This window comes from Agelaius tricolor, unplaced genomic scaffold (genome assembly GCF_023055355.1).
Source record: "Agelaius tricolor isolate 1412-34295 unplaced genomic scaffold, bAgeTri1.0.p SCAF_19, whole genome shotgun sequence".
NCBI classification, from domain to species: domain Eukaryota; kingdom Metazoa; phylum Chordata; class Aves; order Passeriformes; family Icteridae; genus Agelaius; species Agelaius tricolor.
This window is the reverse complement of record NW_027269279.1, coordinates 10,907,093-10,979,181: the sequence shown is the minus strand read 5'-3', so window position 1 is coordinate 10,979,181 and position 72,089 is coordinate 10,907,093.

Below are 72,089 nucleotides of genomic sequence, written 5' to 3'. Positions count from 1 at the left end.
TGCAATTCCAGCTTCTGCAAAGTGACTGTTCAGAAGCAGGACTACAGATGTTTGCCAAGAAAAGGAGTTAATTTTTGGAAGTTTTTCTGTGCTGTGGAAGGCAGAGGCAGGAAAGCTGGCAAATCATGGCCAGCAGTTGGTGGGATGCAGCACAGAGATGCTGAGGTGACAAGTGCTTTGCAGGTTGAGTGCACTAATATGTTCTGGAAGGGATCTCTGCAATACAAAGGAAATTGGAACATCAAATAAGCCAAAGTTTACAGAAGTGTCTTCAACTCTGTGCAGGAGCAGTGCTGAAACTTAAGGAACAGGGAGCACAGATTATAGGAGTGCATAAACTGTGGAAAAACACAGCACAGCAATTTTTATTTAATTGCAGGGTATAAAATTGACCCCTCTGTACCTGGGCTTTCTGCTCTTTACAAATCCTTTCCTTCCAGTTTAAGCTCTGCTATCCAGCTCTGGGGAGTGAATATTGTGAGTACCATGGGACTCACACTGCTCCATATATTGTTTCTATAAAGCTTTAAATGCTAAATCACTGCGATGATAAAGACTGAAAAAGCCATATAATAAGCACAGCTTTCAGTTATTTACCATACTACTAAAAATATTTTTAAATGTCACTGGAACCAGCTATAAAACTTTGTGGTACTAATTTAATGGTGTGATAAAATCACCAATATATATGTTGGGTCGTAGAGATAGAATTGAGGAGGGACAGATTTTGTGCAGGATATTTTTTAATGGCTGCTGGTTTTGGACTTGTAAATCTTGTGCTGAATTATGAAAATCAGGACTGCAGCCCAGTGTTAGCATTTACACTTTATGTGACAAAGGCAGTGATAGCAGACACTGTGTGACTGTGAATAAGGAGTTCCACTCTCACCACAAAGTGAACCTGCTGTTGCTGCAAGTAGAAAAATACAATCCTCAAAGACAGAGCTCATTCCTGGCCTTGTTGGTGTGTAGTTATCAGGGAGAGGAGGCTGCTGTGGGGTGACACAAAGCTCCTTTTGTCAGCAGCCTTGCAGTGACCCTGGCTCGCAGCCTGTGACTCAGAGCAAAGCCATCCTGTGCCTGCAGCCTGGCTGCCCTGGGGCAGAGCCCCCTGTGCTCCCTGCTGCCCTGGCCCCAGCTGTGGGTCCTGGCAGGCAGCTCCTGCTGGCCCCAGCAGCTCTTTCCACCGCTGCACCTTCCCTGGGGGGATGCAAGGAGAGCTCAGACCGGGCAGAGCAGGGGAGGATGGGCAGTTCCCAGCCCAGCTCTGCCCACAGACCTGCCCTGGGGAGGATTTCCCAGCAGCTGGACTCTGTTAGAGCTGATTTGCAGCAAGGCTGTAGTGCAAGGCAGTGTGACTCCTCCCCAAGTGGAGAACTTCACGTTTGGTTCATAATCACATAAAGATCTGGTCTGCAATGTGCTTAGTGGTGCCTGAGGATTTATGTCCTGCCCACTTCCCTGGACAGTGGGCACAGATCTGTCTCTCAGGTAACAAATGAGTGTATGGCAAGCTGAGAGAGGATTTCTTCATTCTCCCCCTGTTGGATGATGCCTTGTAATATATAGCCACAACACAACTCTGCAAATAACTCATGCTAGCTGTGCTTGTGCCTCTGGATGCTGTGTGATTTAAAGGATAATTAGGGCTCAAATTTCAGCAGAAGATGAATGTTGCAATAATGTCACCTTGTACCTGTAGAGCAGCTTTCATCTTGGAGGCATCCTGCTTGCTCAGAGAAGGGTGCTCAAAAATAAATGTGACTTTTGTCCTGCTGGGAACAGGCAGCCAGGCTCACAGGTGCAGAGCTATCTCTTCTTCCTGTAAATGGAAGATTTTATAGTACTTCTGGGGACTAATCTCTACTTTCTCATGTAAATATTTAGTTTAATTAATTTTGATAAATATTTAAAGCAGCCATGATTCTTAACCTTCATAATAAAATGTCTATATATTTGCTTGCTATCACAGTGATACTTTTTTCCTGCTACCTATTAAAAAAAAGATTAATGAGAGAGGGCACAGTCCATTGACTTCTGCTGAATCCTGTGCTCTCAGTCAGCTGGAAAAGGATTTGTCTCAGCTGATTTTCTCTAAGCAGGATTCTCTTTGTAACTGAGGAAGAAGCAGGCAGTTCTAGGGTGCTGCCCTTTCCCTTGGGTGGGCATTTGACACAGATCAGACAGTGCTGGAAATGCAGCAGCTTTGCTCAATTGGCCAAAAAGATATTTAGTAGAAAATTAGGTGAGAAACGCTGAAATTATTCCCATAGTGTAATTCTACCTGATACCTCAAAGTTATCAATATACATATATGTTGAAGATCAATATACATATATATATACACACATATACTACTGGGAGTACAAATGCTATGAACACTTCAAAGACAGTGAACTTTACTCCTATGAGCAGTTCTGTAGTAGTGAATACAATGTTTTATTCATTTATTTTTGTACACGTGAGCTCTGTTTGGTTCCAAAGCTGAGTTTCATGTGGCTCAGGGTAGAAGGACAGATATTTGTTTATACTTAGCTCTATTTCCTACACCACATTCAGTCTCAGAGGTCTGAAGTGTTCATTCCTGGGCACATTTCAGAGCAGAGAACAAGTGCAATGGGATTTCAGAGCAGGGCTGCCAATGAAATGGGCAGCAGATGAAAATGGCTCTTTGGGCTGCTGCTCCCTGCAGGGGAGCCCTGCCTGCCCCTTGGCCATCAGCCATTTCATTAGTGCCATCTACAGCTCTGCAAACACCCTGCCCTCATCTCTGCAACAGCCTGCTCTGAAGGCCCTGCTTCCTACATGATCAATTATACCATTAATTTATAATGTATTTATCAGTTAGTTTGCTTGTCTGTCCTGAAGAGTGGAAAATGCTGCTGAGAGCTCTCCTCTTTATCACTGGTGCATGAACAGCTGCTTCTTGCTAATTTCTTTATGACACTTTAGCCTTTTAAGGTGGTGGGACATTTAATGTAAGAGATATTGATGAAAAAAATCTGATTTTTTTATTTATAGATCTACAACTCAATAAAGGATGATTTTCTAGGGCAGGCTTCTGGACTATGGAGGTTCCAGATATCATAAGTCATGGTTAGCACTTACTTTTGTTGCTTTGGTGGCCCTCCAGGAGAGGCTTTTGTCAGGATAGCTGTGCTGAATTCAGTGAGAGCTTGTTGATTTGCATTAAGAAGCCCCAGTCACTCCACCAAGCAAATTGTCCTGGTTTCAGAGTAACCAAAATGTGGATTTTCATACCTGCAGTACTAGCATCGAGCATGGATATTAAAAACATCCAGCTCTTTTTAGAAGAATTGTTGCAATATTGATATTGAATCCTACCTTCCTCAGGGTCATTGCTTTTAAACAACCATTTGTCCTGTCTGGAAGTAACCTTGATTTTGAGAGAGTATCTTTTTTGCCAGTTTTTTTTTTGCTCAGAAAAATCAGAACAAACCAATAAACACCATCCACTCAAACACATCTTGGATGAGCTGAGCACTGTGTGCATCTCAACATCCCTTGTGCAGAGCGTGTTCTTGCATGGATTGCAGTTCACACTATCAGCAACTGGTGTGCGAGCCTTTAGGCACAGAAATTAATGCCAGCTGTAGCTTTCAATTCTTTCTTCAGCTCTTTGATAATATTAGAAGTTAGGAAATCAGTTTTATTATTCAATAACTACTAATTTAAGTCAGGCTTTTGCTTTAGTGCTATGCATTTCTGGAGGCTGGAGAAAACCTCCACCAGAGATGGAGTAAGATTCTAGCAAAGGAGCTGCCAAAGAGGAGAAAAAGGCTGCCCCTCAGTGGCATCATGAAAATTTGAAGAGATTTTCCTGTTGGAAGCTCTCATTTGCCATTTGCAGTAAATTATAATAACCTCTTTCTTTATCTGTCACAAGCAAGAATGGCTTTGCTCTTGGCCATAAGTCCTGGCTCAGGAAGTGACCTTCTTAATTTATTCATCATGAAGAGTGCAGAATTCATGCTGTGTGAGCTGAAATGAGCAGAATAAACCCTTCCCCCCCAAGAGAAATGTGTGTGCTCCATGTTGCAGGAGGAAAATGCAGGCACATTCCAGAGCCAATGGATACACAGGTGCCTTATATAATATTAAAAAGTGCTTAATTAACTATTTTCCATTTAAACCACTGCTAGAGAGGGCAGCATTAATATTACATGTACTTCTTCTCTTTTATTTATCTATTACCTAAACAGTGGATTAAAAAGTATAGAATTACAGATAACAAAGCTTGAGTTTTGTAATAAAAATATCTTGTTATACAGTGGGGAACTATAGCAGGCAGGCAGGAAGAGGCTCTGAAGGTGAAAATACAATGGAGTTGTTTTCACTTTTCATCTTTAACCTTGGCAGGAGGTGTTGGCTTTGGAATCTTTGGAAGCACTGTGGGACAGGCCTCATTAATTCTCCCTTAATTTTCAGAATGCCAAGGAAGTAGAATGAAAAAGTAAAATGAGCACAAAAGAAACTTAAAAAGGATTATAAACAGATTACAGGCCAATATCATCTTCAGAAGTGCACCTCTAATGTGTCTAAACTGGGAGCTGAAGAGGTTGATTAATGAATGTAGAACCATTTCTAGATGAGCATTTATTTCAAATGCTTCAGGCTTAATTCTTATTTATGTAAAGCCAATTTAGGACAGTTTGCAGGTCATTTATGTCCAAGTCTTTACACCAGAGAAAGCCAAAGAAAAAAGTCTTTGAATAGTGAATAAAAGGAGCTATATTTTAAATCATAAATGACTGTATTTCTGATGTGCAGAGAGTGTCAAAATGGAATTGTATGCGTGCCAAAAACTGAGGTGTGATTTGAAGGATGATGGTAGAAAAACAAAGAGTTAAGAAAATTTCTCCTCCTTTCAGAAGTGGTTGAAAAGAATATCAATAATAGAGAGAATAATAAAATTTGTAAATAATAAAATGCTCTTTGCCTGTCTCTGCTCATACCCTGGTCTGAGCCCTATTTTGATGGCTCAGAATTTAGGCTGGAATGTCAGTGGAACTGGCTTTGTACTGGATGGGCTGGCACCCATAGCATAGGGGAGCTCTTCCACCAGGAATGGTGTAAATCAGATAAGGACCCTCATCAGATATGGGGTAAATATTGTGTAGAAATGGTGTAAATCAGATAAGGACCAGCTGAGAACAGGGCTGGAATTCTCCTGCTCCAAAGTCTTCAGAGCTGATTTGAGTGAAGAGAGCAGGAGGCAACAAGTGAGGAAACAAGGCCAGTACAAGGCTGAGTTTTAGTGCTTGCAGCACCACTGGCTGTATCCAAGAGAGAGAAAGGTTCATATCCCCTTGGTTCTTGCTGTGTGTACTCCCAGTACCTGAAGCATGACTTTTCTGGCAGATCAAGGGTGAAGGATGGATACAGCTAAGTGCAATTTTTTACTGTGAATCTGCAGTTTTCAATATACATATTCAAATTTTGACCTGGCTGCTTGTGGAATACGGTGATTCCTGCCTATGTGCTCCATTATTCCTAAGAATCCAAATAAACCCAGCCAGCTCCTCCACTGAAGGAGTGCAGGTTATATCATGCATGTGCCAGCTGGTACCACGTGGTAATTTCCTTTCCTTTACTCTCAGGGCAATTAGTGACTTTCACTCTTCAAATTCTCTTGAAGGTCAAAGCTGTGCAACCTGAGCACATGTGAAATCTGAGATGCTGGTGGTAGTAATGTTAAACATATTCTGAAGTAGGACATGTGCTCTCTATTTTTAGCTGTAATCTTGGCTGAGTGGCAGAGTTAATGCACTGGTTAGAATTTGAATAAAACATGAGCCTTGTACTATGAGAACAATAATTTAGCTGTAATCTGATGCACGAGGTAGGGAGTGGTAATTTTCCCTGGAGAGGCAGTAAGTCACTGTGTACCCCGGTAAACAAGTGTGAATAGTTTGGAGAGCACAAGGTGGTCAGGATGGACTCATTCAGCCTCGTGTTGGCATCACAAAGAAGGATGGCAGGGCTACATTGTCCCAGTGTCTTGCAGAAGATTTGCAGCTGGAAAGGGATGCAAAAGGATGAAGCATCCATCAGTAAATAAAACATGCTTGTTTCAGAAAAGTAATAGAGGATATTTATTTATTTGTATCTTTATGGAAGGATTGTTCTCAGGAGACAAAATTGTTGTGTTTGTAACAGACTCAGATTCCTTGATTGCATAAATTTTGTTTTATCTCAGTAAAAGCAGTGACTTGCCTGCATTCATTTCTCATGGCTGTCCTAGCAAAAGCAAATGAAAGCCAAACATAATTAAACAATGGCAGGCCTGCAGGATAGGCACTGAAAGGAGAGCAGTGATTAGCACCCTGTGCTTAGCTGGCTAAACTCTAATCTTGGGGTAAGGATCACCCTAAATCCACAAGCTGCCTCACAATCTCCCCTAGCACTTCATATTAACATTTCTTACAATTAATAAAGGAATTAGCAGTTAGAATTCTGGGGAGGTGTGCAATATAGCCATTTATAGTCTTAAATGAACCTAAACACAAATCTTAGAGCTCACATGCCAGTTGCTTTATATGCAAACTATTTGCATAAGCTTCTCTCTAAACCAGAATTTTAAATAAATTTCATGTCTATGGTGGGTTTGCTTTAAAATGAACTCTTGAAATTCTGGTCTCAGGTTCTTCATTCCTGCCAAATCCCCAGCCCACTTGGAGGTCTCACTTTGTTTCCAGGCAGCATTTGATGCAAGGCACTGGTGGAAGTCTCTGCCAGCCCTGAATTGTCCCAAAGAGACAGAGAAAGGGGAGCCTGAAGATCCAAAGAGAAATTAATCTGTACGGTTGGGTCAATACATGCAGTTGTTGCTGAGGCTTGCCTGGGTGTGAGCTGAGCTCAGCTTCTTTCATGGCTCATTTAATGTGGCAATGATGGAGTAAAGGTGAGCTGCAAACATCCTTTGCTGGGAGTGCAGAAAACCAGGTACCACTCCACTTCTCTTAACTCTTGGGCAAGAAAGGAAAAGTCCAGGTTTCTCCCCAGCTGAGGGGTTCAGTCAGGTCTATTGCTTCTCTCTTCACACTGCAAATTCTTAAATATTTTTATTTTACTGTATGCATATCATTCCTCTCAAACTTGTTATAAACATGACACGGTTTAAGCTGAGTTTGACTGAAATTTAGCTTCAAAATATTTTGATCAAATTAAATAAATAGAAGTAACATGACATATTTACTCAATCTTTGAAAACAAATACCCTATTTTGTTTTTGCTTTTTAATAGAATAATATAACAGATGGACAATTCTAAATTCATGGTAGAAGGCAGTTACAGAAGGCAGTTAGAACAGGAGTTAGAAGTTAAATTGTTTTCAACATCCTTTCAGGGTACAATCTTTTGTCAATGACAAAGGGACAGTATGGTCTATAATAAAAATACCATTGTATTTGACTAACTGGCCTGTGTAACATGTCAGAACCTGTGGGCTGTGGTGTACATGAAGCTGTAACTGTGAATTTTGTTGCTTGTGTTACCCTACTGTCCTTATTGTTGGAATTTCTACCATGTTTCTCAAAGGCAGTGCTTGGGGACCTGTGAATTTCAGACCACAGAAAGCAAGGATGGAATTCAAGCAATGAAGGAAACAGTGGCAACCTGGTCTTAGTGATATTTAAATAAACATAGACTGAATTTGGTAAAGGGAGGTTTATTGGAAGATCTGGATCTGTTCCTCTTTGCAGGAAAAGCAGAAGCCGGGGCCTGAGCTGATGCTGAGTGAGATGGGCCCAGGGCAGTGCCCAGAGTGGTCCTGGCTGGAGTTCTGTGCTTGGGGGCATCTCTGAGTGCCTCTAAAGAGAACCCTCAGGCTGAGGCTCTGTGCAGAGCCTGGCTCAGCAGAGCCTGCTTGCATCTCATGAGCTCCATGCCATGTCCAGGGGGTGGTGATGGTGATGGACTCCCCTGGTGTTCCCCAGGGCTTGGTGGATCCTTCAGGCTGCTCTTGGACATTTCAGGTCAGCCTGCTGGAGTTTCAGCCATTCCTCTTTCCACTTCAGTGGAATTGGGTCCAGACATCTGTCAGGGCTGGAGCCAAATTGCTTCATTATCACTTAAGAGAAGTAAGAATCTCATTTGTTAACAGACTGGATGCAAGTCTGATCTGAGGCTGGAGGTGCTGCAGTGTGAGGAGATGCCTTATTCTGCATTTATTTTAAGAGTAAGATTTTAGTTTTCTAATAGCATAGACTTCCACAGGCAAGGAAATTATTTTAGTCCTCTTGTTCTGAGCTATCCTATCTATTCTCCTCAAAATGTGTGTTCCTCTTTCTTTTCTTTTGTTTGTTCTTCAGGATGCAGGAAAAAAAGGCATTTAAAAATGTATTGCCTCCAGGTTTTTACCAAAATCAAAATTTACTGGAAAAACCTTGAGTGGAAGATTTTTGTTTGGTTCAAAGTGGGATGGGAATGGCCAGGGGCTGTCTGGAGCAGACAGAATAAATTTTATGCAGGTGAAAAGGTGAAACCAAACTTTGGTACTTTCTGCTCTCCACAGCTATGATGACAGAAACCTCATTTTGAGAACTCATTTGAAGAGGCTGATTACTTCCAAAGCCTTGGCTTCTCTATGAATTCATTAAGTGATACTTTGGCAATTTGAAAAGTTCAGGAAAATGACTACTAATCAACAAAGTTGTTGAATTATTCAGTTCTCTCCAGTGATGAGGGTTGTGTTCCCCATGTGCTGGAAGGAGCCCCTGGGGAGTGGGGGAAAGCTCACAGAGCCCAGGAAGGAGGAAGGGCCATTTCTGCCTGGGTTCAGCTCTGAAATGAGCAGGACCTAGGAAAGCAAAGCATCTGTCCAAGTCTGAAATTGGGAATGAGTCATGAACACAAAGCTCACTGCTGGGTTGGTCTACGTCCAGTTGCAGCCCCTCAGTTTATTCCTTTGAAGCTTTCTTTGCATTCTCTTCTATTTTTTATGGATTTTTAAAGTGCCAAAGCTCAAGAACTCTTCCTCTGACCTTCCAGCATCTCATTTCCCAGAATACAATTCCTTCTCTTTGACAACTACATCGTGTTCATCTCCTAGAAATGGAGCAGAACAAAAGTCTACCACCTTTAACATACGTGCATGGAAAGAACAAAATCTTCTTATCTCTAAGAGTTCTTCAGTTTTTATTTGTGGTTTTAGCTCTTTATTAGAGAGTTTTCTTCTGCATAGTGCCACAACCAAACTGTAGTCATGGAATTACAAGAGGAAAATTATCAGAGCTGTGTCACAAGAGGAGCTGCTTTCACTGTAGTGCTGTGCTTCAAAATTCCAAGTTTGCTAATTCAGAACACACATCTTGGCAAAGTTCAGCTGTTCTTGTCCCAGAGCAGCTGCATGGAGCTGCCTCTCTGTGAGATTTGGCAGCAGCTGCAGAGAAAACCTCCTGCCCAAGGCAGAAGTGTCCAGGAGGTGCTGGATGTCAGAGGGACAGGGCAAGCCCTGAACCTGCCCAGGGTGAGGTGGGGCTCCAGTGCAGGAAAAGATGTAAAGGAACACACAGGCAAAAGATCTGTGAAGAGGGAGAGAGGAGGAAGTGTTTAGAAACCAAGAACATCGTGTCAAGTAATATGGAAATGCCAGCAAGGAGATCAGGGAGAGGAGAATAATGAAGCCAGAGGGTTTCAGGGTTTGTTCAATATACAGAGCAGCACAGGTCTGTGCTGAGCTGCTCTGTGAAGGCACAGTATGAAAAAAAACCCCAGAAAATAACCAAGGGAAACAGTTTATGGCCTGACTTTATGGTGAATTACATAGAGATCATCTGTAAGTAGAGCTCAGCGTGGGATAAGGCACAATTCTTCTTTATTGCATCCCCACAACAAATTTCAAACAGCTCTATTAGGCACTGTCAGATAAACAGCTGTTAAAATAAACTCTGTGTCAGATCCCAGTCATGGACAGATTTGGTCCAGCAGGAGAAGAGTCTGAGGTCCATCAGGAGATGCTCTGGAGTCCACACCTTGTATTACCAGGGTGGAATGGTACCTGGACAAGGGTTTTCAGTGCTGATGTGGCCACATCTCACCTGTACTGCATTCACTGTGTTCCTTTTTGCTGCAAGACAGCAATAGTGCAGATTAGACCATTTTTACAGTGCTCACAGTAGTAAATGGGAGCTCTTTGACCATGCAAAGGTAGTGAAATGTAATTTATCTCTAGGGCAACTCTATGTATTCCCTGGAGTTACCCTGGGGAGAATCTGGTGTGCAGTATTTATAATGGCAGCAATTAGTGCTGAAGCACAAATGTTTATAGCAAAATGCACTGCTGCTCATTTTAAACTGTTTTGCAACTTAAACTGCACCAATTTAATTACATAGCAGAAATTAAGTTCTGATACTGTCTCTTGAGATTCTGGCTCTCACAGTGTGCAGGACCAGCCCCCATCCCTAGAGAACTCCCAACATTCAGCACCTTCCAGGAGCACCTCAGCTTCTCAGAGCATGGGCTTGTTGCAAGCAATGTGATGATGGTGCACTGATAAAACTGGTGTTAAATGATTTCTGAATCTGTCTAGTTTTATGGAAGTTTCAAGCAAACAAGTGGGATTTCCTCCCCCAGCTGCACTGTTTACACACTGCTGCCCAAACACAGCCTTGTAGGATTCCCTATTAACACCCTGCCATCCTCTGTATCCAGCTGCTCTGGGCACCACTTGGAACATGCAAGTCTGAATGAAGGTCAAGAGTTGAGAGAGATGAAAGAATTAATCTGTTAGACTAAGGAGAAGGCTGTTTTCCTAGTGGAATAGCTTCACTGTAAAAGATACCTTGTCTTTATAACAGCTACATAATCACTTCTACATAATCACTTCCTAGAAAAAGCTGGGAAGAGCTGGAGGAACATCTCTGTCCCTTGCTGATGTCCAGATCACTGCAGGGCCATCTCAGTGGCCAGCATGGCTCTGTCTCCTGTGAGGGACACTCTGAATGTCCCTCCCAGTCACAGTTAATAGGTTGTAGGCTAGATCTGATTATTGTCCTGCTAAAGTGAGAAATGTTACTGAGCAGACCCAGAGAAACAGTGCAGTTCCTTAGAATGGCATGGAGTGAGGTTTCCTCTGGGGCTGAGTAAATTAGCCATGTGCAATCAAAGCTCGTGGAGTTGAGCCAAACTACTGCAGCTGAGTGTTTTGTGGACTGTAGTCTTTGAATTTCTGAGATAACAGTGATGTTACTCAAAACTCCACCTTGTTCTACCCAAAGCAAGAATCCATCTCTTGATTTGTGTTTTGAGCCCCGTTTCTGTCGGCTGTGAGGCTGAGGCTCCAGCCCTGTTGGGGTGCAGGGCAGCACAGTGCTCCTGACCCCAGGTGCCTGTTGGGACCCCTGGCAGCTCCCCTGGGTGGGGACAGTGACCCGAGCCGGGCAGCTCAGCTCTTGCACAGCACAGCAGAGCACCCAGAGCAGCTGCCTGTGCCTCCTGCCTGCTCCTGGAGCCTCTCCTGAGGCAGGGCATCCTCCCAGTGGGATCAGAGGAAGCTGCCTGGGCAGTGCTCACTGCTCAGGGAGTCAGTGCCAGAGGAGGTTTCCCTCCAGAGGAACATCTCCTCCAGACTGCACACAGCTGATGGATTCTCTGGTGCTGCATGGCAGGGACATGGGCTTGGCAGGGCTGAAGGCAATGAGGCTCCTCAGCTTTACTTGCCTTTTTCTCTTCCATGGGAACAATGAATTAAGTCTGTGGAGTGCAGTTAGGAAGAGCTGTGCCCTGAATCCAGGCAGCAGCACCTGCCTCTCTTTGTGTATGGAACATGGAGACCCATGAGAGTTCCAGCAACTTCAGTTACTTCTCCTATTTCTCTGCACAGGAGAGAACTCCTTATCTTTTTTTTTTTCCTTTGTCCTTTCCAGAGTCTATTGTCAGGTAGGTTTATTTAGCAAAACAATTGACAAATATGCATATCATTAATTGCCACATCATGTTAAGTCTCAGCTGGTCTGTTTTCCTCTGTCAAACTTAATTACAGTCCAGGAGACAATGCAACATGATACAAGTGACAAAAAATGACAGAACATGTCAAAACAAAATGTGTCAGCCTGGAATATCCAGAAGGCAGTTCCTGAAGCAAAGAAGTGATCCCACTCATCCCCCAGCTCCTCTCTCAGCTTCCTCTCCTACACAGATGAGTTCACAGTCCTCAGCTTGACTCACAACGTCTGAAAATTGAAATTGTTTTGTTTCCTGAATGCCTGTCAAATCAGAAGTCACATCCTGTGCATAATTTACTAAATGTCCTCTTTTTTTGGGTATATTATTGCTCTATAGGGCAATTCCTGCAGCCTTGTTTACGTCTGGCCTTGTTTGTGGCTCCTCATTCTTGTCTGGCTCCGAGCTCTCTCCATCAAACCATCTCCCCCTGTCAGACATCACATCTGCTCTCCTTGCTCCTGAGCAGCATTAATGAAACACCCACCACTCTTCCATTCCTCTGGGCTGCCTTCTTCCTGTCCATGTAGTAAATAATCTGGGATCTGCAAACAGAATCATTTGCATTGGTTTTGGTTGCTGGAGCTGCAGCCATGAGCTGGAGGTTGGAGCCGTGTCCTCACCCAGTGCGGGCTGTGGAGGTGTTGGGACTAGTATGAGAAATTTGCTGCTAAATATATTTGAGGGAGGGAAAGATTTTCTTCAATCATGTTAATGATATCCTCATGATCAAGAAATATGTGAAACAGGCAGATTCTTCAATAATGAATCTCTCCCTATGTCACTTTTGGACTAATTTTGAAAATTCACGTTGTTGAGTGAACAGCAATTCAATCTCTTATATGGACCTGCCTCTGCTGAAATTCTGATTGTGAGATGTTGTATTTTAGAATGACTTCAGGAATTTGTATTTGCTTGAGTTGATGTCATGGCTATTTATCAGGATATCTCCTTCACCAAACAAGAGGTATACTCAACATAATTCAGTATTAGCCAAAACATGTGGTTCTTCATGAGTGAAACTTCCAGGCTGAATTCTTTTCTAAAGGGAGGCTTTGTTTCCATACCAGTTACTGATTTGCTGAAGAAGTTTTCCAAATGATCTTCCTTGAGCTGAGTTGAGCAGGAGTAAAAGCTCTTACTATATGATCATGTAGATCTGATTATAAAATTTCTCATCTTGGTTGCTCTGAGCTATTTTGGTGGTTTTCTTTCTGTTTTCCTTTGATGTTTGGATTGTCCACAGGGCTAAATGGGGATTTTCTTAAAATGCTTTTTCTTTTTGGCTTTGAATTGAACCAGACTGACTTTTTTTTTCATTTCAATGCATTAATTTCCTGTATTTTATGTTCTCACTGTCTTATAAACTGCTTAAGTCTTAACATTTTCTATGGTTATGCACTATTGACCCATTCTGGGCATATAATTTTTATATCTTTTTCTTTGTATCTTTTATGTCTTAATTTCACTCCCACAGAACATAAGTATTCACAGCATTGTCCATAGTCTCCTGTATATCTGGGACAATCTTTTTCTTTCATTAATTCCATTTTCTTTTCTCTTTCACAACCTACCAACAGTTGATAAAACATAATTTTTCTTATGTTAACATTCAGGAATTAATTTTTCTCTCACCCAGAAGACTGAAGAAATCCATTAAGGTCTTGAAGTCAATGTGAGTCACTTTTATTTTCCTGAAGCAAAGGGAGAAAGACTGAAGGGAATAAACCAGTGTGCTCATATTTTGCAGTGCATGTACATGGTGGGAGTTTCAGCATAATCAAAAACTCATGAACTGTTTATGATAATCTGGAGAATCTTTTTAGTCCTTTGAAATCCTTCCTGTGGTGTCATAGCTCTAATTCTAGTGTAAATTTAATTTTAAAGTCAGCCCTGCTTTAAGCATGGGGTTGGGCCAGGTGCCCTCCAGAGGGCTTAGCCTAAAGTATTTAATGATTCTTGTGTTGGTTTTAAAATATTCTGCAGCATATTAATGCTGAATATTTCTGTGCCCATCACAGACCTGCTGATGCCAGTGTTGCTGCTGTGGCAGCTGCTCAGCACAGAGGTTTCAGAGCATGGCTTGGGTTATGTCACTGGGTTTGACATCTGCATCACCTCAGGCTTATATCAGTGAACAAACACTAAAAATCAGGGCTTGACTCCCTCGCTGAGAGCAACAGTCTGTGGAATTATCTCAGGACACACGATGAATGCAGGAGGGCAAGTGGTCTGTTGTGCATCTGGGATGATTTCTCTGCAAAGTTCAGTATTAATGCTCCATCATCAGAGCTCATGTGGAGTATGAGGGAGGGAAAATCAGCTGCATTCCTTTCTAGAAAGAATACATGTGATTTCAGGGGAATACACCATGCACTTTTTTGAATCTGTGAGCATCCAGACACTGCAGAGGTCAAAGCACCCTCTGCAGTCAGCTCAGCTGCCCCATAGAAATGGTTTCTGTCATTTTTGTGTTCACCACACTGACTTACATCCCTCTTCCATTGCAGTTTCTCTCCTCTCCTCTCCACTTTTCATTTATTCTAAAATATTTTGTCAGACCTAGGAACTGTAAAAACGTAGGGAGTGCATGGATTCATAAACCTAAATGCTGTAACTTCCTTGGAACTGAATGAATGCATAAGTGAGTATTTGGGTAACTCCTAGAGAATGAATACCATTATGGGACTCTGAGCAGTGAAATCTTGATTATTTCTAAGCACTGTCCTCTTCCTTTTCAGTCTCCCAGTGTTTGCTGGGGTCCATCCCTGTGCCCCTCTCTGAGTAAGAAGTTATGTACATGTCTCATGTACAGACAGTGCCCCAGCCCTCCTCATGTGAAACAACAATCAGAAATCCAAAAGTTTTTGGGGTTAACTTTCTTTTCCAGTGTAAAACAAAGCAGACTAAGTATATTCACCACTTTCACTGATTTTTAGGTAAAGAGAGTTACTAACATTAACAACAATATGGTGGCATTTCATTAAGAGAAGTAGGAATTCCATGTTTAATATACTTGATAGAGACAAAACCTTAGCAATATTATCCACCTGTTGGTGAGATAGCACCAGGCAGATGGTGCAGTCACATCAGAGGAACAGAGACTGTTGACAGAAAAGGACTGAGGATTTCAAGGACAGTCAAAGCTTTGCCAGGTGGAATTCACTGTAAGCGTGTGAGTGCCTCATCTTTGGTTTCAGCTATTTTCTTTTGTGAATGATTTCACTGTCCAGGGAATTCCTGTGCTTCTTTCCCAAGTTCCAGTTCCCTCCTCCAAAGGCCCAGCCCAATTTTCCACCAGTCCAAATTCTCTCCCAGCCCTCCACTTCATCCATTAGTAGAGTCTTGACATTTCTCCAAGGGGAATTGTTTGGGTTTTTTTTTTCCCCACAGAGTGATCTTCTCCTCCCAGGCAACCTTGTTCTTGTCTTGGAAGGCTCTGATCATATCCCTGCTTTTTTTTTTTTCCTGTAATGACTTGATATTTTCTCTCCTGATCTCTTTCCAATACCTGAGGCTCTGTTTTTCTTCCAAAAATGTTCTTGCCTCCTCTTGTAAATCTGTGATTATCTGGCTTGTCATATTCCTGAAATAAACCATTAGCTTGCAGCTGAAGAAGAGAGATGATCTAAGAAATTGGGAAACCCTGAAGTACCACCTTGAAAGTGCCATTACCACAGGCCAGCTTGTGATGTGAAGAAAGAGCCTAAAATGACAGTTATGAAACTCCCTTAAAGGACAGAGCCATAATCCCATCAATGACATTGGCCATGGAAAAGAATTAAATAAGTCTATTATCAAATTTCTTTTTATTGCAACCCCTGTAGGAATCCATAAGAAATAAAATGCTGATTTTTAATTGATGAAATCTAATAAGGACTGTAAAAGTATAAAGGAATCATTGGAATTGTGTGTTCATTTTATGTCCTTTGAAGAAGCACCTACTATTAATTTAAAGCTTAATTTTTCCCAGGGTAGGAAAAAAGAGAATTTTGAAGTACAGCTTTGATGTAAGTTTTCCACAGTGCCTTGCTATTAGTCCTACATCAGCTCTTAGAGTGAGATGTAATGATGGTTCCCTTTAGAGACAGAAAATAGTTTGCTTTTTCAGTGGGTTTGTTGTCATGGTTGCCTCCATGATGTGAAATGTAGAACTTATAAAGGGAATCAGGCAGAGCTCCATGGTGTCAGTATTGATGCAGCAACCTTTATGTAAAGAATAGACTTTTGCTTAAATAGGATTTAGGGCTCGATGTAAGAATTGCTGGATGAAATTCTTAATTGCTGAATATAATTATTTATATATATATACTTTTTAAAAAATATGTCTTAAGTGGGCCTGATTAGAGAACAATGGTGTTTGTACCCTTCAGATGTGTGGGGATGCACAGCTGGGATGGAGTCTGATGAAAATGAAACTCACTTGCAGGAAACCAAGCCACCAACCTGCCAGGATGCCTCAGACATGTCTGTTCCACAAGCTGTCTGTAACAAAGCTGATCAGTGTTCTTTGATTTGCATTCCCTTTCCACACTGTGAGCTGGAACTGAGCTTATAGACAATTTTGGAAGTGGTAGTGGAAAGAGAAAAGAAAGAAAAGAAAGCCAAGCCAGGCCTTTGAGAGGTGCAGGCTGCAAAAATTAGAAAGTAGATGTCGTCCTTCAGAAGTGCACTTTGGTTTGGCTCTGTGTTTTTGGGTTTTTCTCTCCTGATTTAGATTCCCTTTTTCTGTGAGTCATACCAGTAGATTCTTTCCTGAGAATACTTGGAGTCCCTGTGACTAAAAGATCAATAACAGAGAAAATCACTCCTGTTTGTTTTGCTGTTAATGTGCCTTGCAGCCCCCAAAAGTCAAAGGAGCACATCAGTCCCTCTCTTCCAGTCCCCTTCTCCTTTCTACCTTCATGCACATGCCAGTTTTATTCCTACCTTACTTAGCTCCTCTGTATCTGTTACATGAGGTCTTGTTCTGTTTAATCTCTTTAATTTGAAGTGTTCAGAAGAAAGGTGGCTTTGGGACCAGTTTGGGATATGACAAAGCTGTCAAAGTTTTCTTTGTGCAGAAGCAGCCTGAGAGGCAGGGGGAGCTCAGGAACTGGAAGCAGTGAAGCTGCCACTGTCCTCCAGGTGTGACAATGTCCCCATCTCCTGTGGCAGTGCCAGGCAGGCTCTGTCTCCTGGCACTGCCCTCCAGGAGGAGCCCAGGCTCTCTCTGAATGATTCTGCTCCTGATTCACTCGACTCAGCTCCTGATTGCATCTTCAGTAGTGACACAGACATTTCCTGGTGCTCTCTGAATGCCCTGGGGTGGGGAGGTTTGCTCTGTTCCTCACCTTGTGCTGCAGAGCTCAGCAGCAGCTCCTCGATGCAGACACTGTGCTTGGGAATTGTTGTTCTTTCACTGTGACAGAGAGATGGGGGTAATTGCAGGTTTATTTTTTTGTTTTTATGGATATGAAATTAGTCTGGGATGTCTTTGATATATGAGCTTGGTTTGCCCACTAGGATACAGATTTTCCTCAGCCTGCTAATGCAGAGTTATGCCATTCTGAGGGCCAGCAGCCTGAAACCCTGAAAGAACCAAATCACTCTCTGTAGACATCTGAAATTGCACTGTCAGAGTGGCATTACTTGCTCTCCAGGTATTTCCTTTAGACACCATCTCTTTTGCTATTCTTCCCCACAGAATCATTATCAGTTTTCTTACAATACATAAAAGCCATCAAGAAAACACAATGTTTGTAGGATTACATGAGGGCCTTTATATTAATAGGCAGTTCTATTGAATATACTTCAGAAAAGGAGGAATTAAAATGCCTCCTTGTATCAGATCATCTTCTGCCCCTCTTCAGTGCTGCTCCCAGGCAGGTTCTCCCTGCTCTCATTGCAGCCCATTTCCCTTGTGCCCTGTGCAGTTCCTAAAGCTGTGCAAATGGATCTGGGAGTATAATGAAGGTTCAAAAGCTCTGTATAAGGAATTAAGGTCAATTATCAAGGTGGGCATTCTGTCATGCAAGTGTTGGAGAAATTTATGGTCCCAGATTAAATGTATTTCAGATTTGACAACACACAGCTGTTGTTAGGGGGTTTTCCTTCCCTCCACATTTTCTTTCGTGGTGTAAGAATGTGCAGAATGGGCTTTTCACTGCTGGTGGGCAAAGCTTTTGATGGTCAGAAGCTATTCCAGTCCTTTGAAATGCACTGTTAATGGATTGGAGCAAAGAGGCTGATTTCTCAGGCAGTGTTTAAACCTTGAGGCTACACAGCAGCCTTCCTTTCTCTGCTGTAAAAGATTTTATGCTGTTTCTCTTTTCCTACCCTTTTGTTTTGTCTGTTCAGGTTGTTCTTTGCTGTCAAAGCCTTCCTTTATCAAATCCCAGCCCTGTACCTGGTTATCAGTCCAGTCTTCAAAGCACCTCAATTGCAGTAGGCTGTGCTTGGTTCTCCTGTTACCTGTGCCCAGGGTCTCCACCAAAGGAGATGGGAGAGTCTTATCTGGGAAAAGGAAATGCTATTCTGGGATGAGTGTGGGAGACTGCAGCTCTGTGGGTGTGCTCCATGTATTATTTTTACAGTATTTGTCCCAAGTATCAAGCTGCCAGACAGCTTCAGCAGTTAGTAAAACACCTGCAATAAAATCTATGAAAAGTTATCAAAATTCTTACCATGAGCTTGGCAATCAAATGTGAAGATATGTGGGCTGCCATGTGCCCCCAAACTAATCCTAAACTCTGCCAAACCTGGACAGTTCACATACTCTCCTATTGCTCTTTGGTACTTTTCCTCAGTGAGGATGCAATTAAGATACAAAAGGTGTTAAGGTCTCATCAATTCAATAATATTTCAAGTTCTTGGAAACAAAATAAACAACATAGAGATTTATACAAAACATTACAACTGTGTTCCACTCCTACATGACAGGATGCTGTTTCTCCCATCTGCCAGCAAGAGCCCTGATGATGAAGTGCTGTGTGTTAGCCAGAGGACCACTGGGCCCTGATAACACCCTGTGCTCTGAGCTGTGGCCATGCTCAAAGGCCAAGCCCCCCTCACACAGGCAGAAACACCTCATGATGGAGTGATTCCTACACAGAAAAAAATATTCGGAATTTCTGAGCTTCATACATTTAATTAAGGTGCTGGTTTCTGTCCTGTGTGTTTTCTATCAGATCAGCAATAATGCTGCCTCACAGCCCTGCAGTACACCACGGATATTTCATGTCTAGGGCTTCTCAACATAGAAGCACAGTGTTCCAAAAGGCTTGCTCATAGTCATACTTTATCAGACAGAATTATGCAATGCTATATTAAATATTTCAGAAGAAATTAGAAGTTAATTCAGTGGCACTGATCATCTCCTTGTTCTGTTTGTGATTAAGGAGATGCTGTCAAAGTGGGTAGGTTAGAAATTAACTTAGCTTGACAAGTGTCTCATTTAGTAGCTCCTTTTTTGAATATTCTGCTCCTACTTCCTTGACTTCAAATTCAAAGCTAAGCCAAAATACAAATCCAGTGACAACAGCTTCCTCCTTGGTTGGGTTTCAAGCAGCCCTTCCCAGAAATGCAAGCTGCCTGCTGGTGACACATCAGGAAACAAGGTTTGCAGGCACTTGTTTGCCTCTTAATTTTCCTTGACTGCTATATAGACTGCTGCCACTTGTCCTCAGATGGAGGCTGCTGGCAGCAGGGCCAGCCTGGCAGGCTATTTCCAAACCCAGCCTGTGTTTGCCCACCCAGCCTGTGTTTGCCCACCCAGCCTGTGTTTGCCCACCCAGCCTGTGTTTGCCCACCCAGCTGTTTGCCCACCCAGCCTGTGTTTGCCCACCCAGCCTGTGTTTGCCCACCCAGCCTGTGTTTGCCCACCCAGCCTGTGTTTGCCCACCCAGCTGTTTGCCCACCCAGCTCCTCTGCAGTGCCATCCTCTGGTCCTGCCCTGTCTGGGGCAGCAGTGGCTCCTGCTGCAGAGGCTGGCTCAGCATGCAGGGCAGAGTGGGGGAAGATGCAGGGAGGGACACTAGGTGTAGATATTACTTCTGGTCCTTTTAATTCCTCAGTGTCCCCTCTTCTGGAGGAAAGTGAACAAATCCATCACTGCTGGAAACTGTGAGTGACTCAGCCAGGTTCACAGGAGGAGCCCAGGAGAAGAAATTGCTCTGCTTATAATCAAAGCTACTAAAACTAGCTGGCCTTTTCATAGTGTCTCCTAAAATACAGCTGTCACAGTCTGCAGTGGGAGGGGGAAAGAAGGGAAAGGGTCCTGATATAGAAAATGCTGAGAGGTCAGATAAAGGTGTTCATGTGGAGGGTACAGGACACATTCAGAGCCCTACAGCTCACAGTCACTGGAGACAGGACATAAAAGCTGAGTGGTGTTTGTTATTCTCTCTCATGCTGGCAGTAATTGTGATGGGAATTATCAGTGACACTGAGCTAAACCTCTCCTCCTGCAGTCTTGTAGGCTGTAATCTTGCTCTCTGCTTAAAATGCTGCAAGGAGCTGAGGCACACATGGGAGAAGGGCAAGGAGGAAATCCTTCCTCTGAGAGGGAAACCTGGAGCACCAAAGCCAGCACTGGCAGTGCAGACTTCATCTTCTTTTTTGCAAATACAGCAAAGCTTAGCTTGGGGCTTCTTATGGTAACCTGTATGAATTGCATTGAGTTATAAAAGCTATAAAAGTTGAGGTAATCATATAAGTCATGGCTGAATCTCAGGCTCCATCTTCTCCCAGAAAGAGACACTAACAGCAGCTGAAGCATGGCCATGGCTGTACTTTTCTCCCCTCTATACACTGTTGATAATACAGCCTTTTCTTCCTAGTATTTTTCCCACTGGCAGTGATTGCTATGTAGCAGCCAGCACCATTTTCCCCATGAGAATAAAAGCTCTTTTTTCCCCCTAAGATGATAAGTTCAAGAGGTGTCCTTTAAAGCAAACTAACAGTTAACTGTGCAATTGCTGTGCACTATTCAGTTGGCATTTTCAGTGTCAAGCTAACACCAAATGTTATTAAATGGAGGTGGAGAGGGCAAGAACTTCTCCTCTGGACTCCCAAAGAATGTTCTGCCTCTCTTGCACTGTGTGTACAATAAAAACCATGAAATCCAGTAAGTGTTAAAACCACGATTTTTACAGATTTGTGCCATGGCTTATTTGCAAGGAAAAATGGTTTTGCTTTTTCTGTCCCAGTCCTGGAAACAGACCACAGCAGAGCTGTGGGGCAGTGGTGGTCTGGGGGCTGGGAGCTCTGCCTTTGCTTATTCCTTTGGGAATGAACAATAATTTGTCCCAAGCAGAATTTGTTTCACCCAGCTGGCAAACAGTGTTCCTGTCTTTATCTCCAGCCATGAACTTTCTGATTCCATTTGCTCCTGTTGTTCCCCTGGCTGTGGGAGCCAGCCTGAGCTGATTGCCTCTCATCCCTGTCCCACTGCTGATTCAAAGCCGTGCCAAACATTCAAAGAAATGCCAAGAGCTGCAGATCAACCAGAGCAAGAAGTTCCAAATAATTGCACCCTAGACTGGAAGGCAATATTTGTGTGGGCTGTGTGGAGAGGGGAATGTGTGTCCAGGGAAAAGAATGAAACCAAGGGGAAATGATTGGGGTTTGTTGTGCCTTCTACTTGTCACGTGTATTGCTGGGAGGAAATGGGAACAAGCTGAAGCTAAAATGTGAGATGCATTCAGCTGTTTTCCAAGCCAGCAAGAATTTTGCCTGTGTTGTTGCAAAATTGTGTACAACATCTTGAGCTAGATCAGATTAGAGCAATGTGACATTGCTAATGTCAGGATTTATGGTGGCTGAAGTACCTTTGGTGGAGAGACATTTTCTAGACTGGACATGGCTGTTGTGCTTACACCAGTGAGGTCCCCCAGAAGCTGCTGTCAGGAGAACAGAGGGCTGTGCACTTGTCCTGCTTGTGTCCTCCAACCCTCTGATGGCAGCAGAATTACTGTACTTTATGGGAAAACTTTGAAGTGAAAAACTTTAGTTCTATATTTTTCACTTCTTTGTTGCTACCACTGCAGTTTCACCTGTCTTATAAATTATGCACTGTTTGCCCTCTTGAAATTGTCTGGTTTCTGAGTTTTATGCTTTCCAAAGGTTTTTTCTTTCTGCACTGCTTTAGGTGACTTTGTATGGAACATGACTCTAGATGCTATTTATGGGGGTTTGATTTATTGCCTTACCCTCTCAAATCTAGCCAATCTATTTATGTATTTTGTTTTGCTCAGAACCACATTTCCCCCATAAGCTAGTCTGACTTGGTTTTGAAAGTCCTTTCTGAAAAAGACCTACCTCATGTACAGACTCCAGTACTTTTTTTTCCAAAGTGAAAAACCAACTCAGCCAAACTGATCTTTCTTACATAATTTTTCTCCTTTCCCTGTTTCAAATAGCATTAGAACACTGCTCCATTCTGGTGTCAAGATTCATTTCCATGAGCTCTAAGATGTGTGTGCTATGGGAATAGATCTGCTCAGATGCTGTACAGCAGATGGGTGGCAGGGATTGCCACCACTGCTCACACCCCTGGCTTTGGTGCCTGCATGAAGCTGTTTGATGGGACTGGCTGTGACAATGCAGGGCTTGGCAGGAAGCACAGCCTGGGCTGCCCCAGGTTTTCTGGAATGCTCTTGGGCTCTTACCACTGTTTTTGCTGTCCTCTTCTCCTGATGCAATTGCATTTCAAAGCTGGGGTTTGAGAACATCACCCATGTCTTAGGAGGATGCAATTCCACTGATTTCCACAGAGTTGCTTTCATGCAAAAAAAGACTTGAATTTATTCTGGAGATAACACAGCTCTTTGAAAGTCAAGCTAGTGGCTGTTTAAAAAATATTTTAAAAATACCCACTACACACTTTTATGTCTGCTTTAGAATCAACACTGAGGAGCTGCTTTCAGAGTCCAAGATTAAAGTGGAAGGAGTTATGAGCACTGTGGAAGATAGTTTGTACAGAGGTTCATTACCTGCCTGAGACAATATGTGCCTACATGTTAATGAGGCCAATAGGCAGGAACAAGCCATCTTGAGTACTTTGTTTCAATTTCTCCTGTGCTTTTTTTCTGGGCTCTGTGAATGCTCTGATGAGATCTTACCTACATCCTGGCTGTGTGGGAGTCAATCCTTCCTCCAAATTGTCTGTTGTTATCCTAGCAGGAGGTTTGACCAGAAGGCTGGAGTAAATTTATGGCTACACAAAGGTTCCATATAATTTCTGCTTAGGTTTGTAGCTGTGTGGTTTCACAGTTCTTTGAGATGAGCTTTGTAACAGCAACAACTCTGAACTTGGAGAACTTCTTGATTTATGGAGGGAAGAAGATAAGAAAGAAGACATTTATAAGCCCTTTGTTCTTTAGAGGAGCTGGAGCAGAGTGGCATTTCCATTTTAACCCAGTGGGCAGCGTGCCTGCCCTGCGTGCCCGGTGCTGATGGCAGGGAGCACAGGATGCTGCACAAGGCACGGGGGCTGAACCCACAGTGCTGCTCCTGACAGCAGCTCACCTCATCTACCTGCCTCTGTTTCTCCTCTCATCCTCCATTCAGGTGCTGAACTTTGGCACAGAATTGCCTCTTGCTCTGCAAGGACAAAGTGTGCAGGTTGGAGGGAGCCTTGGCCAAGCCTGAGCCTGTGGCTGAGCTGTAGCACTGAATTGAATCGTGGCACAAACCCTGCTGGTCAGGGTGTGCTGGCATGATGCTCTTGAGTCAGGGATGGAAGGAAAGATTCCAGTCTTCAGATGGATCAGAAGGCTCTGTTTAATGAGAGTAGCAGGTCTTTTTATAATGACTTGATTGGTCTCAATCTCACATTACTGGTGTACTATGAATAGCACACTCTGGAGAACCATAGCTATAAACGATGGTTACAGAAAGAGAGATAATAACTGAATGTTTGAATTCTTTTGTCTAAGATCCCCAGGGTCAGCCTGGAGAAATTGTTCTTTCTGTGGCTGAACTGAGGATATCCACACTGGCACAGCTCAGTGTGAGGGCTGCCAGCTCCCAGGAGGACAGAGGAGTGTGTATGAACAGAGTGGGTTATGCTGGGTATCACTGACTTCTCATGTACCTGGCAAAAATATATAAAACTTAGTGCCATGCTGTTGTTCTGTGGGCAGTTGTTCATGCAGCAGTTTCATTAACCAGCAGCAGAAGCAGCCTCTTGAGCACAGAATTTGTTTCCAAGGAAATTGGAAACCTGGCCTCTAATCAAGTGGATGTTTTTTAATGCTATAATATGAGATTACTCAATGTTGTCATATGGGTACTCTGCAGTGTTTTTCTGTAGTTATAACACCAACATTTCATTAAGCTGAATGTTATTATGCAGTTTCAATTATCTAAATCTTGCCTATGCAGACACTTCTAACAACTGCATGCTAAAGCTAAATGTTTAATTTATATATTTATCTGCTTTATGTGAAAGAGAGGAAAGCTCCTAGCTCTGGCCCAGTAGTGGAGAGCTGCCCCCAAAATATACCAGGAAGAATACTCTAAATGCTGTATAGAAAAATAAATAAAAAATTAGGAAAACCAGAAGAACTGATTAGAAAATTAAAAAAAAAATACTCTTGGCAGAACTGCTGATTTACCACACTTTTGTATTTTTGAATCTGTCTGGAAATGTAGGTAGAGTTGTACAGCCTGATGAGTCACAGAATACCTCTGGGCAAAACAACCTGCTTAAGACATAGAAAAAAGATTGAATAGGTTTTTTAATGATCCGAAAATTACTGGCTGGGGTTCAAGTCAGGTGAATTCTTATTGGTATTTGGCACAGCCAGCACGGTCAGACACTGCAGCAATTAGGGCCAGGGAGCAGGCAGCACCTTCAGGTGGCTTTTTACATACACACAGCAGTGTTTTCCACTGAGCCAGTGCCTGTGGTTTAGGGTATAGTGTACATAAATGCTGGATCAGGACAGGGATTTGTTAATCCCTAAGCTGTGCTCTGCTAGGGGGAAAGCAGGGGCACACCAGGGAGAGAGCAGGTGAGGCTGATGATGGTACAGGCAGGCACCTCCTGCAGGAAGGGGTTTGGGAGCACTTTGTGTGCACCCTGTGCATCTCCCCTGGGTGGAGAGGCTGCTGGACACCTGGGAATATGGACTGAGCACCAGGCATCAGCAGCACCAGCTCAGCCCACCCTGCCCTTCATGGCAGAATGGGTGCTGTCCAGCTGGGGGGTCTGTCTGCTGTCCAGATGGGGAGTCTGTCTGCTGTCCAGATGGGGAGTCTGTCTGCTGTCCAGATGGGGAGTCTGTCTGCTGTCCAGCTGGGGAGTCTGTCTGTTATCCAGATGGGAAGTTTGTCTGACTTATCTCAAGCTACAACCAAAGAACAGGGCCTTGAGGAGGAGGGAGAAACAGTCTGAGACCTGTGGCAAATCAGAGAGGGGATTTATCCCTGTCCTGCTACCACCACTGCTGTTCCCAACACCTAGAAGAGCATTCACAGGAAAAACTCAAACCAGTTTTATAACTGCAAGCAAGCATAAGAAGTAGGTTAGCTCTGAGCTTCCCTTCATCAGTTAATAACCAATCCAGGCTGTCTCCTGTTCCTTGAGCAGTGCTCAGATGCACTCAGATTTCTGGCTAAACTGGGAATTCCTTCCCAAATCTCACTCAGACATCACCTTTGCCTCCTGTCCAGTGATGTCTCTAAGTCTTGACTGAACTGTCTGCACTGAGTGATGGTTTCTGGGAAATGGCCTTGATTTGCTTTGCCATTTTTAATTGGATAATGTGGGGCATTGTGCTTGGCACCAGGATGATAAGTCCCTTTAGATGTTTAGAATATTTTGCAAAGTAGCATATCAATTTATACTGCCTTGAAATAATGCTTGTAGCTTAAATATTAAATAGTAGTCATTCTGAACTCTGATAAAATTTCAGATGATTTGCTCAATTTACAAGCAGATCAATGTACATGAAGGCAGAGACTTCAGTGGTACTCAGAGAATTTAGGCACATTGGTTCCACGTTTTTTATAACTGGATTAAAGATTCAAATTGCTTAGATGGCATTAAAAAATTCAAACACTGGTTACATATATTATATCAAATACTGTGATTTTTCATGATGCTTCACTATAATAAAGATTCTTTGTGGCTATACTTTGCCTCAGCTCCTATGAATCCACATGACTTCAACCCTGCTTTCAACTGCCATAACATTGTGATTTATGTAGGTTTTTATGCTGAAACTAGTAAGTTAAACTTTCACAATAAGGAAGTTAAATCTCAAACAGGTCCTGACAGCTCTATTAATCATATAAAAGCCATGATTTCTGTTATGCATCCTCACAGAGAATTTTATGCATAAAGAATTGCCTGGTTTAATCTGAATAGTCTGCACAGAAGAAAAACAGCTCTCTGAGAATAACAGCCTTGAGAGTGCAGTGGAGCTGTGCTGATGGACTGGAGCAGCAGGGTACTGACAATCAAGGAGGGCAGCAACAGGTGATCAGAGCATTCCCAGGTAATTTAGCACAGAACAGGCATTGTAATGGGCTCTTCAGAGGAAATGGGATGAGCTGCTAAACAGGCACACCACTAAAATGTCCAAACTGGTTCTGAAGTCAAGCAGACATTGTCATTTCAGCAGAAATCTGCTTCTTGTCCCTGAGCTATCAGTGCAGGGTGGCCCTGACATGGCGAGTAATGTGCTCTGACTCTGTGATTCAGGAGGCTGGACAAATGCTTTATTAAGATAAGTTATATTACACTAATACTGTAGTAAAACTATACTAAAAAGATACTAGTAAGTTAAAATACTATACTAAAGAGATACTAAAGAAAACCTGTGACTGAGACAGTCATGACACAGCTTTGACCCAATTGGCCAATCAATCCAAACAACCATCACCAGAATCCAATAACAAATCACTTTGAGTAAACAATCTCCATAACACATTCCACGTGTGCCAAACAACAGGAGCAGCAAGTGAAGATAAGAATTGTTTTCTCTTCTTCTCTGAACTTCTCACTGCCTTCCCCAGGAAAAATCCTGGGAGAGAGAATTACATCTCTCTCTGTTCAGAGAATGTGCATACCAAACAGATTTCAAAAGACAAAAGAAAAAAACAAAACAAAAAACACCACAAAAACAAACCAAAAATCAGCCCAAACCAAAAAGAATGGATGCAGTGTTCCTTAGATCTGTGTCTTAAAGGGGGAATCAATTGACATAAGGCCTGCACCCTGTTCCCAGCTTGCTGGAAAGATGTTTGCATCAGTGAAGAGCAGCTGTCCTGTCACCTCTGTCCCTCGTGGCCCTCCTGTCTCTCTCAATGACAAACAGATCTTGCACAACAGAAGTGCCCAGGCTGCAGGCACAGTCCCTCATTTGTGGGCACAGGAGCTGCCCAGAGCTGCTGGCTCAGCCCAGTGTGGTGGGCAGAGCAGGGAGCTTGGCTCAAGCTATGTCAGAATTGTTGATGTTGAGCAGCTCTGTTCAAAGCCTCTCTTTTTCCTGCTCTATCAGGAGCTGCAAGGTTAGCAGCAGCCAGGAATAGGTAATGCTATGACCAGATTCCAGCTTTGCCTAACTCTTGTATAAATGCAAGAGCTTTCTTCAGTTTTGGTGACTGTTTCACCCAGCCTTTGAACTTATCCCATTGTAGCTCTGAAAGCTTTGAATGGCTTCTGCAGAACTGGCTCTAGAAAACAACAACTGTGCATGTAATCCTCTGATTTATGCAGCAGGGCAGAACTTCAGTGAACTCAGTATCTGAGGACTTTTTCTTTCCATAAGAAAATTCACAGAATATGCTGAGTTGGAAGGAACCCATGAGAGATTTTGTTTTCCAGAGCTGTCTTTGCACTAGACTGTATTACCTCCATAATCAAAGACTACCTTCCCCTTAACTCTTTATTGCTCTTCTGTTCTTGGATTTTCTTCCTTACATGTGTATGACAGAAATTCTCTTCTGTGGTTGTGTTGGACTTTGGGTGACTTTTCTCCCAGGATATGCTACAGATACTGGATCCAAGAGAGAAAGAAGCCCACGGGAGCTTCCTAGCATCAGCCTAAAAGTGTTTAAAAGAAACTTTGATATTCCCATTTACCACCTCCTGTGGGTAAACCATTTTGTTTGGTTCATTGATTGGAAAGAGTCCCCATTCTTGGTTACTCAGCTACTTTCTTTGTTTAAGTATAAATCACAGTCTGGTGGGAAATGAAACTGTTGTTTATATGTTATAGTTCCTTGTCTTTGAGTATAATTGCAATTATGTTCTGTAGTTATGGCAAATACTCTGAATGTATTACAAGAAGGCAGTAGGGAAGGAAAAACCTGCTGCAGTGCAGTTCAGAGCCTATTCCCAATTCCTAATATAATTTACTGACAATGAATTCTGCAAATTATTCATAAAACAGCAGTGGGCCTCATTTAGCAACATGACAGGGCTGCATGTAATTAGAACTCTTTTAAAGTGTTTTTTCCCCCCCTATAGATCAATTGTCCCTGCTATAAACGTTGCTAAAATCAAACATGGGGATTTTCAGTGTAAAATGCAGTGCAGCCATCTGGCTCTTGGTCTGGGAGTACCTGGTGGATGCTCCAGTGATTCAGTCTCCAGGGACCTGCCCTGATTATTTTCTGTTTCTTCTCAGGACTTAGCAAATGCCCCCAGCCCTGCAGGGACACAGCTGGAGCTGTGCTGTGCCACATTTCCCCTACAGACTGGGCAGAGCCTTTGTGGGTCACCCATTCCATCCAAAGGATAATGACAAACTTTTATTTACTCACGTCAGTATGAAAGGAATTGTAACGTCAGCAAATCAGTTTCTCCACATTCCAAAGCAGAGAGTCTGCCCTTCTGGTATGTGTCCAGAAAAGCTTCTAAACTATCACTGAGATGAGCCCACTTTGGGTTTTAAATGAAATCTTAACCTGTAACAGTTTTCCAAGGACTTGGAACCCAAGGCCACGGAGAGGTGGTACTCATGTACAGCCAGATATGTCTGGAATAACTGCTAAATATCAATTGCCTTTCTGAAGCCAGCCTCTTTATTGTCTGCTTAATGAAGAGGAGCTTTTACTTCATGGCCTTTCTATTGCAGAGTTTGAGAGTGAAATGCTAAAAAAAAAAGTAAACCCACATAAATCTCATCAAACACTCTTCTCCCTAATGTTCAAAATCTTAATTCAAAACTTGCTGGAGTCAAAGGGGAGCTCTTTGTTAACTTCAGTGGGGCTTAGATCAAGCTGTGAATGTTTGACTAATGGCTGTTATGTTCCATTTAGATAATTACCTCTTTCTTTATCCCTTTTCAATGGTTCAAGTTTGCTTTGCCCACAGCATTATTTTGCATGTCATTTGCTTCTCTCTATTGCTTCTGTGCCAGTGGCTTTACAATAAATGGGACTTACATTAGCTATATAATTATGTTTTCCAAGTATATGTTGAATATTTAGTCATGTTTGAAGATGGAAAAACAAGCATACGTGTATTTGAGTCAGAAAATACTCTACAGACTTGGGAGTTCAGTCCTGTTTAAGGGAAATTAAAGGTTAAAAGGGTCTGATATTGATGATCTTTGAGGCCAAGTTCAGCATTTCCTTTCTCAATCCCCTCCTTGTCAAACCTTTTTGAAACTCCCCAATCCCATTATTTTCCAAGATACAGGAAGTAAGTCCAACTGAAAGGAGGTTTAGATTAGATATTAAGAAAAAAATTCTTTAATGACAGGGTGGTTAAGTTCTGCACAGAGCATCACAGAGCACTGAGGTGTCTTTTATCTGAAATGCTGATGTCCTCTGGAATAAGAAAGTCTTACTTTCTCTCAAGCTTAAATGTCTAATTTTGGGACTGACAAAAATTTTATGAGAACTTTTCATGAAGACAGAGTATGCTCTGTAAAAAAAAAAACAACAAAGGGGAGGGTAGAAGTAAGTTTTCAATCTATGAAAATTATTTTTGTATTTCCAGAGCTGTTAATAGTGAAAGCAAACCTTCCCAAAGCAGCTGGCAGCACTTACCTGGCCTGCCCAGACCTTGGCTGGCATGAAGATCCTGCACTGCTGACAGATGTGTGCAGATGTGTGCCCTGGGCACCAGGATAGGGGCACCACTGTGCCTGGCTAAGGAGCATTTCAAACAGGGCACCTAAACAGGGGAAACTGAAGCAGAAGGTCAGGCAAGGGCATTGGCAGGAGACTCCTGCTTATTTTTGAGTGGGTATGTCTTGCCTCTTTTCCCCTTAATTGTGTTAAAAGAATCTACTCTGAACCCAAAGAGCTGCTTGCACAAATGCAAAATAGAGTGCAGCAAAACAGTGTTCCTGGGGACCCAGGGCATGTTTCCCTCCCTTAATTCCTGCTCTCCCTGCTCTGTTCTGCACTCCCAGGTAACAAATCACTTAGAGTAAGCAGAAGACAGAATTGTGGCTCCCTTTCTGCTCTGCATTCACCTGGGGAATTTATTGGGCAGTGAAAGGCATTTTGGCTGCAGTGCTGAAGGGGTGACATTAGGAGTGACATTTCCTTGAGCATGCCCAGGGATTGTCCCTCTCCTCAGGCTCTGGCTAGGGGATAAGCAGGAGCTAAATCAGCCAGAAATGGTGCTGAGGGTGCTGCATGGGCATGGCCAGAGCAGCTTTTCCTCAGCTGTGGGATGGGGAAACCTGGCACAGACACACAGGACACTGCTCAGTCTTCTAAAGCTGCTTTTCTTGCTGGGAATTTTCTAGATTCATTTCATCTGCTTAATTTTTAGGGATTTCTCTTTGGTTTTTATTAGTTTCTCAAAAGAACTGTAACTGCTCTAGATGTCCATGCTGCCAATGCTCTCCTGCACTAAAAATAAACAAAATAAAGCATTTCAGGTTTTACTTTAAAGCTTTGACTTTTCAATTCCAAATCAACCTATGGCATATGGATTCATGACCAATGTACTCTTGTGTATGGCCTCAGTCCAGCAAAGCACTTAAGCACATGCTTAATTTTAATTTTGAACTAAATGGGGCAGTGAATCACATGCTCTAAATGAGGTTAAAATTAAAATTAACCATGTGTCTCTTCTGGATGGGGGCTCTGTAAGGTATTTCCACTTCTTGCCAGCATTTCCATTACTGCGAAATGCTCATTCTTTTTGCTTTTCACCTTCCATTTATTCACTGTTCTTGAATGGCTTTCTTTGCCTCTTGATCAAATGGATCAAATTTCTGTGAAAACCTATGATATCAATTCAGCATACATAAACTGATAGCAAGATAGAATCCCAAGGCAAGTGCCCAGTGGAATTTTTCTGTTTTGTATTTTTGAGGTTCCTGCAGCTTATTCCCCATTCTTAGATATATATAAAATTATAAGGCAATTTGAAACAGCTATTTCTGCCTCTTCTCATCAAAGAATTTTAAAATCATATTTGCCATATCAAAAACCCTAGAGACTGGAAGGATTTGTGATGATTTGCAGTCATCTGATTAGAAGCAAAAAACCAGAAATTAATTTCAGTCACTTCTACACTCAGCATCTTTTGAAAGATGGAGATAAGGGAATCTTTCTCCTCTCTTATGTTGTAAATCATTCAGCTGGACTGTATCAAAATGATCTCTCATCCTTTTTACTAGCAAGACACAAATGCTGGGATATCTATTAGAATAATAGGGTAATGCACAGAAAGAAGTGGAGGGAACAAGAGTCTAATTGCTGGGATTTTTTAGTTTTAAAATGTTATTCTGTGCAGAAAGGGCTGCTTTCAGCTTCTGTACTTAGCCTGAAACTGTGGGCTCATTGATCTCTGAGGGAATGAATGCACATGGATTGTGGCACAGTCAGGGCAAGGCAAAACAAGGTGTAAGAACCAAACTGGCACCTCTATGGCAGATGCTCTTCAGCTGCTGGCTTCCATTTCTTCCTCCCTGTGGCTGTGGGATAGGAACTCAGTGAAGAGCTTTTTCTTCTCTTGTTCTGCATTTCCTTACATGATTGGATTCTCACTACCAGCTTCTTTTCCACACATAAGGGGGGAAAATATATCTCCTGTAAATATCAGGATTATGCTTTATAGTAGAGTTATTGTGAAATTTGTTTTCCATTTGAATTTTCTGTGCCTTATTCTTACTTGTTAATGCTCCAAAAAGAGGGCTAGTCCTCATGCTTTTCCGTAAAGAGGAAATTTTTGTGTTCCAGGAGATATTTCAGAACTTGCTCCAGCACTTGTATGTGTTGCTAAAAAATGGTTTTTTTAGACCTTTTCATACTCCTTTTTTATTTTTTTCATGGAGGACTTTTTCTTTAAGTTTGGCAAATACCTATTTATGCCTTGGGTCAATTCACAGAAACATTAAATTTAATTTTTTGTTAATTTCAGTAATTTCTTATGTCTACTTACAGGTAGCATTTAAAAAACATTTAAATTAGGAATATACTCTAATAGTCCTAACTAATGATTCATTTTGTATCCATTCCTTTATGCCTGTATATTTCCCTTGGTGTTTAAATCTTCCACTTCAGCTAAATTGACATTACTCAAACATTAGGTAAGGGCTGCTTACCAGAAATGTTAATTCATGGAGAACTCTAAAAGAGGCACCAGTAATACTTGAGCTCAATGTGGGAATTCATCTCTCTTTAAGTTGTTGAGTGTACACAGCTTTTGTGTGTCTCCCTTACATGAACAACAGTTTGGGCAAAGAATCCTTGCCTTGATGAGGTTTGAGCACAGTAACAATGCAAAGAGGGGGGAGATACCTCAGTGCTCACACTGGATTTGCAAAAAAAATTTATATTTTCATATATAATTATATAAAATATAATTTCATATAATATAAAATTATATATTATTTATTTATTGTAATTATTTATTATTTGTTCTCATATTTAATAGTATTTATTTTATATTTTAATATATTATTTATTATAATCATTCATAAAATATTATTTTTCAAAATAAAAGCCTGTGGAACTTCTGTTACTTTAGAAGTCCAGGGGAGCTGAGGATTCCAAGCAAGTGTATTCAATGCCAAGTGAATCCCTCTGGTCATTTGTAAATGCAGAGCAGTGACTTTGGCAGTGGTCTGGACAAACAGAAAACCTGCCTCAGTTGAGAATAAGGGGTCATTCCTGTGCTGCTCTGGCCCACATGGACAGAAAGGGAGGGGGATTCATTTCAACTGGCTTGCTTTTATCCATGGTACTGCAGGACAGCACCAGGGAAGCCTTTTATCATGCTCTGCACTCTTTGTTTTCCTCAGGTTTTCCTCTCACTTGAACACAGAGATAAATCTGGTGTGGCCAAATTCATCCCTCCTAACTCTACCTGGTGCCTACTGGAGGCTGTTTCTACACACACAGAGACACCTGTGGGTTCTTGGTAGGTGCACACTATGGACTTCTGTAGTTTTATTACCAAAATTAACCAAAGGAAGTTCATAAATGCACACCAGAAACTTCACAGCACAGGTAAAACTGTTGGCCCTATTCAATCAGTCCCACATGCTGGAGCTTGTGAGTCCAATCTGTGCCAAACTTTGCCTTGGAGTGCAGACTTCACAAATAATCTTTAGTATCCAAACATTTCTGGTTTGTTGGTTTCAGTCTACTTCTCTTTGTTCTAATTAGGTATGAAGAGAATAAGGAGATGTTTTTTCTTAGCTGCTTCTCTCTTTGTAGTGTATTGATTGCTTTACACTTCCTTAGAAAGATCAATATTCCATTAGGAGCAGAGCAAAGCACTACAGGAGAAACAAACCTGGCTGTTGCCAAAATTGAAAGCTCAGTGTTGGGAGACAGAAGTTTTTTTTCCAGAAGTGGAATGCAAATCTTTTGGATAACTGTGGAAATGATGGTGTGTTTCTACAGAACTGCTGTCAGGGTGTAGCTGTTATTGTCAGCAGAAATTGGTTTGCCCATCTCCACCAAAAATTCATTATGCCAGGAAATAATTCATAAATGTGCTGCAGGAAGCAATTGAGCAGGATGGTACCAAGCAGGAGTGCAAGGAGAGGTTGGAATGATTTCTGTCTAATTTCCCTGGTCCGTGGTACACACAGAGTCACAGAGATGCTGTCACACTTAATGCCTGCTTTGCTAAACCTTGAGTTTCTGTGCTCTGGGGCTGCTCTGGCAAGTGAAGCCAGCACAGTTATTCCTTCTCAGAAGTTATTTTTCAGGGTTTTGGAAGGTGCATGTGATGTTTTTCTTCTTTGATTTTCTTAATTGCATTTTCATAATGGAAGCTGTATAATCATATAATGAGGCTTTGTAATTATGGCAGGGACAGGTATAATTAAAAATCTTTACAATATATCATGAATAAAAGCAGGTTTTCTTCTATGAAGCTACTTTAGAAGATTAGCAGGGGTGTTATTTGTGTTTGCAGGTTTGGAGTCAAGTGGGAGGTACCTGTTGATTTCCAGCACTCCACAAATTTAGCAAAAAAAATTTAGCCTGGCATTCCTGGAAATTGTCCTTAACATTTCCAAGCCTCAACAGAGCCCAGATTACTCCCTGTACAATGTGGGAAGTCCTTCAGAAATGTCATTATTGAGACTCAGTTTCTCTGATGTTCAAAAAAGAGGGGACTTAAAAATTCCAAGGCTGGCCCCACTGAGTTCTCTGAGGAGTAACACTGGTGCTAAATTTGACTCTTGATGCCCAAAATATTTCTACACTTTTTTAAATGCCTGAATGGGCCCTGGCAGGACTGAATTCCTGTAAGTCCTCTACATCATGGGCAGCTTTTAACCCTAGGCTACAGTGGCATCTTTGGTATAACCTCAGGATTCTTCCAGATCAGTATTTTAAAGAGTTTTTGTAAATATATATATATAATTTAGTAATGAGCTTATTTTAGAATTCATTTTTTTTTTAATGAGAACAAATTTCCTTAGAAATAATACTAAAGTCTGACAATGTAATTTTTTTTAAAAGACCCCAAACATTTATATTAGAAACAAAGTACATTATGCACACATGAAGCTTCCCTTTATCACATGTGGGGAATGTTCTGGATAAAAACACCCCTTGCTCCCTGAACAGTACTTTTAATTATAACTGTCAGAAAAATAGATGAATATAACGTGGGTTGGTTTTGAGTCTTTGACTTTTCTCCTCAGATTGTATCAATGGGGATTGTTCAGCTGAATCTCTGCTCACTGAGTGCCATGAAACTCTTCATTGTGCTTGAGGGGAAAAATGGGAAAGCAGAAAATTGTTACTCAAGGACAGAACATTAGAGATGGCCATGAGCCAGCAGAGCAGAAGATGTAGTAAAGCCTGGAGAGTGGTGACTAACAGGGAACGCAGTGATGCTGAGCAGAGTTGTCACTTCCATTGACACCAAACAATTTCAGCTGAAGGTGGATAGGAGTTTTTTGTCCAAATAACTTTTTTTGCTGGTGTTTCTAGAAAAAGGCCACAGCTGACAGACACTGATGTGAATTGCTTAGTTCTCTGATTATTTCCAGATTTGGTTTTGATTTTTTTCTTAGTGGTAGAAAAGTACTATCATTTGCCTTTCTAATATACTGTGCTGAATTTTAAGATGAAGGGAATAGGAATGACAAATTTAGAGGGGGGATTTCTCACACTGTCAGGACTTCTCCTCCTACATGATTCTATCATGGTCACAACTGTCCCCTTCTGTGGCACAAGGAGATTTTGAGAACTTTTGAGTTTCCTTTTGGGGGAACTTGGGCCAATCCCAAGGGGTGACAAGACAGCAGTGAGGACACAGGAGCAGGGATCAGTGTTTGACACTCAGTGTGAGTGTGCAGCACTGCAGGAGCAGGGATCAGTGTTTCACAGGGCTCAGTGTGAGTGTGCAGCACTCACAGGAGCAGGGATCAGTGTTTCACAGGCTCAGTGTGAGTGTGCAGCAGGGACAGGAGCAGGGATCAGTGTTTCACAGGGCTCAGTGTGAGTGTGCAGCACTCACAGGAGCAGGGATCAGTGTTTCACAGGGCTCAGTGTGAGTGTGCAGCAGTGTCAGGAGCAGGGATCAGTGTTTGACAGAGCTCAGTGTGAGTGTGCAGCACTGCAGGAGCAGGGATCAGTGTTTCACAGAGCTCAGTGTGAGTGTGCAGCACTCACAGGAGCAGGGATCAGTGTTTCACAGGGCTCAGTGTGAGTGTGCAGCAGTGTCAGGAGCAGGGATCAGTGTTTCACAGGGCTCAGTGTGAGTGTGCAGCACTCACAGGAGCAGGGATCAGTGTTTCACAGGGCTCAGTGTGAGTGTGCAGCACTCACAGGAGCAGGGATCAGTGTTTCACAGGGCTCAGTGTGAGTGTGCAGCAGTGTCAGGAGCAGGGATCAGTGTTTCACAGGGCTCAGTGTGAGTGTGCAGCACTCACAGGAGCAGGGATCAGTGTTTCACAGGGCTCAGTGTGAGTGTGCAGCACTGCCAGGAGCAGGGATCAGAGTTTCACAGAGCTCAGTGTGAGTGTGCAGCACTCATAGGAGCAGGGATCAGTGTTTCAGGCCCATGTGTGTGTGTCCACACTGAAATGGGAAGATGAGCCCATCAGGGGATGTGGATGAGCCCAATTCCAGCCCATTTTCAGGCGTCTCTGGCTGCTGCTCTCTGGGAAAGCCCAGCCCTGCTTTCCTGGCACCAACAGATCCTGGCAATGCCTGGTGCTGTGATAGAGCCCAGGTAGGTAAGGAAGTAGCCAAGAGCAGCACTTCAGCAGTTTAATGAGGAACACAGGGATCTCCCAAGCTGCTGTCCCCTCTGCACAGGACAGGCAGGAGCAGGGAGGCAGAGGCAGCACTGAAATCAGCTGTTCCTCTCTGAGGCTGTCTCAATGTGGATGCAGGGTTTTGCAAAGCCACCGGGTGGGGTTCACTCCTGCAGAAAGATTTTCTTGACAAATTGTGAGTGACAGAGTTTCCTCTCAACTCTGTGGTCCTTGGCACAAAGGGCCAAACTTTTGCCAAGTTCATCACTGAACACTCCAACTTTTTTTTTTTTGCCACAGCAACTGAGCTCCAACTTCAAAGCTGAGGTTTTTATCTTGCTTTGTGATAAGAGGAGAAAGAAATAAATTCAGTAAGCTAAAGCAAGTGGTATATATGATGATTTAAAAAAGAGTATGTTAAGAATTTCACTCGTTTTTAAGTCAAAATATGAAATATATATCTTTCTCATGCATCTCTTATCAACTGATTTTGTTAAAGGTGAACAAGAATCATCACATTGACTCATTCAATCACCAGCTGCTAGTTTACAAATCCTCCTATTTTCCCCCTTTTTCTTCTCTTTTCCCCTCAGAAAGGAGAATTACTGCCCTGATGTGAAATGTAGGATTATCCTTACTGCTCCATTCAGTGGCTCCAGGCTTGTGCCTGCCCCATGGAGGGCAAAGCTTGGCTGCTGCTTTCATCCAGTTCCTCTCCTGCTCTCCTGGGGTGGGGATGAGAAACCTCAGCCCTTTGGCCTGGGGGCTGAGCTCCCCTTCCCAGCACAGCAGCTCCTGGTTTGTGGCAGAATTCCCCAGGCATGGCAGCAAAGAGCAGCCTGAATTTGCAGTAGCATTTCAGTGGCACCTTCTGACATTATCTGCATTTCCATTGTCAATAAATGTGTTTGCTTGGAGGCTCTGTGGGAGAGTCAGGATCCCAGGCACTGCCTGTGGGAGTTTTTGAGGCCTTTTGTCTCTAATTAACCACAGAATATATATGTTAAATTATTTATAGAAATAAGTTATGCCCTTTGAAGGCTTAAATTATTTAAAAAGCTTTTAATGTTTTTTCCTAAATAACTCTTGCAGAGACCTCTTATCTGCTTCAGTGTTAGAGGGTCAAGATGCATCAATTTTTATGTACCTTGAAGTTGGGGTCACATGTGGGAGAGTGTACCCCTGAATTTTCTACACAGTGTGGTCTGACAGGAAAAACAGCAAATGGAGAGGGGAGATAGCAGAGGTTTTTCAGGCCCATGTGTGTGTCCTCACTGAAATGGGAAAATGACCCCATTAAGGAATGTGGATGAGCCCAATTCCAGCACTGACACCCAAAGGATTAATCCACAGATTGGAAAATGGAAAGTTACCTGAAAAGCTCATCCTTTTTTATCTTTTTTTTTTTCCTCTAAAGGTAATATTTTTGTGTAAAAATCACACAGATTTCAGATTTAAGGTATTCATAGGCACTCTTTTCCAGGCATCTGGCAAGGTATTTCCAGAAGGGGCTATAATTAACAGCATTTGAAATCTGCCAAGGAGCATTTTCCTGCCCACATTATCATTAAAATAATTTTTCTCAGGGCTCCAATTCTTAGGAAAAAGCAAACAGTTAAGAAAGGACTAGTCATGGTCCAGGAAAACAGCAAAGCCCAATTAAAAGTACTCCAATGGGCTATAAATCAGTAGAAACAAATTCTCTTGCATTATTTGAAAGGCAGTGGTTCTCCCCATTAATAAAGTGACCAGAACAGTGATTTTTTAATGCTGCTGAGCCATGGTTAGGATTCCACTGGAGCAAAATTAATCCTGAAAGAAACCTCCTGCAACCAGAGGTTTGCAGCTGTACTAAAGTTGTCTCACTCAGGCTGGAAGTGAAGAACAGCATTTATTATATCCAAACCTTGCCAAGGCACTGGACTTTGTTCTCCTCTGGTTAAACACATCTCAGAAATCCACCCACACAAGTAGAAATTGTACACTGATCTAGGACAAAAGCTCTCCTTATGTTATACACCTTCTAGTCCTAAAAACAGATTTTCTGTGGCTGATGAATGCCAGGGTTTCCTTAGGATGCCAGGGTTTCATTTGGAAAGGATGACATTTGACATAAGTTGGTCTTTATTACAGAAATAAAATAATTTTGATTTAAACAAAATGAAATTATTAGGAGATGGAACTTGCATAACCACAAAGCAGAACTCCTACAATGGCTGGGAGACTGCTAATGCTGATAAGGCAAAATAGGTTTTACTGCACATGCTGTGAAAAGGTAAATTTTAGCACTATGATTCTTGTGAGGACAAGAAGGAATGCAATCTGCTTGCAGGAGGGCTGATAGAGCATTTTCTCTGTCTTCTGGAGTAACCAGAGAGGCAAAAGTTCTGGGAACTCAAAAAGTTCAGTGCCAGCTCAGCTGTGACCTCTGCCATTGTTATGGGCAGGTGGAGTTTGCCTGGTGAACTGGGAACTGCTCCTTTCCCAGCAGGAAAAAGGGAATATTAGGAATTTCTGGCAGATACTCCAATTGCTGAGCCTTTACCCTGCATTTTATGAATGGGTTCAATTGTATCTGATCTTGCTTGTGAAATCTGTGTGACTGAGGCTGCCTTTGGTACAGGGCTCGTGTGGAACATGGAGTGATGAGAGGAAAATATTCTGGTTCAGGGAACTGCAAAACTCCATTAAAATTAGTGCTTGTGCTATCTTTGGCCTAGCAATGGCTAAGAATGAAAAACTGATTTCAGATTTTTTTAAACTTTTTGTCCTCTAATATGAAAATTTTAATATTAAAATTTGGCATTACTCCAGCTGGAGGAAGTAGGTTTTTCTTTTTATTCTTCAGTAACTTGAAAGTTTTGCTTTTCAAAATTTTACTAAGTCAGAAGAAAATGAAAGAGGAAAAAACCCCTATAATTAAAATTTTTCTCTTTTATTCTGTGCCAGAAAGAAACAGAGGAAAAATATAGGAACAAAACCACAAAAACTAAATGGTCTTTTCTGAAACAGTATGGAAAAAACCAACGCAGCTAAAAACTTTTCAGCTCTAAAAAAGGCCCAATGTTCACAAATAGAAGTGTTCACCAACTCTCCTAATGAAAGGAGAAACTAGGTTAGACCAAGTTGCTGTGTTGTTATCAGATTGACTAAAAATTGGATCTAATAAAACATGAAAAAATACATTTTTAATGTCCTTTGTGCATGGTTGAAGCTCTGGCAATGGCAGCAGTAGTTGATACTTATGGGAAAGAGCATGGAAATATAAAGCAAATGTTTCTTGTGCTTTGCTTGTTCCACTCTCCCTTCTAAGAGTCAGCAATTTCAGGATTTCCTGAGCCAGAGGCTGCCTCTGCTCCTTTGGCTTTGCCAACCATCAGTGAACACCTCTCCTCAACAGCCTGACTTTCATTCTCTGCAATACCCTGTGACAATCATCTGTGACTAGGAGCAAGTAAACAAAGCACATCTGTATTTTTTGATAGTTGATGTATTTATTTCAGAATTACTGTGATCCTGCACGTTGTGTCTGCCCAGGCTGACAAAGCTGCTCTGCAGCACCACATCCCCTTGCTCCTGTGGTGCCTCCTGCCAGGATAAAACCACACCTGGCTTTCCATCCAATAAAAGAGATGTGCAGCAAGCTGCAGGCTTGGAGGAGCAGCAGTGCTGACCAGGACCTTTGGGAAGCAGGAGTATCCTGGTGTGCATTTCTGAGAGCCTCCCTTCCCACTGCCTCCCCAGCCTGCCCTCCAGAGGAGCTGGCAGCAAAGCCCAGCCTGTAGCTGCCTGTTTTACCCTGCATCCCCCCAGCCTGGGCTGCTGCTGCTGTATTTCGGGTGGTTTGCAGCTGGCACAAACTCAGCAGTGCCCACCCTGCAGGGGCAGAGCAGTGAGCACACTGAGGCCATTGGTTTTCTGTTCTCCAGCATTTATTGATTTAAAGCACATTGAGGCCGTTGGTTTTCTGTTCTCCAGCATTTATTGATTTAAAGCACATTGAGGCCATTGGTTTTCTGTTCTCCAGCATTTATTGATTTAAAGCAATCCCTGAGTGTACATTCCTTGGATGATCCCTTTGTGCACTTGCAGGGAGGCAGCTGAGAGCTGGTCCAGGTCCCCAGAGGGGATTTTCAGCTCCTGGGTTATCCAGGGCTCCTCTGGCTGCAGGTGAGCCCAGCCTGTGCATCAGCACCCCTGGCAAGGCTCCAAGCTGGAAAAGGCAGTGGCACAAACATCTCCCACTCCTCTTTAACATCTCCCACTCCTCTTTCACTGCAGTCTGGCCTCCCTCTTGCTGATCCACAGTTCTCTGTCATGTTCCTTTTCTCCTGTGGTGGTTTCCAGGTGCATCAGGCTCACCAGGACACAGTGAGGGTGACTCTGTCCCAGCCAGGAGGCATCTTCTCCTTGGCAGCTTTGCTCTGTAATCCCAGCTCTCCCTGCACCCCAGCCTCCTCTGCTGTGCTGGTTTGGAAGCATTCCAGTCATTCTGCAAATCCCCCAGGGTTTGCCAGACCTGCCATGGCTCCCCTTGCCTGTGCATGGGGCACTTGTGGCACTGATTTGCTTTGAGTCACCTGTGATGGGGGGTAAATCAACTTCTGCCATCTTCTGCAGCTCTGCAGGGTTGTGCCAGCATGGAATGAGGTGAAGCCAAGGGACCAAATTCACCTCTGTACAAAAAAACCTGTGCAATAATCCAAATCCTACTTAATCTCTTGGATCAAGAAATGTTTTTTGTCCTGGTCCTTGAAACAGAGACTCAAAGTGAAAGGGAGTGTTTGAGTCAGGTGCTCCAGCTGTAAGTTCCTTCAGATAGGTGTCTAAAAAGGATGAAGTTTACTTTCTGTAATGAATTTAGATGATGCTAGATTGATTTCCAAGAAGAAGAAGAGAGAGTATAAGGAAGATATTTTGTCCAAAACAAAACAACAACAAAAAAGGTGTGTGGAATAGAATGTTCACAAGCCTTATCCCCCTTTGACCCATTCAAATCTTGCTCAGATTCCATTGTGCCTTTTTCCCATTTAGTTCTATAGTTCCTTGTAATTACAGAGGTATATCAGCACCTGAAACAGGGATCTGGGGAAGAAGCTGAATTAGATTAACTGCTGTTCTTTACTTTGATGTGTTAGCTCTGTGTTCCTATGATAGAAACCTTTTGTCTTACCCAGTGCAAAATCAATGCTAGTTCTAAATCCCAGCTCCAGAGGACTCAGCAAATACATAACAGGATAGCTATCATTTCTTAAATAATCCAGAGAAAAGTGAATTTTCACATTACCTCTTCATAATATTTCCAGTGTCATTAAAACAAGCAGCTCACTCTGCTGTAGGAATTTTCCTATTTTCTATTTTTTAATAGAAGATGATAGGTTAGAGAATACTTTTTTCTTATCTATTTGCTTTGTGTATTAAGCACAGTCTATTTTTAATAAATTTTTAGAGATACACATAATACCACATGAGATTCTCCTACCTGAAAAATTCAAAGTTGTCTGTCATGCACCGGCATACCGAGATGATCCTTCTCAAAACCTTCCCACAGAACCTGAAAGCTTCCTTTCCCAAGCCTCTATGAGCGTAATGAATCAGAAATCTGATTTTTTTTCATCCCAAAATGTGTCTGCAGAATTCTCCCTTCAGCTGTGCTGGTGCAGTTCGTGCCTAACACGCTCCTGGTGGTTTTGTTTCGACTTTCTTGTCAGAGGGAGCTGTCGGTGGTGCTGAACTAGGGGTGAGTTTGTGACATGCAAACATCCCCAGGGGATGTAACCCCTGCTTCCTCTGTGCTCCCCAAAGATGAAAACCCTCAGCCCACTGAGCAGCCCCCCTTGCTGGGAAGTTTGCTCTACATCCCATGAATCCAGTTAAGAAACGCTGAATTTCTCCTCTATGTTCCCATGTCAGATCAACATTTTTTGTTTTATGAACCACAGATTAATGCTGAATCCCCACCAAAGCAGCAGGATGGCTTGCCCAGAGGAAGGATGTATGTGGCCAATGGACCAAATAACCAGTGCCTTTTACCTCTCTTCCAGAACTCTTACATGGATGTCACTCTTACATGGATGTCAATTTGACCCCTGTGTGAAGAAAAGGCCTTTTCCTTCCATCCTTTCCATTACCCCTGCCAGGCCATGCTCTGTCACAACCAACCTCCTCCCTGACAAGCCATGGGTTGTCACACGTGTGACATTCATCTCAGATCTTGTTCAGTGCCATTGCCCCTGCACATAAGGCTTGAGCTGAGTGATGTTTCACCCATAAACATGCTGGTTGTAGGCCCAGACATCTATTTTATTGGATGTAATTTTGTCAGCTAGCTCTGTATCACAATGTTCTGCATTGGAATTATGGCCTTAGCCTGTGTTTTACACTGTAAATGAATTTATTTAAATTCCCAAGTTCAAGAGCTCTTGGCAGTTTCTGTAATGGAGACTCTACAGAGACACTGAGGCATCTTTGTGGCTTCCTGTAGTAAGAAAGCTTCTCCCAATAATTTCCATCCTTTTCCCACTCCTTACTGAGCACCTTTAGCTAGAAGAGACCAGGAGATGCTCTGGTAGAGATTGCTAGAATTTAAGAATAGCTCAAGTGAAAACATTTAAGTGACACTCATTTCTGTGCCTCAAACCTTCAGCAGGAGTGTGGGGATTTGAAAATACTGAGGTGACAGAATGGCATAAAGGAGCTGTGTTGGAAGGGAAAGCTGAATTTAGTAAGGGCGACTTCTTGACAAAATTCTTGAATTATGTTAATTTTTTAGTCTTTTTTTTTATTATTATTTTTAGCTTGGTAGATAAGAATGGCAAAGGACTCAAAATAAGATTTCCAAATTAAATTTGGACTTTATAAGATGTATGGAAGAATAAATTAAGGAGCTTGCAAGTTTCTGCTTTCCCTCCAGACTGTGACAGATTCCTCACTTGATGTCAGCAGAACATCTGCTCCCTGTCCAGTATCCCTCTGCATTTAATTTGATTGTGATTCATGTTTTGCAGAGGACTCAAAAGCTTTTCAGTAACATCATCTACCCAAATCTGCTGAACTCTGTTTTGCCAGGTGTTATGGGAAGGCAAACTAAAAATATGTTCCATGGCTCAGAGAAGCAGCCACATGTCACACCAGAGACACCAGGGCTGGGGGAGAGATGGAGATAAACTCATGAGCTGGAGGAAGCAGAGATATTGATGCTTAAATGAGACTGACATTGTGAAAAGCAGAGTGTATGGAGAAGGGAAAGGGTGGAATGGAGGTCTCCTGGCAGTTTGGGAATTCTGTGCTGGATGCTCCTTGCACAGCCCCCATGGTGGCTGCCTCCATGCACACAAGAGAAGAACCATTTCTGTCTGGAGTATCTGCTGTGTTTCCCCTATGTTGTTGTTACTCCTTGCCTGACATTGTGTCAAATCTCTCCCTACTGTCCTGGCTTTTAACACCAAATTCTTTTACATTTTGTGAGCATCAGCTCTTCTCAGCTGGTCTTGGTGCTCCTGGGGATGCCTCACATTTGTCTTGTCCATCATGGTGCAGGAGTAAACGCTCATGTGTTGCTGTTTCCCTGGATGTTAAACTGAAAGAGATGGAGTGGTTTCATTTCCTCTTTGCTTTCACCTTGGCTTCCCTCTGAATGCTCTTGGTAGATGTATTCATTAAGGATGCACTCACGAGCAAATACAAATAAATGACAGGGAAAGAAATACCCATATTCTGCTGCTAGAGATCATCATGTTACATGTTTTGTAGCTGGCCTAGCAGGGTATTGAAATAAATTGTTTTTTCAAGTTTCATTCAAATGAATATTGGAATCCAGAAAATCTGATTTGCTGATTGTGTCGTGAAATCAATTAAGTAATTTTTGAGCTCCAGAATTGCATTCCTTTGTGGTAATCTGAAAATTACAGATATTAACAAATGAATAGCAGCACCACAGATCTGATTTCAGAAGATTTGGCCTCTTAGAGACTATTTTATTTTGTTTTCAGCTTTTGGAAACTCTTGTCATTCCTTGATTATGAACCTCATCTTGCATAAATCACACAGCCAAAAGCTCCAGTGGTACAACACAAATTTGTTTGTAGTAAAGAGAAAGGGATCAGAGTTAAAGTAATGTCAGCTTTTATTATCATTGCCATTATTATTAATTGCTATTAATATCATGTGTTGACCTACTCCAATCCCTTTTCTGATGCTTATTGATATTATTCAGCATTCTAGAATATCAGAAGATCTGTATTATCTTCAAAAAGGCTGTACTTTTATAAATTGCTCATTTTCGTTATGGAAAAGAGAGCAAGATTGTTCAGAGGCTGTTCCACACATACTGTTTTGCTCTGTGTGCATGATGCTTGATTAAAATAGAAGCCTAGTCAATTTATTAAAGCTCTATTCAGCAGAAATATTGTATAATACAGGCATTCTTCTCCTTTTGACCTGTTTAGCAGAAATGTAGCTGAATAGCCCAGATCAGGGTAAGGATGCACAAAAAGCACTGTAAAATTTAATAGTTTTAACTTGCTGAGGCACTTCTTAATACAGACCATGACATGTAAATTCAGCTATTGCAAAAACTGGCTGCTTCAGTGAATTTAAGGGTAAAAGCTGCATGATCTAGTGCGATAAGACTGGGTCTTTAAGCTACTATAAACTAAAAATTATATAGCAAATCCAAGCTCCCCTATGTACTGATTTTTTTTTAATCAGTAGAGCTAAGCTGAAATTGAAAACTGGAAACATTATTTTAAAAATAATATTATAAAACTTTCAGTTTCAAAGAACATGCTATCTATTGTTTTGTTATGTAAATTGTGCTTAAGGCTGAAAAATATATCTATGAATTTAAAATTGATTTTTATCCCCAGTTAAAGTTAAAAGATACCAGAATCTCTGGAAAACTGTGTGAAGTTTTATGGTGCCCTTCCCATAAAATCTAACTATTTGAATACACAATTCAAGCCCATTGTGGTAGAACAACCAGCAGCCCATTGTGGTAGAATTGCAAGTGTCTTTCTATCTTTTATTTTATAATATGAAGGATCAATTAAATTTCATTTATTTCAAGTTTAGACAAAGATGGACCTTCTCCATAATCTGGAGCCAAATAGAAACCCTTGACTGTAGACATGTAGCTCTACCTCCCCTGTTACCAGAGAGCCATGTAAATCACTGGGGGTGTCTTCTACCAGCAGTTAATTTACAAAACTTCTCTGTTATTTCCCTTTACATTTCTTAATTAATTCGTCAGTGATAAAGGCTGCTCCTCTGTAATCTGGGAGCTTTGAGGCTGGAAGCTGAAGTGGCACATTAGTGGCTATTTTTATGACATTAGTGGCTATTTTTATGAGTGCTGTAGCTGCCATTGTCTTTCCCGTGGAAGTTCTCAGATCCTTGGGCAGATGGAAACTGTGAGCTGACACTAAAAGCACACACCGGGTGCCTCTCACCACATTTTCAATTAGTGTCTGGAGGTGTTAAAGTGTGTGTGAGGTGTCCGGGCACAGCTCTCTCTGACATCATTCAGCAATTTAAGTAGGGAAAGTCTCTGCTGGTAGCAGATGGCGTGGGCAGTGATGCCCCCTCTGCTCTTCTGGCTTCTCAGCATCTGCTTTGAGCTCTGGACCACCTCTGTGCTTCCCAAAACCACAGGGACCAAGGGCAAGCACAGTCCAGTCTCATTAGGGGGCAAAGCAGAGCAGAAATCTGCTTTCTTCTGCTAGAGCATAACAGAAACTGTGGAACACCCTAAAAGACAAAGAGCCTGATTCTCATTACTCTTGGAGAAACATTTTGCTCTCCAATGGATCCTCCTGAGTCCCACAGGTTTTTACTTATGTAAGCTCAGTAAAAGTGGCAAGATGGAGCTCTGGTGACAGTCCTGTGCTCAACCCCAGAATAAATGAGGCTGGAGGGGGATCCCTGGAAGGGGGATCCCTTCAGACCCCATCACTGTGCCCCAGTGACACCGGAGCTGAAACCATCTGAGCACTCACTGGAAACTGAGCTGCTGCCTTGTTTCAGAGCATGGCAGCTTGCAGAATCTGGGAGGGTTTTGGTGCCCTACAGAATTTAAATATGTTCTTCCAATTAGTAGAAAATTAGGTGTGTCTTCAAGGCCCTGTGTCGCTATAGGACACGAAACAATGCAACACGTACACACTGTTGCTTTTAAGGTGAAAAAAAGGAAGTTTATTTTCTGACTTTAACATTTATAGATTTTTAAAAGTGACAGTGGACTGGAGGGTGAAAGTGCCACCTCTCCAATGACACTGGACAAGCCAACAGTCTACCATTTTCTTCTACAAAAGAATGCAAAACAATAAGTTATTTACAGAAAGTGTGTGAGAAAGTTTGTTACAAGAATGTAAACATCAGAAAACTTAGAAAATCTTAAAAAATCAAAGCAACAGTCCTGTTGATGTTAAATTGTTCCTTTGAAGCTCTGTAATTCTTAGTGTAAAAGATACCTTGATACAGAAAGATGTAAAAAAAGCTCAAGTGTCTTACTGGGGTAAACTTACCTCATCAAGAATATGGGCAAGTTACAGGGCATGACTAAGTGCTACATTGCATTAAGATAGGATTGACTGTAGAAAAATGTAGTGTGAAATTTTGTGTTGAGGCAGTAAATTTAGAAAATATAAATTTTTGAGTCCTCCAACAAGTATCACCAGAAATTCTTTTCTTTTTAGCCAGATGAGATGAAAATTGAGTGAAAAATCAAATAACCTGGAGTCCTACTCATCTTGCTAATTTTATTTCTGATTTTTCTTTTCTCTTTTTCTCAGTGACAAAAATAAGTTTACAGTAGTCTTTGTGCTTTGTAGCTCAGTTCTGTCCTGTAGATACCTTGTGGGAAGCTTGAAATAGAACAATGGAGAAGTAATGAAGGTAAAATGCCAGTTTGCTCAGAGACTGAAAATATAATCAGTGCAATTTGTCAGACTCATCTGCCCTTCACTGGGATAAGCATTGATAAAGATTCATCCTTTCAAGTGTAAATCCTGAGATTAATCCTCAGAGTTTCTTTTCTTCCAGAATTCTTTGCTAAGAAATGTAATTTTCATGCCTCTCACTGCATGGCAATTTGTGATCCCTTGTAACCAGCCTATAAACAAGTCTGACTTCTGGCACTACTTACATTTCTAGAACTATTTCTAGACATTCCTGGCTATTGTGGAAGCTGGCATCAGTGCCACAGACTCCTGAGTACCAGGTCCTTCCTACCAGCACAACCTCAGAGTGTGGGAGGGTAAATTAGACTCGGCTGAGCCATGTCCACCCAGAATTTACTGTGAGAGTTGGACCCTGCACCAAGACTTGAACATGGCACAGCTGAATGTGACCTTCAAGCAGCTTCCCCAGTCCCCACAGGCTGCAGAGCTGAGCAAACACAGGGTAATATTTACACTCAGCAACTTCTGGAAGATGCTTCTATTCTTCTCAAATCTCAATGACACGCATCTTTTATAGATGAATTAATTTCTGCAGCTTTTATTGTCTAGCCTATTCCTGGCTATGGAGTGAAAGCTTTGACCTTGAATCAAGAAATCCATAGAGTTAGAGGGAATCAATTTAAAACATGGAGTGCTTGTGAAGGAGGTAAATCTGCTCCAACACTCTGAACTATGTGGGCTTGCAGATCATGACTGTAATGCTTCCTAACTCTGCCAGCACCTCTGCCTTGCTGAAGTTTTCATCTTGACCTGAATATATAAAACCCAGTCATGCTTCTTGTTATTACCTCATACCAGTTGGTGCAATATGGCCACACAGGGAAAAGTCATTAAGCCTGCAGATAAACTGGGGTTTTCTTGCCTGATCAAGAGACACATAAATCAGTCACAACTTAACTTTCCTACGCCTTCTTTTCCATGTATTTTAGTCCTCCTTCAAACTGTAGTTTCTGTGTATAAATACTAATATCATTTAAAGAGAAAGAATTAGGAAGGGAAAACTTATAAAATATGAATTCAAATGTGTAGCTGTTTCTCTTCTTAATTTTAAACTTCATCTTGGAAAATCCCTTTTGTCATGAAGCCATGTGCCCAAAAAGATTAATCAAGGAAATGAAAATAATGACTTTTTTGCAATGAGATTTTAGTTGATAAATGTTGCCAAAGCACTCTTGAGACTTTCGCAAGATTAAAATGCACATGTTTGTAGCAGAATGATCTTAGCAAACCAATGACCTGAATTATTTGAAGTATAAATGTGTAAAGATGCCCTTTCAGATTCCTCACACACCCAAATTCAGTGTTATTTCTCCTGCTGCTGCTCCTCTTTTGTGTGTTTTTTTTCCAACAGGTTATTTCAAAGTACATTTCTATTAACTGCATAAATCTCTTTGTTCTCCCAAGAGCTGTATTTTATGGTTGCATTATACTTCCAGAGGATGAGGTTGGGCACAGGAAGGTCACTGGCAGGACAATCTGAGGTAACTTGCATTGAGGTTATGCTGTCATCACATCAGGAGGGTGATGGTTTGATACCTGGTAAGAACAAAGCCCCAGCTGACTCACACCCTGAGGCACAGAGAATTAGCAGAGATGATCCTTGGAGCCTTTTCTGGTTAAAACCAGATCACTGTGTTCCTGCTCACTTGTGTAGCAGCAGTCCAGATGACTTCAGCAGGATCACTGTGACAGAAAGCAGAGCTTTAGGATCACACTGTGGCACCCACAGGTCCCTGCAGGTGTCTGCACCCAGTCATGGCCATTTGTAGTGGTACCAGCACCCACCACTCTTTCAGGCTGTCCTGTTCCTTTGGAATCACAACTTGCAGAGGTAAAAACAAAAAGATGTGTATAGCAAGTGCTGTCCTCATGGCTCATGCTGGCTCCTTCACTGGACTCCTCAAAGGAAGAGAAACAGAAGGCTGATGTTTGCCTTAGGGACTCCTGTTCAAGTTTTTAATTCTGCCCCTCCAGCTGCAGCATACAAAGGCCAATACGCATTTGAAATGGTGAAATGAATTCTTTGTGCCACAGGAGCCACAGGCAGATGAAGCAGCCCTCAACCCTCATGACTCCTCCACTGAATCCTCCTCCACTCTTTTTAGGGACTGCTGTGAGCAGGTGAAACACAGGAAGCAGTTCCAGTGTAGGCAGACCAACAACAGCCCTTTTGGGATACTCCAGGAATGATGTCTAAGCCCCACTTCTGGGTAAGGGGCAGATTTGGCTTCCCCAAGCCTGGGTGTGTTTTTAGAGTGAGATTCAGATGAGCTGTTATTTAAGGATCCAGTTTAGCAAAACTTGCAACTGCTTGGTGATCTTAATGCCAGTGGGTCCCATTTGTACCTGTGCTGTGGAGGCACAGGGTGCCATCCCCACTTGTGAGAGCAGGGTGCCCACAAATAAGGACTTGGGCTGTCACAGAGAGCTCTCAGCATGATAACTGATCCATAACCCAGTCCTGAATAGAGGAGAGGACCCCAAACACCAGTGTGTGTGACACTGTGCCACATCTCCTGTATTTGTCTGTGCCAGGGATCCCTTCTTTACTCTCTTGGCTCACTCTGTCCTGTGATTAACCAAGCAACATCTCATCAGTATGGGAATGATCACAAACACTGGGAAAGGATGAAAGCCATTGTGCTGGTGTCAAACTCTGATGCAAGCAATTTCAGGGTGGTTGCCAGAAATCTAATCATTTCAGTCATTTCAAAAGAGTTTAAAGTAGTTGTTAAAAAGAAAGTGCCTCATCATCCTGGGAAATAGAGGCATTCTTGGCCTTCAGTCAGGCATTCTTTAGAGCTAGTGACACATTTATGTGATTATAATGACAAATGACTTTTCTGTCCCTCTCTGTTTGTATAATAGATGAGATATGTCCGTGGTTTTTGAGGATGGAAGAAATAAGGGAGGGTGGAATATTTGTATTTCAAAGACAGGAAATTGTAAAATTTCCTCATTAGTAACCCCAACCCTCACCCCCAAACGCAGGAAAGCCAAATTAAAATTTTAACTTTGAAGGTGTAAGTCTAAGACAGGACCAGAATTTCATCAGAATTAGGCAAATGCAGCTGCTTGATTTCTTGGCCAGGCTGGGACATATCAATTCCTGTTGGAGCTGTTATGGGCTGTGTTCTGCTGATTTTGTCAGTCTACACAAAGGACAGGTAAAGCTATCCTGGAGCCAGCTGACACAGGTCCAAACCCCACCATCAGCTCAACTGCTGCAAATCAAATCATATTTGATCAGAGACACAGCAGATGTAAAGAGCTGAGAGCAGGATTTGGCCTGGTGTATTTCACTGGGGCAGCACAAAGTTACACACACAGATCTCCTGATGCTTGTGCTGACTCTGCTGACAGTGCTAATGCAATTAGGAGTTAAAATCATTACTGGAATTAGTCATCTTGATTTGTTTCCTTTGCTATGTCTGTTTCATAAAAGAGTTCTGCATTTTCAGAGTACAGAGAACAGTTCAATTAAGTGTTTAATAGCTCCAGTTGCCCTCCAAAATTTGTTCAAACAGCCTAATGTGGAAGAAAAAGGCTGAAATGGAAGGATTCTGCAGTGTATAAGTTTAAATTTTGATTTATGAACTTGGCAGTCGGTCTGTACCAATTAAAAACATGCATGGGGTTTTTTTCTCCTCTCCAGACAACTGTTCTTACTGAGCTGGTCTGTTGTGTCAGCATGTGCCATGCCCTGGCTCTGCCCCAGCAAGGGAATTTGCCTTTGCACCTGTCAAAGCCCGGTGTGGAAAGAGCTGCATGACAAAGGCTCAGAGTGACAGTCCAAAATTGTTCACACAGCAACTTTTGAATGCTTGGAGAGACTTTTCTGTCATGTTTTAACTGTACAGTTGCAATTATAAAAGCCCTGTTCTCTACACCAAACCTTTTTTCAGCAGCAAAATTAAAGAGATTCTAAGTTTGTCAGTAAACCCTGACATTCAAGTGCTGAAGTTGGTCAGAGTGAGGCAGATTGAAAAGTTACAGCACTGGGAGCTTTTCCATTGAATTCATATTGCAAGAGATGGATTCCTTTTTCCAAGATCAAATGATCTGGAAATACAGATGACATAATTTGATTTCTGTTTCTTTTTATTAAGAGTGCCAGGCTGGATGTGGCTCTAGGCAAGCTGCTTTAGCTGGCCCTGCCTGAGTGGAGGGACAGTGGATCCCAGAGGAGCTGGCCAACCTCAGCTGCTGTGGGATTCTGTGCATTCAACAAGATTTACACCCCATTTATCCTTGGCCAGTGGACCAAATAAAATGAATACTCTAGCATAGCTTTATCCTTAAAGTATGTATTACAGCTTTATGAGTTAATATAAATAAATGCAACAGCAGGAATGATTCATCCTCACTCTTTGAGAAACCTTAATATCTTACACTAGATAGGCTGTCAGTATAGAATGAACAATTTGCTTTATTCATACCTGATTCTTAGCAGTTTTGTTTATTAATTTCCCTTACAGCAAAGAAACAAATCCTGAAATTTTAAAATGGCACTTTGCTTAGTATCAGAATTCAGTTTCTGTGCCTTTAGGTGGAAATAATTGGTATCATTTTATGATACTCAGAAATGAATAAGAAGGGAATGTTTTTGCTGTGAGGAAATTTATCTTGTTTTCATTTAGGACAGTGAAAATTGAGAAAGAATCATCTACATTGTCAAAACCATTTCTATATGCATAAGTCAACAATGTGGTGCTAATTAACCAGGGTAAAATTAGGCTAATTTTCTATTACTAATGTGCTAGTCAGTTTGGTAGTATTCAGATGATACTTCAGGATGCATGCTGAGAAAGAATATGTTCTTAAATGCTCCCTATGAAATGAGCCAAATAAATGAAACCATTGTTATATTGCAAAAAAATTGCTCATGTCAAGGCCATGGAGAGATAATATAATAAAAGGACAAGAAGAGCTGACTGGATTTTTAGGTGCCAAAGTAACTTTTATGTGTGAACTACAAACTCAAATGGCACTTGGTGCAGCCACAACTGCTTCAGCCTCGGTTGCACTAAAGTTTTATTATCAAAACCTTTTCCAGTGTAACTTGAAATGGTCACATCCTTCCAATGTAAAACCACTGATCACAAACAAATCTGGTTAGAGAACTTCCAGAACTCCAAAGAGATCCCAGGATGGCCACACAGCACTGAGATTTCTCTCTGGTTTCTTATCTTGAGTACAGAGAGTTTTGTCACTGTATTCACCAAGCTCTGCTGCTGCTGAAGTGACTTCCTGGGTTTTACTGTTTTTCCATGTGCTTAATTCTTTATAGAGCCTTTTTATTTCCCCCCAGTCACTATGGACAGCTGCACTTCCCAATATTGGGACTTCTGTGAGCACTTTTGGTTGGTACTGGATGGCCACATGGCCAGTTTAGGATGGTGCCTAATGAACATTTTCATCCCCTGGTGCCTCTGCTGCAGATGTGTTGTGTCCAAATTAGAAATTCTGTGATGCTGAGCCTAGAGGGTGTTTGAGCCCTGTTCAATTCTGTCTCAGCTGGCACAGGTTGCCCTGCTCCCTCTCTGGTGTCCTGTTCACTCTCAGCCCTGTGTGTGATTTTCCCTCCTCCTCCTGACAATAGTGTATGACTATGCACAATTTGGGACCTACAGGGATTCTGTTGAATGGATTTTTCGTACAAACACAGGACAATCATTTTTTAAATGGAGTGTTTTCAATAGACTATGGTGCAGTCTTTTTAAACACTACAGGGGAGCCTTACTTTTTTTGTTTGGGTGCATGACTCTCCATTATAATTCTGGTTTGTCTTTTGCTACCAGTACAACTCTTAAAAAAGCATTAATTTTATATAAGCAGTGCTAATGAAAACCCAAACCAATATTATTTTGCATTTGGTGAAGTTAACCTTTATTATATTTGTTTAAAACATCAATTATGTGTAAAATAGGTTTGTATAAAATATCCCTCCTAGTAATTTAGCTTCCACTTCCAGCAGAACTAAGAGTATTGAATAAGTCTGGTTCCCAGTCTTTGCCTTGCAGCTAAAAAAATAAATGATATGGAAGGTTACATGCATGTGGGGAAAGGTTTTACTTTATACATTTTATTACTTTTATAACCTTTTAGGTTGGAAGTTATTCTTGTGTTCATCATCTATGTATTAAACATAAATAACCCCCTCTGTTATAATGCTGTTACACCACTCCTCCTGCATAGCCTCTCTTTTCTCTATCCAGAAAGAAATTTCATTTATAATTCTATCATTGCATCTTTTATGTTACGTTCTGCATTATTCTAATTGATAATAGGTGAAGTCTAAGATATGATAAGGAACAGCCCATTGCCAATTTTTTGGGTGTTTTTTTTTCAATTTTTTTTTATCTTCAGTGCTTCAAATTACTCCTATGGTAATTTTCAAATGCAGTTAAGGAATAGCTTGTCAAAAATTATTTATTCATCTAATGATAGATGTGAATATCTTCTGGGATTTTAAAAAGTGCCTGAGCAAGTTGGAACTAATGAAGTTTAAGCATCTAATATGTTTAGCTTATCTTAAAAATCCTGTGAGATGGTGATATAAAACGTTTCAGACCCAACCACATTTTCAAAAGCGCCTTAGAGACACTTAATTGATTAAATTGGAAATAAACCACCCACTCTAGGAGTTAAAACCCTGAATATAAATATGCAATGAAGTATTGTTGCATTTGAGACGATTTAAGGTTGGAAAAGGATCAAGGCTCGTAGGGAGAAGTGGCTCTAACACCACTGAACAACAAAACACTTTTCCAGTCTTTCCCTTTTACCTCCACATTGTGTTTGACAGCCTGTTTGCCTTTTCCAGAGCTATCAAGGAGCCTGTTAACTGTATTGCTGCCCTGAGAAAAATATCAACCTGCTAGTTATTAAAGCAGGAGAGGTTAAAAACTCTACATTAAAAGCCCTACATTGTGCTGATAGAAAAAGCTCTAAAGCATGAGAAAACATCCCAGGGATTGTGTGCAGTGACAGTAACAATAAGTACTCCTTTAAGAAGTGCTCCATCTTCCAAGAACTAAATTTCTGTCTGAAAGGGAGATCAGAAGAGCCTCCCAGTAGCAGAGCAGCAACACCAAGCCCCAATTATTATCCTACAGAGACAGAAGCTGCAGCTCTTCCCTGCCCATGATAAAGGCAGCCCAAGCCCCGTGGGTTTCATGAGAAAGTTGTTTGATGTCCTCCAGCAAGGCTGTGCCCAGGGACAGTTCATCAGTCCAAGCAGAGCCCTGTGCTGTGCCTGTCCCCTGTGCTCAGCCCAAAGTGGCACTTGTGTCACACAACACCCGCAGTGCCAGGGCAGGGCTCTCCTGGGAGGGGATGAGGGAAACTCCCCCTCATTCTCATCAAAACCACAAGGATGGACTCAAGGCCACCCCAGGGTTTTACTTCCCCACTGGGCAATTCTTGTATGCAAAATGTGGGTCTGTGCTGAGACCTTGCAGAAAAATCCATGAGATGCCTCTGCATGAGGCAGTGAGTGCCTGGCTGCTGTAAATCACCTCTTGAGACAGTATTTCTACTTTAATGCTTAGGGAACAGAGGGAAGACTAAACTCCTGCCTAAACTGCTTCATTTGAATACCAAAAGTCAGGCTGAAGTTGCTCTATTTAAACTTGAGAGGTTTATTTGGTGGAGGAGTGGGAAGATATGTCCTGGTAAGAGTGTTTTAGGTCCTTCAGAGCTAATAGCTATTTGTGTCTGCTGTTTGCTTTGCTCTGTCTCTTCAGATTCTCCTCATTCTGCCTGAAATGGCCCATTTATACCTGGTCCATTTGCATCCACTTTTGGATATTTTGTCTTATTGTTCTGAAGAGGAGTTTGCCAGTTCTGTCATTTCAATAAATTGCACATGCTTTGCTGCAGATTTGCCTTCTGTTCCTTTGCTTTTGAAGGCTTAGCTGGAGAGTGAGGGCTGCCAAAATTGCAACTGTGCAGTATTTCCTGGCCTGGCAAGTTTCACATTTCTCCCTTGCTGACAATGCCATGAATTAGTGAATGATAATGAGGTTGCTGCTTTTTGTGCCTTTCTCACACCTGTCTTAGTTCATCTGCAAGGAATTCATGTTCTCTCTTAAATGACTAAAATAGAATCATTTCCAATGTAGTAGAAGGAGAACCCAGGAAAACTTATTTCCTTTGTGCTGGTAGGGACAATTAATAGTAACTTTTATTAGAATTGGTCAAAGCCCTTTACACAGGAGGAAAAAAACCCAAACGTGTATGCAATTCAGAGCTCAGATTAGGCCTGAGTTAGCCTCAAAGCTACTGGAAGATCTGAATCTGGTGATTTAGATATGATCCCTTCTCTGCCACAGGGAAGAATCTTTCAAAAGCAAAGCATTCAATCCAGAGCTGGAACACCAGGGCTCTGGGACACATATCTGTCTCCTGAGGATACACAGATACACTTGCACTCAGAAATATTTCGCCAGGCCTGAATAATTTTTCTGCCTTAGGAGCTTAGTGAGAAAGAATTTTGTGGCTTGTCATTTGACTGTCAAAGCTGAAAGTTGACTTACTATGGACAGTTTTAAATGGAGAAGGAGCTGAGGCCACATCTGTTCTTTATTGTTCCATTCCTGCATGGGGCGAGGAGAAGGAGCCTCTGGTGATAGCAGAATACATCTCTAAATCTCCAGAGAGCCTTCTGAGGGAGCAAGTGTCTGCTGTGGAGAGCTCTGCACCTCAAAATATATGGTGGTAATTAAATTACTGCTAATTGAGTTTAGTAGTCCAAAGGCTCAAACACTAATGAGCTAAAAGAGGAAATATGAAAAAAAAAGGGAAATACCTTTCCCATAACTTTTTATGTTTTCCATCTCATAATTGCTTAGCCTGCACTGAGAATTGCTTTCTGTCACATGTCCCATCTCTTTTGAATTTGTTATTCTAGGATTTCTTTTCCTTGGGGGCAATTTTATTTGTAGTTGATGTTTGCTTACAGGATTGGAAATAAAAAAAATTCGCTGCCTGTCATAAAACAATTTACCTGAGAGAAAACAATAACACCACTGAGGCAACTGTACAGTTACATTTCTTGGTAAATATGTGCTTTTTACTGATTGCTTTTACTTTCACAATTTCTCTTTCACAGCCCTTGACAGCCTCTAATTCCCAAGAATAAATTCCCTCTTGCTCCAAAGCAGGATACATCAGCTAGGCTGATAAAAGTGGTTGCATTAGCAATGGAGAATATCACAGAATGGAGACAAACCAACAATCAATAATGGTAATGATCTGTCATTAAAAAAATATTAAAATGGCAGCAAAATTCTTACATTGCATTTTTTCCTTTAAGTCTTGGAAACATAAATCAGGATATTAAGAAGCAAGCAACAGAATTTAGTTTGTATGGGGCACTTTTTAATGTGGAAAATGGAGAAGCAATGCTAGTTTTGTTGCTTTACATGTTTTAAAAAGCTGTTAGCCTTGACTGTACTTGCTGGCAATTGTATTCTTCTGGTCTCAGTTTTCTGCAAGTTCTGCCTCTTGATTTATAATGTGTTATCATCAACTGCCCTATTTTTGTAATTTATTAAGTATTCTTTTCTTATTTCTTCAGGGATTCTTTTGTCTCTACAATGAAGCTTTAAAAATGAGTAGGTTTCCTTGATTATTATTTTGTAGCACTTGGGAAAATAATGGCATTGTAACTCATGCTATTCTGTTGAATTCACATCAACAATCAATCTGCTCTGCAATTGTTTCTGGGTCCTTGGAACTGGTTCTCTGAAAGCACTGGGGTTTAGATCTTATTTTGCTTGCACATAAGGAAAGCAGTGGGATGACTGGTTTTACCTCCACTTATCACTTTTTTAGCTCTAGGAGGAATTAGTCTCTATCTCTCAAGGTGAAGTGTAGCATAGATTTCCTAGCACACTGGATGGAAGCCTTTTGATTTAGGAAATGATCTTGTGGACTACTAGATACACATTTCATATTGCAGCCTGTGTGTTAATGCAACATTTTTCTCCAGGTAGAAACTATAAATTGGTATTAGGAACCCAAGCATCTTTTACTTTTTCTGGTTTTATGGTCTCTAAAAAATGTCATTTATATCCCATCTCATGCTTTATCTGTTATCATTCTGAGCATTCAAGATCCCTTTCATGTTATTTTTCAGTGAATCAGAGAAAGGTAATTCCATCTTTTTTTGCAGTTTTCTCAATGCAAGCAACATATTTGGGAAATCTCTAGTTTCTGCTTCTGAAAAGGATACAGAATCAGTTGTTCTAGAGTGCAACATCTTTCTCATATTAGATATTCTTCTATAATGTCTTCTGTACTTGAGGATGAGAAACAGTAGCTTATGTCTAATAAATGTCAAACAGAAGATGTGCCAAATTTTCAGTGGCAAACTGCAGTGAAGAACCCAGCCGAAAAGCTGAGATATATGAAATATATTGTTTGGAGCCACAGGCCAGTAAGGACTGTTAGATATGTCCTGATGCTTTCCTGCTAAGATTTTTGGTGGAAATTAAACTCTTTAAGTTAAACCAGGTACATGTTGCTCACTCACCCACAACTTCCTCAGATTTTTGTTTTATTTACAACACCCTTGGAATTAGGAAATTTAAGCTCTCAAAACAAAATAAGAATAGAAAAGAAATATTAGCCAGTCATTTATGGAGAAAACAAGAATTCAGGTCCTCCTCAAAAATCACTTTCCTTTGCAGCCAAGAAGTGGTGCCATCTTCCAAGGCAGTAGAAATATTTGAAGGTCAGGAATATGTATTTCTCTTATTGACCACTCCCATAGAGAAGCAGCATGGTTTACATATGGGAACACAGTTGGTGCTGCTCTCCACAGGCCAGTAAAGAATGGGGATGGGTTTCAGGGTTGCCAGGAGGATATCTGAGACCTTTTCTGAACAGCACTGCCCCAAGTACAGCCTTTTCTCTTTTTCCTCTGCACATTGTCATTTAAAGACGCATCCTGGTCCCTAAATAAGAAATTTTGGTTTTGCAAATTTGGACAGGGATTTTTTTTTCCTCAGTTGGTGGGGTATTATCACATCCCTACTGTTTTTATTCTTCACAGAAGACATTTTTAAAATTCCACTTAAAAATAAAATCTTGCTGCAGCAAGGGAGGGATTATCACACATTAATTTGATATGCTCACTCTGAGTGGTTTTATTGCTTTTCCCAACAATTTAAAATTTCAGTATTTAGAACCCATTTCAGAAATTATCATCAGAGGATATTAGTCTTACCCATGAAGGACAGATGATGTACATTTTTACAGCTTATTAGGCTCCTAGATTTACCCTGAACACATACACGAAGTCTGCTTGAAATATTGGCCTCCTACACAGCTCCATGTAAATTACTGGGTAGATGGTCCCACTGGGGTTCCTGTTTTGTACCCTGGAACTATCAAGATTCAGAGTGCCAGTGAGCATCCTAATGATAGCTGAGAGTGCTGAAACTTTCTGTTTTCATGGCAACCACACAATCTGTTGTACAATAACTACTGCTTTGTCACTTGTTTCAAGATGAGCTTTGAAAACAGTTGGCAGGAGAAAAGCATCTTTTCATGCCTTCTCTCTGCTGAGCCTGATATTGTTGCCTGATGTGTTTTGTTAGCACAGGAGATCCATCTCTGCCCGTGCAGGTAATTGGCAGGGGGCTTTCAGGGCTGTTCATGGCTGTGTGATCAGCTTGCTGCTCGTGCCTCTGTGCTAATGAGAGTTTCCCTGGGGGAACATCTGAGCCTCACCTTGCCTGCTCCTCTCCTCGGAGGCAGCAGCTGAGGCTCATGGAGGTGAGAGTCAGACCTGAGGAAAGGTGCATTGCCAGTAAAAACAGCACCCATTACCTGCAGAAATCCAATTAGGGATGGGCCAGGTGGGGCACAGCGCAGTCAGGTGTGTGGGTGAGTGCAGAGGAGGCCTTTCACAAAGACTCCTCCAAAAGTGTGTTGTGTCTCCCACTCATGCTGTGCCACAGCCCAGAATGGTGCCAGGACAGGAGACTTTCATGCTGATGTTAAAAAACACAGTCTGGGCTCTCTGACTGTTATCCCACAAATAATGTTAATTTATACAGATCGTGTAAAACAGCTAACTTTCATCTGCTTCTCCAAATGGCAATGAGATATGAGCTGCTGCCTGCTGAAAGCCATGGAAATGACCCAGTAACATTTAATGGGCTTCAGATCAGACCCAAGATATTCATTTCTGCAGCAATTTTTAGGACATGATCCTGAACAAGCACACAAATTCCTGCCTGCTCTCTCTGAGAGGCTGCCTTGCACCAGGGTGTGCCTAATTCCTGAGTGCTTGCTGCTCTCCAGGAGAGGAGCTGCTCCAGCTGGGGCTGGGCCTTGGGAGAGGGGTAGAATCACCAGGGAGGTGGTAGAATCACCATCTCTGGATGTGCTTAAAAAAAGACTGGACATGGTGCTGTGGTCTGGTTGAGGTGTGAGGGCACAGGCTGGACTTGATGATCTTAGAGATCTCTTCCAACCTCATTATTCTGTGATTCTGTGAGAGGGGTACACAGGGATCCTGAGGTTTCCTAAATGTACTCCTGGGGTACTTCCCAAATAAATGGGCTTCCTCAGACCTCTCAACACAGGAGAGCTTCCAGGAGGGTAGTGTCCCTCCCACTGATGTGGACCTCGGTGTAATGGGGTATAGTGACAAGGCAGCTGCAGCCAGTGGAGCCTCTTAGATCAGGAATCAGAGCTCAAGTCCCAGGGAAAGCAGTCAGACCACCTAATGTGACCAGCTGTGTGCCAGATGTGTGCTGCATTTCACACAGATATCTGTCACTGTGCAAGACCCAGGTACTGAAGGCAGGTATTGACCTCTCTGGAATGGTGTGCACATCCAGGAAGGAGATGCACCAACCTTGCTGCTCTTCCTGGTGATCAGGTGAAATTTGCTGGGCTAGCCATGAAACATTCCCTTGTTCATTGGTTTTGGAGGCATACATTGTTAAAGAACCACCAACCAAGCAAAGAACATCCTGGTGACCAGTGTAATCCTGAGCTGCTCAATAAGCAGGCTGTCAAAGTCAGTGATTTTACTTTACTTATAGCAGTTATTCACCTGATCTGGTGGGCCCAGCTGCAGCTGTGGTCAAGCTCTGATTATCACCAAAAAAAGTGAAGAGAAGTAGTCCTGGAGTGCCAGCTCCCTCTCACAGTGCCTGTGTGGCAGAAGGTGCCCTTGGCTGCCTGACTCAGTGCCCCCCATCCCCATCCCTTCAGTGGGAAGCTGTCCCCACAAGAGCTGTTACTGCTCCTCAAAGCAGGCTGCAGGTTCTGGTGGTACCTAACCCTGGGGGCTGCCTTTGAGTCTCTGCTCTTCTGCTTCCTGCACTTGATCTGACCTACACATTTTCTTTTGTTTTGCTAAAAATAGGTGGTCTAAGGCTTTCAGCAGAATGAAGTGATCTGTTCAGAGACAAGCTGCAATGCTAAAGTGCATTTGCCTTTCAGCAAGTATAATATGCATCAAATAAATTATCTCAATGAAGACTAAATAACACTTTACTGTGCTGACCAGGGAGCTTCAAATTTCTGTTGTCTCAGACAACATTTTGTTGTTTTGGAAATGGTTTTCTTCATAAAAGAAAACAACACTGATTAGTGGCTGTTTGGAATTAAAATATTGAGCATTTTTGTTGTCAAATACAACGATGGAACAAGAACAATTGGCACAGGAAAAGTAATTTTAATTTTAAATGTCTGAATTGATCAATTAGGAAAGAATTAGACTGGCATGGACATAACCAAGAAATATCAATAGGTAACAAGTGTCAACACTGTAATTTGGCCTAGTCTCTAGATGTGCTTGCTCTCTCCCTAACTCCCTCATCCATAATTTATAAGTCATTGATGCAATGAAGACACACAGACAGACATTACACGAGGATTCCTCCAGTCTCACAACTGGGGATTTCAAGATGAAACAGTCAAAGTGTCTGAGTGATCCTGGAGGCCAGGGCCATTCCCCAGCAGAGCACACAAACAGCTGCTGTTCTGAAAAATACACAGCCAACATGGATATGACAGAAAAGGGAGGGAGGGAGGGAGCCAGGAGGTGTGGGGGGTTAAAAGGAGATCAGGGCAGAGCCAGAAATAGATGAAGTTCCTGTACAGTGCTGGCTTTCAAGGCTAATGTTGCAAGATGGGCTAAGTGTGGATTCAGATGCACATTTCTGGACTTTAAGACCTGACACTGGCTCAATCATTGCCCCACATTCCTGGTTTTCCCCTATAATTGGTGTGTGAATTAGCAGGAGAGGCAATTTCTGTCCCTGAAAATGCTGGGCTGTTTATCCTTTTGCTTGTCATTTCCAAGATGTTTTGAAGAGCTCCTTTGGGAAGAGGCTTTCATGGAATTTTCCCTAATACTGTCACTTGAAAGTTTGAAGTGCTGCTGCAGGTATTTTGATAAAACCTATCAAAAAGGGCTTTCAATTCCATTCAGTTTCTCTTGCTGTCTAACCTAGGTCTAGAAGAGCTACAAATGGAGCTGTTTAAGTGCATTTAGAGGTCTGGGTCCTGGGATTAGGGCTAAGCAGGAAGTGGATTTTCACATTCACAAGAGAAGTGTCGGGGTCACTTTCCCTGTAAGTTTCTGGGTTTGTAGCAAGAGTTGTATTTTCTTTGGAAGTTTTCCTTGCTCTCCCTATGGATTTCATGTCTTGCTGTGATCTGAGAGACACCCTGCTCAGTTTCCTCAAAGCACTGACACAAATCCTGACAGAACTTCCAAAAGCCCTGGCAGGAGAGCACTTAGACATTCTTTCTTCTGCTTCCCTTGTGTTCCTTATCTGCTGCCTCAGGAAAATGGGTACCTGTCTCCAGGGGCTGCATTCCCCAGGAGGGACTGTCTCTTGCTGTTATTGATTGTGGTGTATTTTGTTTTGCATTTGCATTTGCTTTGCATTTGTCTTTCTGGAATGCAGTAGTTACCACCAAGGTTGACTTTAAATCAATCCCCTGACATTGACAATGGCTGTAATGGATTTTTACCAGGCAATTATCTTTGTTGTGGAAAATGTCCAGGTATAATTCATGTTAAACTGTACTGAGACCTGTAAGCCAAACCATTGGAAGTGTTTTAGCAAGATCAACCCTCCAGTTCTAAGTGTCCATCACTGCAAGAGGAAGGGCATTTCCCAGGGCCATGAGGTAGAAAATGAGAGTACAGCAATGAACATTGAGGTTTGATGTGTCGTGTTGGGAATGCACAGATTCACATGTGATCAGATCCTTCCATGTACAGTGAAATGTCACCCTTCCAGAACTGAACATCACCATGTGGACACCTGAAGGGCATGGGTATTTTAGATCCATTAGCTTTTCCTTCAGTCTGCATTTGCAGGCAGGTTTTGAGGCTTAAATAGCAGAGTGCACTAAGTGCTGATCTAGTGTTATGGAAATCACATATTTTTACAGTCCTCTGAGTTCTGAAAATTCCTAATTCCTTATTAAAGGTAAACTGGTTTGGATTCTCTATCTTTCCCAAATCCTAAATTGAATGAAAATATGAGCTCTTGGAAGTGTTGCAATTTCCTAACACTGAGTCTCTAAACATGCTAAAGCAACATTGGACACAGCAAAGATTATTTGAGTGGCTATTGATGAGAGGTGCTCATAAAACTGGGGCTGTGTTTACTTGAATTCTCATGACAGCCTCATGAATTTCCTCAGGAGTTCAGCCCAGCAGTACAGGATTCACAATCAGTATTGTTTGAAATAAGCATACAGCCAATGTGTATTTCAGCCTCCCATTACCATACAAGGGAATGCTTGTATTTTTTAGAAAGTGTCAAAGTTGGCAAGTCCGTATGGAGAAAGCACAATTTCCTCTCTGTTGCCTGGATTCTTGAAAAGGCCCCAGCCTTCAGCCCCTTCTCATAATTGCAGCAATATTCTGGTTTATGATTAACTTCAAACATACAAGGAACAGCATTATCTGACATGTTCGTTATGCTCCAATAAAATATCACATCCAGTCTTTCCTAGATATTTTCAGTTGGAAATGCAATAAAGGTGATTGTGCCAGAGTGGACCATTAGCCTTTAGAATAAGGATACTTTGTAAAAGTATGGTTTTGTCTAGAAGTGAATTTTAGAATTAATCCCAGGGAAAAGGGAAATTATTTCTGGGAGAACTGGTATATAAAGGTCTGAACCTTATAACATTCTGAATGCAGTGTTCAGAGAAGTTACAAAAATGTGAAATATCCACTCTTCCTTAAGGATATAAATTTAGGCTGAATCACCAGCAGAATTAACAGAATTGGATTAAAGTCTATGCAAGGAAGCAAAGAAAAAAAATCTATAAAATGTTTGTCTTACAATTGCTGGGTTTTTAAAATTTTTGTCTGTAAAAAATAAATATCTGCATCACTCTAGAGCTTCTGGTGAGCTAATCAAGGAACGTCCATTTATTTTAGAATGTCAAGAGCAGTTTAACCTCAAGATGGTGCTAGATGGTTAAGTTGGCTGTCACAACAGCAATTGTTTATCTTTTAATTTTTTTCAGAATGAAAAAAGCATCAGTAACATGTAATTTGTTAATAACCAATAAGAAAAGACAAAGACTTCATATTAAATGCATCAGTTTTATAGATTAATATGTTCATCAGCCTAAGCAAGACATGAATTGATTTGAAAAGATATTAATTGTGTCAATGTTTCGAATAGAATAGTGCTTGGGAAGAAACAGAGCTTGTATAAAAGTCATTGGAACCAAAATGGGTAGGAGATATCCAAGGTGTTAATTGTCAGCTTAGCTGGTTATTAGAACCAGACAGCCTGGGAGCCATGGGACTGTAATTCTGGCAAGATAAAGTGATCAAAACCTGTCAGAAAAATAGTAAAGACTGAACGTTCCTGAAGAAGTTAAGGAACTTCTTCATTCACAATAAATAATATGTAGAAGTGCTTTAATTATTTCAGATCAAGCTGGTTTTCTGCTGGAAGGGAATATCCAGAGTATGGCTGTTGTACCTGGGCTGTAACCCATCCCTGAATCAGGAGGTGAGCAGAACATCAGGAGGTGAGCAGAACATCAGGAGATGAGCAGGACCTCAGGAGATGAGCAGAACACAGCAGATGAGCAGAACATCAGGAGATGAGCAGAGCATGAGCAGATGAGCAGAACCTCAGGAGATGAGCAGAGCATGAGCAGATGAGCAGAACATAAGGAGATGAGCAGAGCATGAGCAGATGAGCAGAACATCAGGAGATGAGCAGAACCAAGCAGATGAACAGAGCATCAGGAGATGAACAGAACACAGCAGATGAGCAGAACCTCAGGAGATGATCAGAGCATGAGCAGATGAGCAGAACCTCAGGAGATGAGCAGAACACAGCAGATGAGCAGAGCATCAGGAGATGAGCAGAACATCAGGAGATGAGCAGAACACAGCAGATGAGCAGAACACAGCAGATGAGCAGAACCTCAGGAGATGAGCAGAGCATGAGCAGATGAGCAGGTCCTCAGGAGAGGAGCAGCACTGGCACAGAAGCCCTGTTATCCTCAGCAGGAGCAGCTGTAGGGATGCTGCAGAACAGAGCACCCAGGCTGCTGCTGCTGCTGAGGATTTTCCCTGCAGTTCTGGCACCAGGTTTGATTTTCTAGAACAGCCCAACAGTGACCAGATGACCAGAAATTCATCTTACAGCTTCTTTCCTTGTAGGACAGTTAAGGGAGAGATTTTCCAAGGAGGCCATGATGGCATTTTTACTGTTTGTGGTAAAAACAAAAAAAAACAAACCAGTGCCAGGTCTGTACAAACTGTACCTCAGCCTGGTGCTCTCTAAAACTGACCTGCTCACTTTGAAAAGATATTTTCCCAAAATGAGACGTGGGTCTCCTTGAAGATCTTGGTTCTTGGGCACATCTCCTATGACTGGTGGGTGATGGAAAGCAGGGAAGCTCAGGGAAAACCTCTCTACCCCACACAGGGTAATTTTGTTATGCTTTTGGTTTTCTTCTGTATTTTTAAATATTTGGTCTCTTTTTTTGGCAGCAAAATTTAATCCTTTAGAAAAGCTGCAAAATGAGAGTAATTTATGTGACAAGTTAATTTGTTTTGCACCAGGAAGGCCTTTTGAAAAGATGGCTGTTTAATATATAATCTTATAAATGAATCAGCAAAATAATATGGGAACTTGGGGATGTGCAGTGATAGAAGGTTTTTTTCTTTATGAAATTTTACTTTATTTGGATTTTTTTTTTATTTCCCCAGACATTTTTCTTGGTATCTTCCAAAGTTTTTATAATTGTTTAATGCAAGCAATTACTTACAAGGTGGCTGTATCAGCCAAGACAATGTTACAGAAATGTGAAAAACCCCTGGCATTGAAAAGGGATGCTTGATCTCCTGAAATAATTGGAAATTTGCCATCATTCCTTTGTCACCTGAAGAAAAGAAGGTTTTACAGTCCTTCCTATTTGCAAATCTGAAATAATGTACCTTAACACAGTGCTGCCTATGCTGCTCAAATATTAGTTTTTTCATTGTTTGTAAAATGGTTTTTTTTGGACAGAAAAAAATTAGCTAAATGTGATTGTTTGGCTTTTTAAAGCAGGGAAATAGAAACTAAACTGTGTGTCCTACCCAGATTTTTATCAGATGCAGATAAAAATATAAATAGCCTAGGAGACAGTGTTCTCTTAAGTGATGATCCTAAGGTTAGGGGGACTTTTTGAGAAGATTTTTCTTGTCTAGACAGTTAAAAAGAAGGTGGAAGTTGATTTAGGTTTTTATTGTAGGGAATATAATTCTACATCCCTCATATTCAGTATGTAAGCAGGAAGGTATTTTATGTGTGATTCTAGAAAGCAATTAATAGGAAAATATACTGTTCATTCCATCTATCTGAAAATATATTTTAAAAATTATTTCAAATGGAAAATAGGTCACATATTTTAGAACAGTGGGGAAATCAACATATTATTTTTGTTTTCACTAGATTAAATTCCAAAGTGACTTTCTGCCTGACAGAAGGAGAGGCACAGTAATAAAATTCATGCTTATATGTTCAGGCTTAATCAAGGGGAGACTTAGGGTAAGAGTGTTTAGCTAAAAGTCATTTTAAGTCACAAATACATAAGAATAGATGATTAATTATGTTGTCCACTTGGGGCAATGACTGTGCAGGACAAATTGCATTTGAACTTAGCTCCAAAAGAGTTTTAAAAATTAAAACACTGGATGGCATTGAAAAAAAAAATTCTTTCTGTCAAAGGATTGTGTATTGATCCAGGGAAATGATTCCCTTTGGGTTTGCAGAGGAATTTAGGAGAAAGCTGCCTATAGATATTGATCCTGACACAGGATCCTTCAGTCCCAGGCTCAGAGGTGCCACTTCTGAGATCAGGAGGCTGAATGTTTGCAGTGACCTCTGCCATGCAAAGATCAGAGTCAGCATCTGGATCTCCATATGGAGGATGAAAGTTTTTGTATTACAAAAATCTTTCCAACAACTATTTTGGCAGGGACAATCATAAAAAGAGTATTTGAGCATCTTATTACACTGTTAATATATTCCCATCAGGAAGTTAAACTAATTAACTCCTCTCTTATGCATACCTTGGTGATATTTTTACATTTCCCAGGGCACATAACCAGTCACAAGAAAAAGAAAATGTCACCTTCCAATAGTCACTCCCTAGCAGGCACTGGAGGACACTCTTAAAGTAAAATTTTTTGTGTGCTGTTAAGTTTCTTGTTGAGGTAGAACAAAAGATGATGGTCTCACCTGACGAATTTGCTTCACCTTTGTTTGTATCTCTTCTTTGCCTTTTTTTAAAATGTATTTTTACTTTGTGCTCTTGATATCACAGTCACTCATTCCAGTTGTGTTCTCTGACTGCCAGAAAAAAAAGTTTAATAACTGAAATTCCTTAGTCAAGGCAGAGCTGCTGGAGAGTCCAGCAGAGGATCCCAGGTGATTGAGGATGATGAAGGATCCTGAGAGGATTGCAGGGCCTGGAGCAGCTCTCAAAGCCTGGGAGAGCTGGGGCTGCCCAGCCTGGAGAGGGGAAGGCTCAGGGGGATCCCCTCATGTGCAAATATCTCTGGGGATGTCCAGAGAAAGCAGCCAGGCTCTTTTAGCTGTGAGTGACAGGCCAAGAGGCCCTGGGCACCAAGGGAACCATGGAGAGCTCCCTGTGCACACCAGGGATCCCTTTTTCACTGTGAGGGTGCCCCAGCAGTGGGGGCTGTGGAGCCTCCATGCTCAGGGATATTCAGGAGCTCTTTGGACACAGCCCTGGGCAGCCTGGTCCAGGTGACCCTGCCTGAGCCTGGGGTTGGCCAAGATTGTCCCCAGAGGTCCCTCCCAGGCTCATCCATTCTGGGATTCTGTGAGCCTGTGCCATTGCTGCTCAGTGTTTCTGATGCCATCTGTGACAATGACGAGGAATAAAAGCCTTGGATCTCTTTAGCTTTGAACTAAACCTACAACCCCTCCTGCCTTCTTTTGTTGTTAGGGTTCAATTTTCCTCAGACTATCTGTAGAAACAAGGTCTAAAAAAGAAACATCACTTGGGAGAAAACCAATTTTGGCATTGAATATTGGTCAAGTAGAGCAGAACATAATTCAGGTGAGTAATGAAGGACAACACAAGGTACCTGTATGCAAACAAGGTTTGCCTGTGTGCAAACAGTCTCTGGGGGCAACTTCTGACATTTAGGGGTTTTTTCCTTTTGTGAGGGAGTGCATTTTTTAAAAAGTATCATCAATATGTTGTGGAAACCAACAGCTACATGGAAGGACAAGGGTCATTATCTGCACCTACCTAATGCTTCTAAATGAGGTATTTTTAGAGAATTGGATCTGAAATGGTCTGTGTGTCAGTCAAGGTCATTTTATTTTTTTTCTCATTTTGCCTGATGCACACAGGGAATGTTCTGTGTTAAATGCTATTCAGTATAATATCCCTGATTTAACATGTAGACAATTATGAAGGATTAAGCAGGGATAATAGCTGTGAACCTGGTTCTTTATTACCTGGATCAGCAATGTTGGAAGAACAAATGGAAGGCATAAATGAAATAATCTGTTGCTGGGCAGTTGAAGAACACACTAAATCACCTGGCTAACCAAGAATGAAGACTGTGTTTTTGAACTGACAGAAAAAATCATGGTTAAGGTCATTGTGGATTTATTACCCCAAGGAACATTATAATAAACTGGTTTTTCTTTATATTAACTAAAGAAAGCCTCAATCTTTGGCCAATTCTCTGTTGAAGGCACATGAATTTGTCTAGAATTAATTAGATGACAATGTTATCTGATCAAATTGATGGAAATCTATTGAACTGCATGAACTATATGTTTTCAACAGAGGCAGTGAAGATTTTGGCAGAACTTCCTTTGGCTTTCAGGAAATTCCACAGTTGGAGAACTTTGTGTTCCAAAGCCAGCATGAGCACAGAGCTCAGCTTTTATTTTTTTTTTTTTTTAATTTTACCAAGCAGATTTTCTGAGAAGAAAGAAATTATGAGTGTTTTAAATATAATGTTCCACCTTCTATTTAGAAATGTCTAAGTTATTCAATGGAAATTGAATGCAAGGAAGTATAACATTAATTTCATGAAATAAAAGGAACTATTCTGAAAATATTTAAAACTTATTCAAGTGCTTATAATTTAAAAAATCGCTTTCACCACAATCCGTATTTAAATGAAATTTCAATTCCTGTGAATACCCCATTGTTACAGAAAAAAAAAAAAATCAAGGGAAAACATGCTGCAAGTCCTGTCAAGACTAGTTGTCCCCTTTAATATTACCTTGCTCTGGGACTCAGCAAATTGGAATAGCTAGGCCCAGATTTATTCCAAGTTTCACAGCTTTCCTGAAGGGGAAGGAGCCTCTCTGATGGTGGCAGAAAGAGAAGCAGCTCCAGGGGCTGCACCCCTGGCAGTGTGAGAATGGTTGGCATGGGGGGCACAAACCCCAGGGTGATCAGGGGGAAGAGCTGTGGTTTATTCCTGCTGGAACCCCAGCACAGACTGGGGGTTTTATTCCTACTGCTAAGTCCAGCAAGTCCTGGCCATTAGGAATGAGGCCATTTTTGTGAGAATAAAAAAGATCTCCTACCCAGGTAACAGAATCAGGAGGCTGCTTCCACTGCAACTCAAGCTGGCCCGCTCATTTACACCATAAAATTGTGTCTTAAAACCTAAACTGAAAGCCTCTGTTTCAGCCCCTCTGGACAGACAGAGAAACAACACAGAAGAAAAGGATTTTATACCAAATTCCTATTTTCTGTCAGCAAGTGCCTTCAGAATTACAGTTGAATAATTGCAGACAGATTGAAGAGCTTCATGGATGTTTTGAAGTTATAAATATTGTCCACAGATGTTCAGCCCAGTGAATTTGAGTGTGTAATAGCCTGTGATGAAGCATGCAGGCCTATCAGTGTCCCTGGGGAGGACTCTGAAGCCATTTTACACTCCACACTGAGCAGGGTGTATAAAAGGAGATCCTGCTAAGCCAAGTCCCCAGGAGTTAAATTCCCTGTCAGGGTTTGAAGCTATTCAGGGTGTTACTAATAACAGAAACATCATTATCTGCAGCTAAACTCATTTACATTCTATATTTTGGAAGAAGAGAATTGGGATTAGTTAGGAGAGGACTGTTCTTCCTCCCAGCCAAAGGGTGAGCACTGGGCTGTGAGGTGTTACCCAAGACACTTCTCGATTTCTTGTTCTCGTGTTTATTGATTGTCAGCCTACATGGAGGACATGTAGCTACAGACTTGAACTTGAAAAAAAGCTTCTTCTTGAGTGTTTTGACAGTCTGGCATGTGTCTTGTTTAGATTTGAATAATTTAATAGCTATAGTTGTAAAATCAGTACAGCAGAATTGTATGTTTCTTGACAAAGATGTTGAAGAGTGCCAGTCCCGGAGCTGGCCCCTGGGAAACTGCACTTGTTGCTCCTTTCCTGTGGATATCAAGCCATTGACCACAACTCTTGGTGTGAAACCATCCAAACAGCTCCTGAGCCACTGAGTGCTCCATCTGTCAAACCCATGTTCCCCCAGTTCAGAGACAAGTATTTAATACCACCCACAGTGAGCTGATAGTGCTGGAGGGATTCAAACCCCAGCCAGCCTTTGCTATTCACACCTGAGCAGTTTAAAATACCTGCACTACAGCAGCCTCATAAATTAGCATGTTACAGCCTTTCATTACAGATGTGGCAATGTCATCCAAGGAAGTTAATGACTCAGGCACCAGGAGATGGCCTTCCAGGTAGAGAATGTTCAGCAGATCACAGTATTTATAGCACAACAGATGATCTCAAATGTCACCATTGCTCTGGAGAAAACAAAGTGCAGCATCCATCCATAGCTGGAGGCCGTGTCAGTGGGAAAAGAGTTTCCCTTGCTGGCTCAGGCAGTTAAAATTCCAGCTCATCTATTGCAATACATCTTGTCTTTAGCAGCTCCATGGCTTTGATAATAATACATGGTAATTTTCTCACTGTGGGTAGTGGAAGTCAGGGCTGGAGTAGTGGTGTTTTATTGAATGTTTCAGGGCACACTACGAGTCTCAGAAATTCTCTCTGTGTCTTTGTGCTGCTGATCCTGTTTAACTATCTCAGGAGCACATACACTGAGAAAGAGAGAGGGAAGAGAGTGTGCCCAAGGCTCCCTCCATGGCAAACAAAGCAGAGTAGAGCACCTTGGTTCTCAGGCCTGCTGACCTCTTTAGTACAAGCTGAAAAGCTGTTTCCAACACAATGGGATTGTGCATGCCTTCCTGCAGCATGCTCAGCTGGCATTATTTTGTGTTAAGCTCTACATCAAAGTTTCTTATGTCAATTCTGTGTCATTTCTATGATGTGTACCTGGAATGTGGGGGCTGTTTGACACAGGACATTGGAATAGTGTGAAGTAGCCTGGAACAAAATGAGGACTATATATCAGAATTTTTTGAACTAATTTAAACTTTCTCTATCACGTTCATTGATGTTTATCTTTCTAGGGGAAAGTTCTAGGTGAGTTGTAGCTGGGGGTGATATATATTTTCCCTCTTTTGGGTAGTCAACCACAATTGTTAGCATGGTGGGGAAGACAGCCTGGTTCTTAATATTCAGTTACTCTTAGGGTCCACTTTCCCCTGGTTTTACTTCACTGCAGGTGCATTTCTGGATGTGGTATCAGGAGGCTTTCCAGCTGGAATGGAGGGACGAGAGAGAGGAGCTTTGCTTTTGTTATGTTTGTGTCCTGAAACCCCCGAGCTGCTCTCCCTGCTTTGGCCAGGAGCACATGGGACTCAGAGCCAGCAGCAGGATGGCTCCTCCAGCCTGAGCTGGGCTTGCAGGAGGAGATCCCTTGGGAGCCAAGCTCCAGTCCTTCCAGGACACCTGAACAGGTGCCCTGGCAATATGGACTGCCTGGGCAAAAAGGAGGTGTCTGCCTCTAGGCCCTTGGAATGCTGCATTTCCTCAAAATGTTCCCAAAATATCACAAACAGGGTGTTGTCCTGCCTGAGTTCCCACTTGCTCAGACAGTCTTC